The sequence below is a fragment of the Vidua macroura genome, chromosome Z, assembly GCF_024509145.1.
Source record: "Vidua macroura isolate BioBank_ID:100142 chromosome Z, ASM2450914v1, whole genome shotgun sequence".
Classification (NCBI taxonomy): domain Eukaryota; kingdom Metazoa; phylum Chordata; class Aves; order Passeriformes; family Viduidae; genus Vidua; species Vidua macroura.
This window is the reverse complement of record NC_071611.1, coordinates 73,744,642-73,813,987: the sequence shown is the minus strand read 5'-3', so window position 1 is coordinate 73,813,987 and position 69,346 is coordinate 73,744,642. Positions and strand designations below refer to the sequence as shown.

The 69,346-nt window shown below is 47.0% G+C and overlaps 3 protein-coding genes and 1 long non-coding RNA gene across 4 annotated transcripts in view; 3 read left to right on the top strand and 1 right to left on the bottom strand.

Moving 5' to 3' along the window:
• LOC128821494 (3'-5' RNA helicase YTHDC2-like) overlaps positions 1–9,428 on the top strand; it is a 23,475-nt gene extending 14,047 nt beyond the window's left edge. Inside the window, exons 14-26 of the mRNA XM_054002624.1 lie at positions 43–139; positions 216–303; positions 404–484; positions 1,442–1,524; positions 2,409–2,514; positions 2,650–2,769; positions 3,124–3,396; positions 3,896–4,022; positions 4,470–4,675; positions 5,361–5,556; positions 6,663–6,772; positions 8,226–8,515; positions 8,915–9,428. Of these exons, the coding sequence (XP_053858599.1) occupies positions 43–139; positions 216–303; positions 404–484; positions 1,442–1,524; positions 2,409–2,514; positions 2,650–2,769; positions 3,124–3,396; positions 3,896–4,022; positions 4,470–4,675; positions 5,361–5,556; positions 6,663–6,772; positions 8,226–8,515; positions 8,915–9,185 (2,048 nt within the window). The 3' untranslated portion in view covers positions 9,186–9,428. The remainder of the gene's footprint in view (positions 1–42; positions 140–215; positions 304–403; positions 485–1,441; positions 1,525–2,408; positions 2,515–2,649; positions 2,770–3,123; positions 3,397–3,895; positions 4,023–4,469; positions 4,676–5,360; positions 5,557–6,662; positions 6,773–8,225; positions 8,516–8,914) is intronic.
• Positions 9,429–22,059: 12,631 nt separating this feature from the next.
• On the bottom strand, positions 22,060–27,249 carry LOC128822353 (serine/threonine-protein kinase PAK 2-like). The gene is made up of 6 exons (XM_054004048.1): positions 27,229–27,249; positions 24,991–25,100; positions 24,447–24,564; positions 23,518–23,617; positions 22,894–23,090; positions 22,060–22,080 (listed from the first exon to the last, which is right to left on the bottom strand). Exons 1-6 carry the CDS (start codon positions 27,247–27,249, stop codon positions 22,060–22,062), a joined length of 567 nt encoding a protein of 188 aa, XP_053860023.1.
• Positions 27,250–34,735: 7,486 nt separating this feature from the next.
• Positions 34,736–42,827, top strand: LOC128822352 (rootletin-like). The gene is made up of 10 exons (XM_054004047.1): positions 34,736–34,863; positions 35,656–35,693; positions 36,967–37,070; positions 38,010–38,148; positions 38,301–38,494; positions 39,844–39,971; positions 40,170–40,204; positions 41,157–41,231; positions 42,618–42,701; positions 42,816–42,827. The coding sequence occupies exons 1-10, from the start codon at positions 34,788–34,790 to the stop codon at positions 42,825–42,827; spliced, it is 885 nt and encodes a 294-aa protein (XP_053860022.1). The 5' UTR covers positions 34,736–34,787.
• Positions 42,828–49,405: 6,578 nt separating this feature from the next.
• Positions 49,406–53,083, top strand: LOC128821498 (uncharacterized). The gene is made up of 3 exons (XR_008441135.1): positions 49,406–49,582; positions 51,566–51,709; positions 52,952–53,083. It is a non-coding gene; the product is annotated as an uncharacterized LOC128821498 (long non-coding RNA).
• Positions 53,084–69,346: the final 16,263 nt, after the last annotated feature.

The window sequence follows — 69,346 nt, the reverse complement described above, 5'->3', positions numbered from 1 at the left end:
TGAATTTTCTGTTTAACTTTGCAAACCCACTTCCTTTTTTAGGAGCAATTTTAATATTTCTTCCTGGGTATGATGAGATAGTGAGCCTCAGGGACCGCATTCTTTTGGATGACAAGAGATTTGCTGCTAATGCTCACAGGTAAAACCTTTAGTTGCTGTGGCTTTTCATTGCTTCTTTTAAGGAGCCTTAAAATGTTCCTTTTGTCTTGCATTAGATACCAAGTTTTCATGCTTCATTCAAGTGTGCAGACTTTGGATCAGAAGAAAGTGCTTGAAACTCCACCTTTTGGCATCCGCAAAATTGCAAGTATTAGAGGACTTTGTCCGATGCTACAATGATCTGTTTTGCCTTTGCTTTTACAGTGACTCTAGTTTTGGTGGTTTTGGTTTTTTTGCTTTGCAGATTCTTTCTACTAATATTGCAGAAACCAGCATAACAGTCAATGATGTGGTGTTTGTCATTGACTCAGGCAAGGTGAAAGAGGTAGGATTGCCTTAAATTTTCCTAGTGCAATTCTAAAACACACAGTGCATAAACTTTGGGGAACTTGGTTTTTTTTTCTTTTTACTTTACATGAAAATGAAAAAAAGCTTTTACTAGCTGAGAGCTACTGCCTGTCAGGCAACAGTCCTCGCTGAAAAGTTTCAACATCCATTTGTTTGAAGACAAATACTGTAAATATCTAGCTGTCTAAAAAACCTTGTAAAAGCTAATCTAGGTTCATGTATTAATGGATCTCTCTCTTTTGCAATTTAGTATTTCTGCTGGATTTTTAAAACAAGTCCTCAGTTTAGACCACCACCTTCCTGAGACTTAGGGAGCACTGGGAGTTCCTTTTGTCCTACTATTGTATCAAGTCCAAAAATAATCCATGAAGTTTTTAAGCAGTTTTTTTTTGCTGTGTTCAGTGCCCATTCCTAATTACTTGTTCAAGAAAAGTGAGAACACACAATGAGGCAATTTAAGACCTAGTGTACAGCTTTGAAAATGAAATTGGATTTCATAGGTGATATGCACACCAAATTTCTGAGGTTCTCATAAAGTGGTTTTTTTTGTAATTGTACATCACTCTTAAGAAAACAAGTAGGTAATTTCCAAGTGAAATAAAAAGGAAACCTTTATTTGGTATAATAATGTAGTTTTACCTGCTTTGTGATATCTCAGAACACAGATTTGACATAGCTTTTACTGACTTGCAATAACCTATTGATTAGAAAATGGTGACTTTCACAAACTGTGGAGCATTAAGGTACTACAAAGGAGATACCATCATAAATTCACTTGAAACTGAGAAGGTACCTTTGTTGCAGAAGCTACTGTATATCTATTAGTGCTTCATACTTTTTAGAAAACTTCTGTTGGTAATCTAAATAACTAGTAACTTTTATTTCATGTACCCTGTTGAGTTTTCAGTTTATATTCCTTTCTTTGTTTTTCTAGAAGTCTTTTGATGAGCTGAGTCGTGTTACAGTGCTAAAAATGGGCTGGATTTCAAAAGCCAGTGCTGTCCAGAGAAAAGGCAGGTAATAAATGCCTCATACTGGTTTCCATTTTGCAGATATCCACAATCTGTGTTTCGAATAAAGCACACAATGTAGTAACTGTTTCTAGCCTAGTCCAGTGTGTAGGGTCAGTATGTATTTCCTTGGAATAATTTCCCAAGTTGTAGAAGAGTGATGCTCAGACATTTCCCAAAGGTCTGGGTTGTTTTCCCCCCATTAATTTGTTCTCCTTCCTCTTTCTCCCATGTAGCACCAGCAGTCACAGTGTCCAGTGGGGTGTTTTCACATCTTGTCTGTGGGCAGAGGACTGCCTGTTTCACTTTCTCCAAGCTATCCATGACTTAACAGGCCATGATTATATTCTTCCCAACACTGTGGGTGAGGGCTCAGAAGTTTGTGTAGCAACAAATGCCTGTTTAATCAGTCATACTGGCATTAAGCTGCACATTTGCACATAGATGTATATGAATGAGAGAATTGGCTGTCTCTCATTCACTCACAAGTTATTTAATCTTTATTCTGCCTTTTACTCCAAGCATCACTTCTGTTTGGGGGATGTGAGAGGAAGAAATAAAGTTTGCAACTGATTCCTTACAACAAAGGATGATTGAGATTTGGACTGGTCTTAAGTTAGCAAAAACCCCACAGCACTTTACATTAGATAAGCCTTGTTTTTCTTTCTCCAGATTTCTCAGTGTTGGGTTAAAATTACCATAGAAAATTGCCACACTCTCAAAGATAACTCGCGATTGGAACACTCTCACTTTGCGTGTGACTGACAACACTGTCTTCATAGAACTGCTTCTTCTTTTCCATTCTGAGTTTCTGTGTCTGTCTGTTGGCTTTAGGTTTTGTTTTTAGAAAGAAATCCTCATTTTCACCACTTCCCATATTTTATTTTCAAGGGCTGGGCGCTGTCAGCCTGGAGTCTGCTTTCGTCTCTTCAGCAGGCTGCGATTTCAGAATATGTTGGAATTTCAGTCTCCAGAACTTCTAAGAATGCCGCTTCAGGTGCATGTTCAGTTAGAAACTGTAACTTTAAAAAATACAATGTCCTCAAACCATACTATTAATTGCAACAAATCATGGGTTTGGGGTTGCTTCCAAATCTTGGTAATCTTTTTTGTTCTGCCTTTTACCTTGCAGGAGATTTGTTTGTACACAAAACTTCTGACTCCAATTAATTGTCCAGTTGTAGACTTTCTTATGAAAGCTCCTGATCCGCCGCCTGCTGTAACTGTGAGAAATGCTGTGCATATGCTTAAGGTCAGAGAAGGAATAGGTTTAGATGGTAATTGTGTTTGATCCCAAATTTGTGGTGTAGCAGTCTGTCTTACTGACTTCAGTTTGTACTGAAGCCGTTTTTAATTACCTAAGGATGTTCTGAGTTTTTGTTTATTGTCTGTTTTCATTTTGTGTGTGGGGATGTGGTTTTCCATGTCAAGGGAAGAGAGTGCTTTGAAGTCTTGTCTCTGTTAATAGTTTCACTTGCTTTTTTAGTGTTTGGAAACAAGTCTAGTTAATGTCCAGTATTCACATCCTTTCTGCTTTCTCTGTAAAGTGATTTTGTCCACCCTACCCGTCCCCCTCTCCTTTGTCTGTTTGTTTGTTTATAAACAGACCATAGATGCCATGGACCCTTGGGAAGATCTCACTGAGCTTGGTTATCACCTCACTGAATTGCCTGTAGAGCCACACCTCGGTAAAATGGTGTTGTATGCTGTAGTTCTGAAGTGCCTGGACCCCGTTCTGACCATTGCCTGTGCTCTTGCCTGCCAAGACCCTTTTGTGCTGCCCACGCTGGCCTCCCAAAAGCGAGCAGCCGTGCTGTGCAGGAAGCGTTTTGCTGCCGGGACGTTCAGTGACCACATGGCCCTGCTCAGGGCTTTCCAGGTAGAATTTCATTTCAGAGAGTTCTGATCACAGCACACCAGCCAAGCAATGCAAATGTACCAAGCCACTTGGATGTAGAGTGGTGGACTGTGCTTAAGTCCTCGGAGAAGACTTTCTTTTTGCCTAGTGGCTTTCCTGGGTATTGGACTCAATAAATTTTATTGAGGGAACCCTTTTTGTAGTATGTTTTGTTGATATTTTCAAACCTTATAAAATTCTAAATGTTCTAACCATGTGCCTCTTTATATCTTACTACACTGAACTTCAAATCATGATCTTAATGTAATGATCTTTATTTCTTGTTTTAACTTGACATAATCATCATTCTAGTGAACACGTAAAGAGAATCTAATTCTTGAACAGAAAAAAGTATCTGGTTTGATACATTAACTTTTGGAGTAGGTTTTGCATTTTATTGACATAAATGTAATCTTTTTTAAAAAATGCAATTTTAGTTTAAGCCCTTCAAATTAATAGGCAAATGTAAAAACGTTGTCAGGCATGGCAGAAGGCCCGCAGTGACGGCTGGGAGAGAGCCTTCTGTGAAAAGAACTTCGTATCCCAAGCCACAATGGAAATCATTGCAGGAATGAGAACACAGTTGCTTGGCCAGCTTAGAGCCTCAGGTAAAGAAGTTGGAAACAATTTTAACCTTGTTTTAAAGTCAGGCATTTAGAAATTGTAACAAAAGTCATGTTCACTGGTGTAATTTTCCTTACTTAATTTGAAATGCACCTCCATGTACACATTCATGCAGGGTATGGTGTAGATGAGGAAGTGTGGCTGATCTAACTGAAAGCACCCTCATCTCCACATGCCACTGCATTTCATGTTTTAATAAATTATTCCCACAGGAAATGTCTTTAAATTGTAGAAAACAGCAATATTCTGTGTTAGTATGAAACCCCTTATCAGGAAGGATTTCAGTGTAATGGTTTCTTCTTGCTGCTGTTAAGGTTGGCAGTGGTGAAAAATGAAACAATTAAGTCGTTTATTTCACCTTTAGTTTCTAACTCCTTTTGAGAACCAAAGAGAAGCTAACGTGGTGCTGTTTTGTCTTTTTCATTTGTCAGGTTTTGTGAGAGCCAGAGGAGGAGCTGATATTAGAGATGTTAATGCTAACTCTGAGAACTGGGCTGTGATTAAAGCTGCCTTAGTGGCTGGGATGTATCCCAATCTGGTGCATGTAGACAGAGAAAGCCTGCTGTTGACTGAACCAAAGGAGAAGAAAGTGCGATTTCATCCTACCTCTGTTCTTGGCCAGTCTCAGTATAAAAAGGTAAAATCACTTGGAATTCATAGTTCAAAAAACACGGCACTAAAATCTCTCCCATGTTTTAGAAATGTCTTTTCCTAGTTGTCAGTACGTTAAAAGCACGATGGGCATTTAACACTACAGCTTTAGAAAATACTGTTCTACTCAGCTGAGAGAATTGGAGTTGTTTCATTTTTCCATTGTTTCAATTAGTCCTTTCTCTAGATGGAACAAGGCAAAATGGTAAAAAAACCGCCCCAGTTATAAAATTGTTTTAAAGATATAATGATCCCTACTCTTAAAAGCAAGTTTTTCTCTGAAACTTTTTTTTAACATTTCTTTTTAAAGCAAAATATTTTGTTTTATCATGGTAGGATAATTTGTGAATCTGGTTGAATTCTCTCACGCTTTTTTATTTGCATGTATATTTTTATATGTATCTAATTATACATGTATTTATTTCTCAAAATACAGAATCATAGAATGGTTTGGGTTGGAAGGGACCGTAAAGCTCATCTCATTCCAACCCCTGCCACGGGCAGGGACACCTTCCACTAGTCCAGGTTGCTCAGAGCCCCCCCAGCCTGGCCGTGAACACTGCCAGGTTGAGGCATGCACAATGTCTGTGGATAAAATGAGAGATACGTTCAAATTTACATTCATTACAGGTAGAGGGTATAATAGCCTGGTCTTACCTGCTCTTGCACAGATTGCCCCAGCAAATGGACAAGCTGCAGCCATCCAGGCCCTCCCTACAGACTGGCTTATATACGATGAAATGACGGCAGCTCACAGGACAGCAAACATCAGGTGCTGCTCTGTTGTGACACCTGTCACCGTGTCCCTCTTCTGTGGACCAGCCAGACTGCCAAGTAATGCCTTGCAGGCATCTTCATCCTTTCGAGGTACACCGGAGTCTGGATTTGGAATGTTTCCGTTGCTGTCCATCAGTGTGTGACATGGAAAGCTTACTTTTCAGTAATATTTAATACATATATTGGCTGATTCTGGAAACAGCGCTGTTATAATTCCTGTAGTTATTCAGGAAGAGTTTGTCGGTCCTGTAAGAAATCTCTCCGTTTTGGGATTCCTTACATATTCAAGTCCATAAATGACACAGTTCCAGGGTATCAGAAACTGCAGTATAGTTCATAAGGAAAGAATGCAGCCACAATGTCTAATGATCATACTGGTACTGAGAAGTGTAGTATGTGTGTTCTTTTTCTACAGACCACTTTATTTGATACATTGACCCAGATTATTGAAACGGCAAGAATAATTTAGAAACAATCAATATGGCAAACAAGTCATGTTGCTTCTAGCTGACACATACATTTTCAAGATAGGTTCTATTGATAATTTTTAATGTCAGGTAACTGCACTATGAACTGTAAGTAATAGAGAAGATATAGAAATTTCCCTTTTTTTCCTCATTTCAATTGAGTCCTGCTGGAATGGAAGCAAAAATAACTGCAGCTAGTTGTCATAGTTTGAATCAAACTAAAAGTCCAACTTATTTCTGAAGCTTTCCTGTCTTGCTTTTAAACTGTGAACCTTAGAGTAGTGTTTATGCTGATTGAATTGCATTTTAGAAAAATCAGGAATTCTAATTAATAGCCATGTCTGTATATATATATTTCCTTACTAGGTCTTTAAATCTGCTGTTTTACTAGGAAATAGAGCCACGTGTGGTTTTGCAAACAGCTTTAGGCAAAAGTTGGATAGTGGCCTCTGAATACTGGGGAAGGTACATGAGTTGAGTCACATCATATCAGTACAGGTTTTTACATAGCAGGACTTTCAGCAGGTCTGGCTACTTGATTGCTGCTATCTGGAGCAAAGACTTTCCAGTGTATTTGCAGAAAAGAAGAGGTAGTTTTACAAATGGTTACATTTAAAAGTCAATTTTAGAAGGAAAAATATTATTGCTTGTAACACAGTAGTATGCAGGTTTTTGTGTGTAAGCAGAAATAATATAGAGATGCTAATGCACCTTTTGTCTTTAATTCAGGGGGATGGGTATCTAATGATAGCAGTGACAGTGAGATGGAGGACAAAACAGCTGCTGATCTGCCACTGCTGAAGCTGGATGAATGGCTCCATCTCAAACTGGACCCTGAAGTAAGAAAGAAATTAGTCCTGGGCTTGCTTCATGTAGAAGAATTGTAAAAAGATGTGAAAAGGTGTTTGTAACATTTGAGTAGCCCAGAATTTTCTCCAAGAACGTCATGGTCCATTTGGGTCTCTCAAACCATGTACTCTGTGATTTAACCTTTACTTGACGAGCTCGTCAGGAATTGAAGGGCTTCAATCCCCTTTGGCACAGAGTTGTCTGTCACGTGAATTCGTGTATTCAACATCCGGGCTGCAATGCTTCATCACCTATCACCCATACCTTTCTGTTCTTTTACCTGTGAGCAAAAAGAAAGAAAATAATTAGTCACCTAAGTCAACAGTGAGAGTGCTCACCCCTCTTCCTCCCTCTTGGTGTGGGTGTCCTGTCTCTCACACAAGGGAGCAGGAAAGCCTCTGCAGTCCAGATGCTGTTGGATCTGCTTCACAAACTTTCTGGGCAGTGCGCTGTTTTAAATGTCTGAGCTTGGCAGATTTGTCCCTTTCCACAGGTCAGCAGATTCTGAAGAGATTCTGCCAGACAAAAGATAATGGCTGCAAGGGACAGCAAGCTGCAGGTGACAGTGGCTGCGTAAGGGCCCTTCTGCTCCTTCTGGCCTCCTGTCCTGCCTGCATGGTGCTCCATCAGGCCATAGCATGAGCTGGGATAGCCAAAATCTGAACAAGAGCTGAGAGAACAGCCACATTGGCATATTGTGCTCTTCTTTCTCTGAGAGAATAACCAAAATCAGATCAAAAAAGGAGCACTTGAAGCTGGAGTTGCTGAAAGAAAGTTGCTGTCAGATTTTGGAAGGAGAAATTTCAAAACCTCTTTGAAATAGAAGTCTTTATGTCATTGAGGAGCTGTGGCGATGGTAGGAGGTAGTTTATGGGTCATGAAACATACAGCTTTACCAGCTCTAATAATAACACTGTCTCTCCTAGATGTGTCCAAAAGAGTAATTTTTAAAAACTGATTTCAATGGAAGCACTTCTGTTAACATGGGAATTAGACTACAGTCTTCTGAACTTAGTCATCACACTTGAGCAGGTGTCTCTGTAAGAAAAATGTCACTTAGAGCTCTTTTCCCTCAAGTATGACTGAAGAGTGCATGAGTAGAGACTGATTTGAGAGGAAGGGCATAAAGCATGAAAGGATTGGGTTTTCTCAGAAGATAAAAAGGAAAAAAAAAGTCTGTGGGTTTACAGTACAAAGCTAAGTTTAGTACAGAGCTAAATGAAATGTTTCAAAAATTACCTTGCACCCAAGGAAAAGAAAGTAAGTCAGCATCTTAGTTTAAATATGGATTATTCCCCTTCCCCAAGACCTTAGTCTTGCCTTTCATTGTGGGCCCTGTTTATATTAGAATGCCAGGTGCTGCCTGCTGTGAAAAAGACAGGGTCCTCTTACCTGTGTGATCTAATTTTCATCAGTATTTAACAGAACTGGAATTCACTGCAGGCTGCTGGTATGCTGCTGCAACTCAGGCAGAAGTGGCACAGCTTGTTCCTGCGTCGTATGCGAGCTCCTTCTAAGCCGTGGTCTCAGGCTGATGAAACAACTGTAAGAGCAATTACAGCTGTTCTGAGTGCTGAAGAACAGTCTGCAGGTCTGCAGCAGCCTTCAGGAATTGGCCAGAGACCAAGACCTGTGACTTGTGAAGAACTTCCTTTGGCATCTACATGGAAGTCAACCAACAGCAGAAAAAGCTCAACAGAAACTGAATTGTCTGCCTCCTCTCATGCTGAAAAGTAAGATGTTGAGGTCTTCCTCTCACTGTAGGTTGCAATTGATGTATACAAGCTTCACTTAAATTTCTGCTAGTCATAGGAGGTGGAAACTATGGAAATACAGTTGAAAGGTGTTATACTGTTGTGTGCTGCTTTGTAATCCCATAAAGAAGTGTTTCATACCTGGGCCTGCTGTTTGAGAGAGCTGTCAGGAATATTGTCCGTGAATTGTGATGCTTGAGAAGTAGCAGAAGAGGTTTAACAGTAGCATTAAAAAGCAATGCATGATCAGTATGGGATTTTTAGTTAGGGTTTAATAGATTTTGTAGTTGCTGCAATACGTGTGGTCATGCAGTAGCTGACAGGTCGATGTAAAATGTTCAGTGACTGCTTGTGAAACTCAAGGTATGTCCTTTTTAGGGTTTCAGTGAAATCTGCTTCTCCTGCACTCCGCCAGCCAAAGAAGTACAAAGAAAAAGACATTTTGCTGTCCAGACGATCCTCAGCTGACAAACCAGCTCAGTCCTCAGTGAAGCCTGCAGAGAGCAGTAGCTGTTCCAGCCCCTGTGCTAGTCCTCCTTCTCCAGTGTCTGGAAAGGTAGAGTTCTCTAACATATCACCCTGCTTTTCCAAAGTAATAGAATTTCTTGCTGATCTCATTCTGCAATTAGGTATTTTACTGATAAATTAGGAACCTAACTTAACTTTCCATTTATAACAGCTGCATAATACTTCCTTCTGGAACTTAAAATCTAGACTAAATATCCTTGTTTCACTAGTTTAATACAGCAAAAATAATTTGTGGACTGCTGAGGTAAAGCTATGCAAAGTAGAAAAAATGAGATTTTAAAACAAAACTTGTTCTAATAAACGTGTATTAGTTTTTTCCAACTACATGAGTATATTATACGCACACCTGAAGTTTTTGGATTCTGCCTTTCTCGGCTTCTCTAATAGATTTTCAGTATCAATACTGATTCTGTCTTATCTGCCTTACTATGACTGATTGGGGTTTTGGTGATGGTTATTTTAACAAAGCACGCATTTTTAATGAGAGTATTGTGGTAGTTGTCCCTGTATACTCGAATAGTAGACTGCAGTAGCACTAAAGAGATCATTGAGAGGAAACTTCATGGACTCGTTGGAGGATTTAGTAATTCCTTTTGAATCTTTCAGCTTTTCAATAAAGACAGTGTAAAAGGAAGAAACTATGTTTCCTGAATGCAGAAATGCGGGTAGTGGGCTGTAGGCTGCACTCTAGGATGATTAATTTTGGTGTCATCTCAAGGTGTGTCAGACTTAAACCAAGTCTAATTAATCACCAGACTTTTTAATCCTATTCTGTTCTACTTGTTTTCTGCCCCTCATGGATGAATTACTGCGGAAGGGGCTAACGGCGGGCCTGTCAGCTAAAGGAGCGAGGAGAAGCTGAGAAGCAAGAAGCTGATAAGGAGCTCTCTCCAAGGCTGTTACCAAGGAGACCGAGAGAAGAGAGGAATTGAGGAAGGATAAGGAGAGAACTTCGTAGCTGGACAACGTAGTTTTAGAAAGTTAGCTGAAGTCACTGTTACTTTTCACCAGTGGTGTTATGTTGATTTATTGTGACCAATAGTTGGGGCAGAAGAAGTATAAACAATTAGAAAGTATATAAAAGGTCAGCCACTGTCGATAATAAAGAGTTGCCATCTGAGACTGCGTGTGGTCTCTGCTTTGTGTCGCGACCACCTCGACAGCGACATGTGGTGATCAGCGAGTGGAACAGCCCAGTGTGAGTGCTCAGTCGAATCCATTTACAAGCAGTGCTTGAAATAATGTCAAATCAAACTCTGACCATGGATCTCTTAAACAGCAGCAACAGCAAACACGATCAGTAGTTTACCAGATTGGATTGGCAGTAGACTACCTCCTCGCAGAGGAAGGAGGGATCTGTGGAAAATTTAATACTTCAGAATGCTGCCTAGAGATCGATGACCACAGTCATGTAATTAAAAATGTTACTCAAAATATTAGAAAACTAACCTGTGTTGGAACACTTGTTTGGAGAATCTGATTAGTGGGACAACTCGTTCACCTGGAATGGCAAATTGTGGAAGAAATTGGTCTTCTTTGTGGTGTGTGCACTAGCAAGTGTAATATTTCTACCATGTGTAATTCCATGTCTAGTCCAGATAGTAACCAGCATTGTCCAAAGCAGCATCATGCTGCAAGGTAACGTGGAAGGGAAAAATGGTGAAAAAGTAACCGTAATAAAAGAACAGAGTGATCAGAATGCCAGAGATATGCTTGAACATCTCATTTTCCACAAGCAACTGAGAAAAGTAGAAGTGGAACTTTAAAAGGTTGATGCAGGCTAGAAGCCTGATCAAATAGTTAGAGGGGGGAATTGTCAACAATAGGTTAGAAAGGGTTGTAAAATAGTTGATAATTGTTAAGCAGGTGCTGTTAGTTTGGTTATGGTAAAAGGGGTTAAAAGGGTATTTATAAGAAACTCGGTACTCAGCATACTGTATTACACCTGTGAAAAACGCCAATCACTTGTGTTAAAATTTTAGAAGTTTAATAGTAAAGAATAGTAATAAAAACAGGACAATAAGAATTTGGAGAATCAAAGTTAGGACAACAAAAGACAATAAAAAGCAAAGAATAACAGACATCCGTATGCTCTTGGGCACTAAGCCACAAAAGCATACCTCGCTAACAAAGGATTAACCCTTCAAACCCAATATGCCTGTTGCATATTTATCTATCTCATACATTATTCACAAATTCTTTCCAAACAAAGGGTATTTTCTGGTTATTGTCAACTTCCCCCCTCATCTTGTAAATCAGTGTTTAGGCTCCAAGAAGTCTGAAAGAAGTCTGGTTCTTCCTGATAAGGAGGCAATAATTCTTCTTTTGAAATTTTGGTGTCTTGTTGCTGTTATTTCTGTGCAAAGAATTTCATGATGATCTTATCCATTCCTTGAGCTAGTTAAAAAAAGTATCTTACATCGCATCGTTTCTATTTTAATATTATCTTAGAGCCTAAAACTATATTTACCACACTACTTAAAAGGATTAATACAGCACTACAAAAATTAATACAAAATTAATAAGTTAATTAACATAACTTTCCAACATAACATGTATAGTATTCATTTTGATATTTGTGAAAAGACAATCACATAATATGCATTTTTCACACACCTGAGTAAAGTGCACCACCCCCCAAGTGAAACCAGCCAGCCTGGACAGAACTGTAATGGGCCAATGAAGCCCCTTAAACTTTCATGCAAATGAAGGATCCAAAAAGAAACAAATCCAAAGGGACAAAAAACAGGATAAAAAGGGGCATCTGACCCACTGAATTCGCTCCACCTGGAACATTGAGGACATGGCTGTTCAAGAAGACCCAGTGCCAGCGCCGCGGCATCCTCAACGGGAACGCTCCTGCTCGGCCTGCGGGCCCCCTTGCTTTAGGCCTTTTTATTATAATAAATGCTGAAATCACTTTTAGTACCGGGAGTGGGGTCCCATTTTTAACTGTACTATATCAGAAGAATTTACTAAAGCCAATAATAGTGGAAGTCAATAACTACATCAATTATTCATAACAATCAGTTAACAAATGTTTTCTGAATATGGGACTGGGAAGGCAGTGGACTTGGATGGGCATCCTGGTTGGGAATGGGAGGAAATTCAGGGAAGTGATGCAAAGCTTTTTTGTAAGTGACAGTCTGTTGAACCACTGAGAAGCTGGACACGGCTCTGTGAAACACGCATGTTAAAGACAAAAAAACCCGGGAACTGTCTCTTGCGATGGGTGAGGAGGTGGAGGGCCCTGGCCCCCGTCTCGGCCAGGCCGGGCCGGGCGGTCCTGCCGCGAGCCAGGCCCCTTTCCCCCTCCCCGGCCACCCGCCGGTCGCCTCATCGGCTCCGCCCTGGCCAGGCCAGTTTTGGATTGTTTTATGGGACTTTTTCTATGTTTGTCCCCATTTATGAAGGGATTAAACCAAAGCGTAAACATAAATGTTAAAAACAGGCAAAATGAGGCTAGGATCTTTTAAAAAGCTCCGGCCTGTTTATGAAAAATCAAAGCAACTGAAGACGGGAGCCCAGGGTAAGCCTGTGGCCTACGCAGCAAGTCAGAGATACAAGTGTCAGCCTGTAGGCAGCACAGGCTGCTTCCTTGGACACTGGCTCCGCAGAAAGACCCAGGCGCTCAGCACCCGGGGGTTTTAAAGTCTCTTAAAGCTGCCGGATTGGTGCGCTCTTGATCCTTTCATAGATTGGCCTTTTTCCGGTCACTGGTTGGTCCAATTTGCGGTGCGTTCCTGGCCAGTCATTCTGGGATGCTTCGATGTCACTGGCTGGCTCGTTGTCCGATTACAGTCCGGGCTGCTGTCATCAGGCCGTGAGGTAACCTTCTGGAAAGTTCTTACCACCCTCCTCTAGCGGGCACATGCTCATGCTACAGTACATTTAACTTCAGAACTTACTGCATTAATTAGGCCTAACAATTCATTACATTCATTAACAATTCATAACAACATGACATCATTAACAATTTATAACCCCACCTACGAAAGCCAATTTTATTTATAACAATAACGTTGAAAGAAATGGGGGAAAAGGTTCTCTAGACCAGACTGCAGTCCTACAAGGGGATATTGTGAAAAACACCAATCACTTGTTTTTTAAAATCTTAAAAGTTTATTAGTAATAAAATAGTTATAAATAAATAGTAATAAAATTAGAGTCATAAAAATTTGGACAATGAGGATTAGGACACTACGAGACAATAAAAAGCAAAGAACTACGGACGTTCGGATCTTTTTGGACACTAAACTGCCAAAAACATGTCTTGCGAACAAAGGAATAGCCCTTAAAAGCAACAGCCTGTTGCATATTCATATATCTCATACATGATGCAGAAATTCCTTGCAAATTAAGAATTTTTCTGGTTTTTGTCAACTCCTTCCCCTTAATCCTGGTGGCTCCATAAAGATGGAGAGAAGGTGGAAGAATGTTTGTCTTTTCCCATAAGGAGGCAGCAACTCATTAGGTGTCCTGTTGCTGTTATCTCTGTGCGAAGAGCTTCTTGATTATCTTATCCCTTTCTTGAGCTAGTAAAAAATATCTTACATCGCAGAGTTTCTATTTTACCATTATGTTGTAACCTAAGACTATATTTAACACACTACTTAGAAAGGATTAATACAGTATTACAAAATAACCCTCCATAATACATATAGCATTCAATTCAATATTTGCCAAGAGCCAATTATAAAATACGCATTTTTCACAGATATTTACTCTGTGACCACTGAGTTCTGTATAATGGAAGTCTCTACGGCACTATATGGGATCTTGCACGTTTGCCTGATTATCAGCACAAGAGACAAATTGTGTAACTCAGCAGACAAACTCTTAAACAGAGGAAGACAGGCAAGGAAGTCCTACCAGTGTAGAAAACATACCAGACTCAAAAAAGTGTCATCCCTCATGCATAGGTGTCTAAGCTACTTTTTAAGAATGCCACAACCTCCACGTGTGCTCTGTCCTAGCACTTCACTGTTCTCTTCTGCAAGTTTCCTAATTTCAATTTTCCCAGATACAATTCGGATTGCTACTTCAAAAAGGAAGTTAACACACTGATTTCTGCCATTAGAGTGGGTAAGAAAAACAGTCTTTACATATTTAAAGCCTAGAATGAGATGTTCCACCTTCTTTTGAGTAAAGAACCTCATGTTTTGTATCTCCAATCATCATAAGCTGCTCTTGTCTTTCCCTAAATGATCCACCAACTGAATGGATGACAGCACACAGAACTAGACACCAGCTTAAAGCGTCACTGAAAAGAGACTGGAAGGCAAAAGCAGAAGTCCCGCTCTGCAACAGCACAATTCTGTTAATTCAAGTTTAACTTGAGAACCACGATAAATCTCATAAAGTTTTTCATCCAGCTCACATCATGTATGTCTACCACCAAATGTGCTAATGTCTGCTTATCCCTATTTAATGTCACTTGATTTTTTTCAAGCAACAGCTTCATCTGTCAGCACCAATTGTGACTCTTATCCCACAGCAAGCCTCCAATTTTCCCTAGCTTGATGTCATCTCAGATTTAAGAAAGTTTCCCCCTTATTATGTCATCCAGATCATTAATCCTTTGGTGGTTGCATTCTTTTTTCTTTCAGTTGATAAATGTCATCTGTTTTCTAATTATTACGCTGTAGAGTTATAGAGAACTGGGGGCTGTGCCCACATGAATACTAAAGAAGCATAGGATGCTCTGTACCTTTGGGTGCAAATTAAAGTGCAGCTATTAAAGCAGGCAGGATTTTGTACAATCTTGCACTAAATGGACAAGTTGTTCCCTTCAGTAACATTTTTCACTGCTTTCTTCAGGCATGGATGTATTTTTTGTGTTAACACTCTTGAGCTAAACATCATTGGTTTTCAGTTGATTAAGTAGAGAGGTGCCAGCTGTGTCAAGGTTCAGTAACAACTAGAAGTCATGACTGGCCATGCCTCCACAGACGTGTCTCTGGGGTTTGCAGGATAGCAGTGACATCAGAAAATTATAAAAAGGGCCCGCCAGAAACTGCTGCGGCCTGCAAATGCCTCAGGCATCTGTCTGGGACAAAGCTGTAGCATCCCATCAACTCTCCTCTCTCAGTCAATTCCCAAGTCTTCTGCCCTGGCCATGGCAGTGACTAGCTAGCATAGAGTAGTCCTCCTGGGAGTAAAAGACAGATTCCCCCATGGACTTCTGGCTCTTTGACCCCTGGTTTCTCCTTTCCCTCTTCCCTCATGGGTTGGATATATTGTTGCCCGTCTACTAATTGTAAAATATCAAAGATGATATTTTTACTAATTTCTTTACTTACATTCATACCAATACCTTACTTTGCCTGATCTCCTTTTCCCTTTTCTCCTAGTTTCACTCAGTTTTAGCCTTCCATATGTTTTCCCCTGACCCCTTCCTTGTTTTCTTAAACTAATAAAACGGGGAAAGCGGAGTGGAGGAAGGGGGAACAGGGGAAAGTGGAATAGAGGCATGCACATAGAAAAGGGGAGAGAGAGGGATTCATGTAATTGTTACAATAAATAAGGTGCCTTATTTATTGTAACAATTTTTAGGCTACAGCCCAGTACCCGGACAAACATCAAGATGCTCTCCAGCATGATTGTGAGGCTGCCCTGGATCATTGTCGGCACCAGCACTGCCTGGATCATCCAACAGCCCAAGCAAAATATATGGGTCACTCTTGTGAAGTCTTTACAACAGGACAGTTTCTGCATGGCCATGGGCAGCGTGGAAGAGCCTTTATCCCCATGCCTGCTGGGAATCCCTTTGGCATCCAAAGATTATCCCTATACAGGTAAGAGGCCCAACTCTGTGGGCACCTGGGATGAGTGGACAAAGATTTTACCACATGCACCACAAGAAGCCCAAGAACTGGGGTCTTCCAAAGCAACATTGTGTGTTCAGTTTTACTATAAGCAATCTAATCAGCTATGGTCTGAAGCCACGCAGGCCCAATTAATTCCTAGAAGAGCTGTGACACCAATTTGAAAAGAACATAATTCGGCCAACTGGTGCAATTACACCAGTCCCATATTGTCTACGTCCTCTCCATACCCCAGAGTGCTCCCCAGGGGAGTGTTTCTTATCTGTGGGGATGGAGTGTGGGCAGGGTTCCCCTCACGACTCCAAGGGCAGCAGTGCCCACCATCCACCTCCCCCATTTTTAGTGGTTCCCTTATGAAATCAGGTATTTATTGCCTTCGATGGGTTTGTATTTTTCCCAAAGCTGTTTGTATTTGTTTGGGAAGCAGGAGTGCCTGTATGTGATCCTGTTTACTCCATTGAGACAGCTTTGATTTTGCTTCCCAAAATGAACAAGCAGGAGACTGTAGCAGGAACTAAGTATAGATAACTTTTAATATATTGCTGTTGGTCTTTGCTATACCCGTGCCAAAATTGTGTGAAAATGTCAGTGTGTTCTCTTCCCTTCATTTTCACTTCCTGCTTTCCTGACCTATACAGTATTTTTTCATCTTGTATACCACTTTTATGCTCCCTGAATATGTTCTTTCCACTCTAGTCTGAGAATCTTATCTTGATCTCTGACTGTACTGATACGGTGGTTTACATACTTTGTCCTCATGGCATTTGAGAAACAGCTTTCTATTAGCTTAATCAAAGTTTCTAAGTCACTTGTATGTTCTAAAATTAGGAAGAATTGAATTTCTACTGCATGCTGTTGTAGCTGAAATTTATTTATAACCTGAATCCATTTATTCTGCCACTGATTAAAATCACTGTAAAGCAATGAGGCATGGCTTGTGGAGTTTGACTGATGGAGCTGTAGGCCTGTTTTGGCCAGCTATTTAATCGTATATAATCCATGCAAAACCAATTTTTAAACAAATTCAGAGTGTGTTGTGCTGCCCAGCCAACTGGACCGTTTTCTGTGTGCTGTGCAGTTGTGTGGGGGCACAGTTTGAATGCACCTCACAGTATTAACAAGGGAGAATGAATTGCATCCACTAAGAGCACGGAAATTTTTATCTGTGCCAGGTCACGGCTGTGGCCCCGACAGCACTGGGATTTATCCACATACTTTATAGACATACTGTGTCTAATTAGATAAATTTTGTGAAATCTCTTTTCTTACTCTGCTGTAAGATTATGCAATTTTATGGCTGCAATCATTAGAAATGAACTGAGGAATTTTGTAAAGCTGTGAGAATGAACTTTGAGGGCTTGTTTTCAGCTGCACGCAGCACCGCTACTGCACATATGATGCATCTCTCTTGATTTTAACATTGCCCAGCTACAGCAATTAATTTTTCTTTGTGTTCCAGAGGGAGCTGTCCATCCTCCTAAACTTATACCAGAGCGTGGCAAACGCCCATGTGCCTGCCAAACATTCAGACGTCGCCCTGGAAGAGTTACCTTGGACAGGGCTTTGTGCACTCTTGCGTGAGAATGTTGAAGCCCTGATCTTGAACTTCCACAAGGCTAACGAGAGGCTGAGTGTCCCCAGGCATCAGCTGCCTCTGCTGAGCTCAGGGACATTTGTGCACACTGCAGTCTCGTTACAAAGGAGAAGAAGGAGTGGTATTCATCCCCCCAAGAGGATTTGGACATTAACAAATTAACACCATTAATTATGGCTGGTCCACTGCTCAGTTTGATGCTGTTGCTGTGAGCATTTAGATGGGACTGGAGTGTGCATCAAGTCTCTCAGCTCCACTTTCTGTGCAGGACATTCTGAAAGGACTGTCTGATACCCGCCACAGGCACCTAATTCAAGGATAATAAATTCATCTTACTGATGAAGAAACTCACAGAATGTAGTCATTTCCAGTCATAAAGCAAGTCTTTATTTTACCATAATCCATAGGCAAAATACACTTTCTCCAGGAATACCATCTTTAAATGATGTGTTTATGACTCAGATGCACTATTTGAAAGATTGCCAGTCTGGGGTTTTCTGTTTAATTGCAACTTTCGGATTATGGCATTTTTATTCAGAAACACAATAGAAATACCTGACATCTAAAACATGTCAGTATTTGTGTGAAGGAGGAGCTGTACTTTTCTGAGTGATATTAATGCAAGTGAGCTTACGTGGCCTTTCTTCCCAGAAAACCTTGTATTTTTAGGAAAAAAAAAAAAAAAACAACCCTTTCTAAATAGATCAGCTGGGTCCTGAGACTAAGCTAAGAGTGGCTAAGCCACTCTTCAGGGTTCCACTTTGTTTTCTGGTTTATTTCTCTTTTGAAGTAAAAGAGGAAAGGGAGAAGGAAAGACATGGGAAGGGAAGGAGATGGATATTGTTGGCAGTGTTTGTGGGGTTTGTGTCTTACTGTTCTTGCTTTTTGATTGAGCCTTGTTACTGAGACTGATTGTGAGGTCTCTAGGGATCTTCTCATGTACTTAGCAGCTTTTCTGGGATTTTAGACTGTGTTGCACCAAACGTTTTTCCTACAGCTCAGCGTGATCTATCTGGAAGTGTCTTGCTGATATTTTCTAGTAACAAAGTGCAGGTGTGTGCATTTAGAGATCATTGTTGGCTTGGTTCATTCCTCCATGTAATTTGCATGGGAGGTGCAGTGTTAAACCACAAGACTGAATCCCTTCATGCTTGTTGAAAACGCATCGTAAACTTATGAGCTATTGTAAGGAAAACATTCTCTATGCTAGAATTCCCTGAAATTGTTTCAAAACTTAATAATAATCTGGAATGTCTTGGCTTTTCAACAAAACAAACAAAACAAAAAACAAACAAAAAACAAACAAACAAAAAAACAAACAAAAACCACAAATAAAACAAAAAATTAAACGCTGTTTTTTAATTATTGCTTGCAATCATCACAAATTTCTAAAGGATATACTTGGATTACTAATTTACGAATATACTAAAATTTAATACAGTTGTTTAAAAAAGCGTTCAAAGTGTCTGGCTTAGGTTTCCTACAAAGAAGGTGACAAATATCTGCAAGGTGGTAAAAGGATGGCAGAACCCAAACCAAATAAAATATTTTGTTTCAAAATATATTTCAGTTTTGTTTTGAGAACCAAGTAATTCATCTGCTGTGCAAGGGTTTTACTTAGTTTTAATGAAAATTTTGAAGAAATTACAGTTTAGATTTTATGCTGGAATAGTCTGTGCTTGACTCAAAGTGAAAAGGTAAATAATAATTTCTTCTTAAATTCTTGTCACACAGATATCTCACCTAGAATACATTTGCAAGCACAAGACTGACACTATAAAAAACCTTCAGCAGAAGCAGGAGGAGGCTTTTGAGAAAATGCCTGAACAGTTAAAAGCACAGGAACATTGCAGGCAGAAAGAAAAGCAATATCTTGAAGAGCAGGACTCAAATATCCTTGTAGAAGTTCATGCAAGAGCACAGGTATGCTGCTGGGAACTTCTAATTTTTTTTCTTGTACCATTTAATGGATTCTTTCAGTAGTTTAACACCCTTAGCAGTTTAAGGTCATTTGGGAATGTTAGTATATTTTTAAAGTAAAAAAAAAACCCAAACAGCAAACCAAGCCATCACTGTGCTGATATTAACATCATTTAAAATAAGGCCTGAGGGTGTATAGGACTTTTATTGTGAGTCCAGCTCCGAGCTGCCTTTGGAGGAAGTAATCCTGAAGTGGTCCTGGTCATCTCTTCTGCTTCCTCGATTGCTTCGCTGCAAGTTTCCTTCCTTTTCATTTGAAAAGCCCTTAGAGTTGGGATTTAGATGGCAGGGGCCCATGTGATCTGGAGAAGGAATAATAGAAGTACAAACAGTCATAGAAACAACAGCAGTATGAAACCAGCCCTACAGCCAATCAATTTCTCTGAAGTATTTTGTCTCCAAAGACTGGTGACAAGTCTGGAGTCTAAAGGGAATCCAGGAAGCCAAGTGTTCTGATCAGTGTGGCCAGACTAGCACACACACCTTCTCTGAGTCATTGGCTAGGTCACAGCCATCTGCTGCTCCCAAAACAATCCCTGCTTTTGTCTTTACTGTAGAGGGAAGCTCAGGCAAAGCCCACCCACTGCCAGCTGCCCTCAAAGGCAAAAGGAATGCCCCAAGTGCTCCCTGCCTGCATCCAAGTGCCACAGTGGCTTCTGTAGGGAGTCCAAAATGTCTCTCCCAACACCAAACGAGGAGGAACGTGTGTTACAGCCCATGCTGAGGCACACACACTATAATACACTGCTCGACTGGACAAAGAATGCACAGGACGTACTCAGCAGCTTCAGGCACCTCCTCAGCAGCCTGAGAGCCAGCCCTCTCCCACAGCTCCAGCCTGGCTCTGCAGGGGCTTCCCGTGGCACCTCCCTCCTTCTGAGGGGAAGCTCTGGGCTTCCCTTTCTCTTTGGGCCTGCAGCGCCATTCCTGCCTTCCTCAAACCTGCGCTCTGGTAGCCTCTCACCAGACCGCTCCCTGAAGACACAAAAATCTCTCCAGCACTGTTTGCCAAGGGCCAGCTAAGAGACAATGCCACCCAGACAGACAGTGTCCAGAGAAACAGTGCCCAGAAGGAGCCCAGAGGAGTCCAAAACAACACACAAACTCTCTTTTCACACTCTGTGCCTCTTGACTCTCTCTGGTTCTTATCTTTTCTTGCCCAGGCTGCATGATGGCAATTTACTGCATCATCTCAAGCAGCCTGTTCTCCTGCTCCTTCTGTACCTCTGCCAGGAAATTTTCCCCTTGTGCCAGCAGCTGCTGTGCCTCCAGACGCTGCCCTTCTGACTCCTGGTGAGGGGAGGAAGACACTTCCACATGAAGTGCCAGCCAAGCTCCCCAAATAATCAGTGGACACTTCATGCCTCACACCACCCCCCACCTGAAAAGTGCACGTCAGTAGTGACTTTGTGCCCTCCAGCAATGCTGTCCCAAGCAGAAATTCAAAAGCAGGACCAGCAGGTGAGAGGAAAAGGAGATGCCACCTTCCTTTCCTGCTCTGATGGCTGCCTGTTTCCTGGCCCCTCTCCCCTCAGGATTTCTACCTGTTCTCACAGGTTCAGTTCTCCAAGTGCTCAAGTGGTCCTTGTCATCTCCTTTGCTTCCTGCATGACTTGGCTGCAGGGATGACAGCGATCAGGCTGTCAGAAGAGGCTTAAGAGAGGCTCCGCTGACTGGAGAAATGGATGCTGCCCAAAGGGGAAAAGGAACAAACCAAATTAAAAGAGAGAAAGGAAAAAGGAACCATTCTTTTCCAAACTGACTTCCTAACAGGGTCAAGCTGGATTCCTCTAGCCCCCAGAAATACACAAACATAGGCGGCCTGAGGGCACCATCAGCACATGAGCCTTCATGTCCAGGATGCTGCTAGCACAGGCAAACATGGCCCAGAACTGCCCTAGTCCGTTCCTCAAGGTGTCATCACTTGCTGGCATTTTTGTGCAGCAGGGCACAGATGGGCTGAGCTCTGGCTTGCAGGAAGAGCAGTGTCTGCCTTGGCATGCCCCCCGCTCCTGTGCTGGCTGCCATCTTCCTTCTCAGCAGGAACAGCCAAGGAAATGGCCTGGTCACCAGCTCCTTGTCTGCCACAAAACCTGGCAGCAAAGCCGCAGCAATTCTCATCTACTTGAGCGGGCCAGGCAGCACATGGGGCTGGCACAACTCCTGCTCAGCTGTCCCCGTCTGGCTGGCAGAAACCTCTAAGGCTGGGGCAGGAGGGACAAGCTGAGTGCCCTCGGATGCTCACAGTGAGCTCCCCCACAGCCCCTGCCTTCCCACGGACCAATCTAGAACCGCTTGGTTCTAGACTGCTTTTGTTGTGTTCTTCAAGCCCCCGTCCCTGGCATTGCAATACTTCAGTTCCTTTGCTACCAGGTAAACATGAATACACCACCTGAGAACAAAAGAGGGTCACAGAAATGACCAGAAGCTGGGAGCTCTCCTCTGAGGAACGGCTGGGAGAGTTGTGCTTGTTTAGCCTGGAGAAGAGCAAGCCCCAAGGAGACCTTTCAATATTCGTAGGGCCTTCTAAGAAGAATGGGGACAAATCTTTTAGTAGGGCCAATTGTAAGAGGACAAGTGTAAATGGTTTTAGACTACAAGACACTCAATTGGCTCTAAGGAAGAAAGTGTTTACGAGGAGAGTGCTGAAACACTGGCACAGGCTGCCCAGAGAGCTGGGAGGAGCCCCAGACCTGGCAACATTCAAGGTCAGCTTGAATGGGACCCTGAGCAACCTGATCCACTTGAAGATGTCTTTGCCAGTGACTGGGGTTTTGGACTAGATGACCTTCACTGGTCCCTTCTAATCTCAGTCAGTCTTGGATCCTACTTGGTTTTCATTGGAAAAGCACCCAGAGTGGATATTACTATGTGGGGGGGCCCATCGGAAGCCCTGGAGTTTGGCCGAGGAACAAACCCTGACAGGGAACAGCTCTTTGGGCTGCAGCCGCTTTGCCTTGTACCTGCAGAAGTTCCTTGGCAGAGCCTCGCCTGTCCACATCCATCTGCAGGCAGCAGCCCAGAAATTCACACAAGCCAGAGGGCAGCCTGAGCTTGTGCAGGTCTGGTACGCCTTGCTTGCCTATCAGGTACTTAGCCTGAAGCCAAAGGAAACATGAGACTCTACGTGATTCTTCCATATCCTTCAGTGCTCACCTCGACCCCATCTTTTAAGCTCCAGCCTGCAGTGGCAATTTCTTGCCTAGCAGATGCTTAGAGATGAGCCTTCCCTCCCAAAGGAAAAAAGGCTCCAGTGCAGCCCCAGCTCTTCCAAGCTGCAACAGGTCTTGCCTTGACAGCTGATGCCAGCCCCAAGGACGTTTTCAGAAGTGGGCCTTGGTGGAAGCACTTTAAGCTGTGGGCATGGGATTTTGTCTAATGGACACACAGGAGAAGGACACCGCTCTCTGAGCGTATTTGCACATTACCCTCTCACTGGTTTCCCGAATATAAGGAGCCTCTCCTTTGGCCATTTCTATTCCCACGATGCCAAGGGACCAGATGTCCACTTTGGGGCCGTATGGCTCTCTTCTCACCACCTCGGGTGCCATCCAGCAAGTGGTCCCGACCATCGACCTCCGTTTACTCTGCTCAGGGCTGAGCGGAGAACAGAGGCCAAAATCGGCTGAGGAGAAAAACAAACACTGCTTCAAGTAGGGAACCAAGGAAAAGGCTTCCTCACTCTACGTCTCAGAATGCAGTGCTGAATCGAGCTGGAAAAGCAGCTGGGCTCTCATTCCTCAGGGCTGCAGCCAAGGACATGGGCAATTGTCCACTTAGCAACCCCCCCACCCCAGGATTCCCACCCTGGCTTTTCCTCAGGCACCGGAACGTTTACACTGTAACTCTCTCCCTTTGGAAGGAACACACAAACCAAAGTTACTCTTGCTACCTTCTTGCTCTCTAGACCACTCAGCCCCTTACAGCTGCACCCTGGGCTCCCAGAGTGCTCCCTGCCCTCTCACCAGCACCACTGCTGGGCACCCGGCAGCCGCTCAAAAGCAGCCCCACACCGCCTCCCCGGAGCGCTGCGCCTGACCCAGAACACCCACCCAGCTTGACGGAGCCATCCTGGCCCAGAAGGATGTTGTCACTTTTGATGTCTCTGTGGATCACCTGGTTGGCATGAAGGAAAGCCAGGCATTGCAGGCTCTGGGAGAGAAAAAAGAAACAGGAGGCCAAAAGTTAGCCTGATCTGATTTCATCACACCCAAAAGGACACTGCTCCTGAAGATTCACAGATCTCAAAGGAGCAGTGAGCGCTGGCAAGAGGAAGTGCTTGCTGCTGCAACACGAGGAGGAGAGCAGGATCTTTCCAAGGCAAGGCATATTAGCGCTTGAGAGGGAAACATCAGTCCTTGCTCAAGACTGTCCCCTGCAAAGCCAGTCAGAATGATCCCTGCTGCACTGGATGCGCTCTCCCTGTCTGGAGGACAAGCAATGGTTTGCCAAAAGAGAAAAAGTTCCTGCCTTGGGTACAAGGGGATCACTGTCGGGTGGGAGGCTGGAGGACAAGGGTTATAGGGCTTCCTTGACAGCAGACTTGGAAGGAGCTCATTTGTCAGTTTTCAGTAGCAAGCAGCATGGTGGGTGCCGTGCCATCCTTTGAAGTTGGGACTGTGACAGATGAGTCTCTCTTTGGCTTTGCTGCTGGTTTAAAACTTGGACACCAGCACCTTTGCACTTACAGGCAAAGAAGGCAATGCAGAAAGGGTTTGGGCAAAGGCTTGGAGAGGCAAAGTGCAGAACAGAAAATAGAAATGAAAACGAGACAGGGAGTTCAACAATGGTCTAGAAGAGTAAAGAACAGACTATAGTAAGGGCAGGGACACTGGCAGGCAGTTCACTCCCAATGCTCTTTCTTCTCCAAAGCATAAGAGCAACACAGAAAGAAAGCTCTGAACATGGAATCACTCGCTTTGCAGCGCTTTTGAGGGACGAGCCTGTCCAAGCCATCCCAAGCACAAGCAGGGCCCCTTACCTCCCGACACACTGTTGCTATGTGTCCTACAGCCATCCTTTTCATGCTGACCACATCAGCTAAGGAGCCTCCATCCATATACTCCAACACCACCAGGACATCCTCACTGACAAGGTAGCTGCAAGATGAACGCAACAGCGTGGAGCTGAATGTGAGCAGCTGAATTGCCGGATGAAGGAAAGACTGCAGCTGAGTTTTGTTTCCAGGTCACTGGTAAATGAAGATGGAATCAAATGAAGACACACTCCACCCAGGCTATCCAGTGCATGCCATCTGTGCCGTCTGAATGAGGAAGGCACATCCGTGGAAAAGGAGGCTGTGGGTATTCTCAGCTCAGTCAGAGAGAAAGAGAAAGGTTTTCTAATCAGGCAAGAGCCTGGGAAACATGCTGATGGCTTAGTAAGAGAGCCAGGTTTCTGAGATCGATCTCCAAGCTATTTCTGCCAGGAAGCATTCATGGGGACAAAATGCAATCTCCTCCCATGCCTTGTGCAGGACTAGATTGATGTTAATTGAAAGATCCATTTTCTACCAGAATATTTACCTTTCTATGTAGGTGACAATATTGGGGTTCTTATATTCCTTCATGACCAGGATTTCCTTCAACACATCCTCGCAGCCCTGGCGCTGGAGATTAACTTGCTTTACGGCCACCTACAATGACATTGAAAAGCCATCAGGAGCGGACATTACGAGAGCCTCTTTCTCCGTGCACTCACAGGCCTGGATGCCTTGTCACCTCGGTAGAAATGGACACTAAACCATCAACCACAAAGCGCTAACAGCACTCTCTGCACCTGCAGACTTCTCAAACAGACTTTGTTTATCACTACTATTATCATTTACACATGTTTTGCAAGCCAAAAGTAATTTTGCTCCTGTGAAGATAAATTGAAACCACTGGAAATACGTTAGCATTTCTAGGGGCTTTCACCAGCCTTTTGGAGATGGCTGCCATTCTTGACTGGGTGCCAAAGGAAACACACACCTACATGACGGGGAACATGCTGTCCAAAAAAGAACTCCAAGGCGACTCAAAGTTACAATCCTAGCACATCCTAACTTCTTCAGTTTGGGTTTCACAACTCTGAAGAACAATCTTGAACATGGTTTACACCGTGGAATTATTGTCATTTGTAATTCTTTAGTGGCTTTAAGAATGAATAACCCTTTATGTGGTACCCTATGGATGCACGGCAGGTCATAAGCAGGGCTTCGGGCTTTCGGACGCCTCCTCCACCTCCCTCCAAGTGCAGTTCCTGAGCGCAGCACTGCAGGTGGATAATGAACTACCAGAAAGATGCAGTTGTATTTGCCGAGAGCCAAAAACAAGAATCAAGGACTATGAACTTATCGTCCCAAAGAGCAGCGGCACTCTCCAAGACACCATGTCTTCAACACAGGATCAACACAAGGTTGTATTATTTAAGGCTCTTCATCAATTTCTTCTCACTGATCTGTGTGTGTGTGTGTGTGTGTGTGTGTGTGTGTTCCTAGGTTCCCTAGGACTGAAAGGCAAAACTCTGCTCCAGGCAAGATCTCTCCTTCTTTAGGACTTGCATTATATTTTCAAACTGAACCACGTGATGGAAAACAATGGGAAATCCTATCTGTGTCTGAACCTGGGCTTAAGAGGAATTGGGCTGGAATGACGGCTCTTGCCATCTGCTAATCTATGCATGTTTATCCAGGAAGTCCAAGCCAGCGTGTCCTTCTCTGAAAGGCACCACCGCCATCCTTGCATTCATTCAGGTAGGGAGGGAGGACAAAGTCTGTCCCAAATGCATTTTGCAGCCTGCCTCTGGACAGGCTGCTTCTGTGGGACAGCCTTTGCAGCAAAGAGTCAGGCAGCCCAAAGCTTTGGCCACGGATCACATCACAAGGGAAAGCACTCAAGGGCTGCAAAATCTGAATGGGCTGTTGGCACTTACCGCTCGTCCTGTAGCAGCGTTGAAGGCCTTATAAACGGTTCCAAACCCCCTGGAAACAGAACAGTGGCTAGAACAGAGAAGTTGGTCAGTGCTGAGAAGCAAAAGGCAGCCCAGGCAGGAGCTCTCTGCTGCCTGCAGTGTCTCAAAACCACCGGGCTTTGTCTACTCTTCAGCCAAAGGCACAGCAGCCCAGCAGCCCTCTGCCACGCAGAGTGTCCAAGGGAAAAGCTGGGTGCAACCGGAAGAGAAAGGGCTGCTACAAATCTCAAATGTACACACTAGACTGTGCATGCGGGTGTTTTCTTCGCCTTTTGCTTCTGGCATCTGTGCCTGTGGCGTGCCTTTGCAGGCAATGAAACATACAGTCCTGCTGGGCCTTCTCACCACTCTCTTTTCATCCTACCTGCCAAACTCAGGCAACACCACACAGCCTTCCTTATTTTCCTGACCACGGAATGTTGTTTTCAGCAAAATACTACTAAGAAATGCTACTGACAGCTGCTATCTGACAGCTATCAGGTGGGACATTGCTCTCTCAGGTTCTTCTTCCTTCATGAGTGTGGCCAAATTACTTGGAATCATTAAAAACCATGTCTCCTGGGAAAATAGGCAAACTGGCGCCACATGTTTGAGGGACAGGAAGGCTTCCAGGTCCTGCTCCTTGAGGCAGGCAAGATGTCATCAGCATCCAGTGATCTTTCATGATGCCTTGTACTGCCTCAGCACTGAGACAGGGACAGACTAAAGCCAGGGGCTGAAGATGCTTGCAGCTTGCCTGACTTCCCACGTGATATTGCAGCACCAAAATACCTGGCCCATGGTTCTGTAGAAGTAAGCGTGGCTGCACTCACCCACTGCCAATAGGTCTCCATCCAGTGTACTTCTTCTCTGGATCTCCCACACTCACCACACGCCCTGAGAAACAAAATGCAAGAAGCACACTTCAAAACAGAGATCCTGACTTCCGGGAGATCTGAAACCCAGCTCCACTCACATCAACAAGAACAACAACAGCAGCCCCAGCAAGACAGGCAGCTCTGTAGCACACCTGGCCTGCACAGAGCCTGATTCTCCACACTCCATTGAAGGGTTGCCTTGAGAGGAAACTAAGCCCATGGAAAAAGCATCAGAGCAGACAGAGACCAGAAAAGAACAGGCACCAAGGCAGAAAGAGTATTGCAAAGTGAATTCCGGGAGAGGAGGGCACCTTCTCTACCTCTCAGCAGTTTGCCTAAAGAATGCCTTGACATTTTTAGAGAGCAGCAGCTCATGCTATAACCAAGAACAATGGCTCTAAGAATTAGGACCCTCTTCATTGATGAGCAGGCTAAGTTCTGAAGATGACTTTGCCCATTCCCCATGTAGTGAAGAACTACAAGGCCTTGTCTTCAGCCTGGCGTGCAGCAGTCACTGGCACTGGACTCAGCCCCTTGAACACCACCCACGTGCCCCATCTTCCCAAATGGGCACAGCCCAGACGGGGAACAAGGACAGCGCCGCTCCTCAGGCCCTGCCGTGACACAGACACCTGCACAAATGAGATGCTGATCCTTTCATCAGTCCAGGCAAAGCTGCAGCAACGGGACGGCAGCTGCAACCTCACAGCTAAGGAAGGCTCCAGCCTCTGCAGTCACACCAGCTGTCAGTGGCAGGGCAGGTATGACAAAAAGCTCGGCAAAGCCCACAAATGGCCACTGACAGCCACTGTGAAGAAGACAGAGCCAGACTGAGCCCTGTTACAAGCTGCTGACCTCACTCAAGACAGAACATGATTGTCTTTGACTTCAGACCCACGGAGCAGTAGATCAATCCACCTTTTGTCCCAACAGCTGGTGGCAGACGCTGAGTAAACCGGGCTCTGTTCTGTACCTGACCGCTTATTCTCTGACAGCACTGCACTGGCAGCTATTACCAGTGGCAAGAAGCAACTCAGTTGTACTGCAGAATCAGCAAGGCCTTGGTGTGCTTTCCTAGAGTACGATCTGTACAGGGATTGAGGCCAATGCTTAGTATTCCAGGAGTATTTACCAGCGGGCAGTAGCGGTACAACGTGCCTGGTACCAGAGGAACATGCAGCAGAGGCTTCCTTCTTTGATGCATCTTCCTAAGCATACAACTAAGATATCAAAGAGGGACTGTAAAAAGAGTATCCTGTTTTGCTTCTTTTGGGGCACTTTGAAAAGAACTCTTCCTCTCTGATTCCTCAAGATTCTTCTAAGAATATCATTTTTTAACTTTTAGGGCGTACTGAAAAGACCTCTTCCTCTCTTAATTGTGCTGACACCTGATGTTCATTTCAAGGAGGTCAGCCTAACCAAAATGGAGGATTCTTATCAAAACCAACTGTGGAAGGAATAGGAGACGTACTAAGAGTCATAAAAACAACACCAGCACTAAACAAGCTGCACAGCCAATCAAATTCACTGATGTATTCTGTCTCCAATGACTGGTGACAAGTCAGGAGTCTAAAGGGAATCTAGGAAGCCAACTGTTCTGATCCGTTTGGCCAGACTAGCACACACATGTTCACTCGGTCACTGCATAGGTTGCAGGCTACTGCGGCTCAGGACACAATCCCTGCTTTTGTCTTTATTGCACAGGGAAGCTCAGGCAAAGCCCACCCACGCCCAGCTGCCCTCAAAGGCAAAAGGAACGCCCCAAATGCTCCCTGGCTGCCTCCGAGCACAACAATGGCTTCTGTAGGGAGTGCAAAAGGTCTGTCTGACACCAAAGCGAGGAAGAACATGTGCTACAGCTCATGCTGAGGCACACACTATAATGCGCTGCTCGATGGCACAAGAAATCCCCAGGACGTACTCAGCAGCTTCAGGAACTGCTTCTCTTTCTCCCGGCTTGAGAGGGCCGAACTGCTCACGCTCGGGTTTTCGGGCTGCGGAGAGGAGGCTTCTTCGGAGGATGCTGCTGCAGCGGCAGCTTTGATGGCACATCCTGCGTCCATCTGGGACAAGAAATTTGTGTGTGTCAGAAAGGTGCCTGGCAGAGATGCCCCAGACAGAGCATTTCAAAGGCAAGCCCTTAGGAACAGCACTGGTGCTGTTAGGCTGCAAGCTGAGCTGCCAACTCTTCCACCTCCAGTCAAACCCAAACGAGCAGTCAGAGACCACAGCTTGTCACAGTCAGCCGTAGTAGAGAGTGCAAAAGGGAAAGAACAGTTTCACACTTCACCCCGTTCTGAGGACTGCATTCACCATGGACAGGGACAACTTGCTCAGAATCTGTGTGGGTCACCATGCTCGCCTGAGCAAACCCCTCAAAAAACAAAGCGAGCACTATGAGGCCAGCAGAAATACATTCAGAGGATTGCTGGCCCACCGGCCAAAGCACTAGCCCTGCCGCCCAGGGCAGCAGCTGAGATTCAGCGGCCCAGTAAGTGTCCTTCTGACCAGCTGCCATGGAGACCACAGAGCATGGCGGTCAGAGACATTGCCCCCATCCACCTGCTGCTCTGCAGGGGAAAGGCAGCAAGGGCAGAGACCACTTGTTGCACCACTGCAGTGCCTCCTGCTCTTTCACTCACCTGCTTTTCTTCAGCTGGGCTGTACTGCAGCAGGACCTTATGCATCCTTTCCATTTCTTCTTTGTGCCTCTTCTCCATGGCCTTCATCTTCCCCTGAGCTTCCTGCAGCTCTGCCTGCAGCTTGATATTCTGTCAAGAGGAATCTTACTGGCATCTGCAATCTCGCTCAGGTCTCCTCTTTTGCACTCTCAAAAGCACTTGTGTTCAGCCACTTCCTTCTGCTTCTCTACCCAGCTCTAACCCTTCCATCCTAGCTCTTCTGCCTGCTGCTCAGCACTGGAGCCTGCCAGGCTCTGTGCTTCCAGTGCCTGATGAGGGGAAGACACACTTCCAGATGAAGTCCCAGCAATGCTCCCCAAAGAAAAAAATGGAAGCTTCATCCCTCCAACAACCCCCGTACCTGAAGAGTGCACACTAGTGACTTTGTGGCCTCCAGCACTCCTGCCCTAACAAGAAACCTAGGAGGAGGCCCAACACGTGTAAGGAAAGGAGAGGTCACCTGCCTTCCCTGCTCTGATGGCTGCCTGTTTCCTGGCCCCCCTCTCTTCAGGATTTCTGTCTGTTCTCAGAGACTCTGTTCTCAAATTCCCCCTGCCCTTTGATCAAGGAAAAGCTGCAGATGGACTGCAGGACGAGGACGAGGCCAGCACCTCGATGACCCAGTCACAAGACAGGCCACCAGCTGAAATACCAGCAACACGGGGCCTGTTGCCACTGCTTCAGGCTCAAAGGGAAGACTTCTGTCCACTGTGGAAGGACACAAAGCAAGGAAGCCAGTTGCTGGCACTGCACTTGGCAGCAAGGTCAGCAGCAGTCTGCTGCATGGCACGAGGCTGTGGGGAAGACGCTGCCCCTTCGCTGCCATGCTTTGGGTGGCGACCACCCAGCCTCCTGGGGAACTTGGCTTATGCCCGTGCTCAACCTGTGGCTGCATATACTGTCCCAGCATTGTCCTCTGGGTCTTCACAGGCCTTCAAGTAGGAGCCCTTGAAGCCCTCTGCTGCCCGGCCCAGCAACGTGTAGCCTACAGCAGGTGCTTGCGACCATGTCACTGACTCAGGCTGCTCTTCTGCTAAGCCAGCCCTCCAAACTTGCCTGAAAACTTCAGGGATGTATTGTTCTTACCAGTTCTTCCTTCGCTTCCTCAGCAGATTGCCAGAGTCTCAGAGCCTTGCTGCACTGCTCTTCTGCCCAGCGGAGCTGTTGAGCCATGTCTTCACATTGCTGCTTGCTGAGAGATCTTACAGCCAGCAGCTCACGACGAAGGCCCTTCACATCCTCTGCAAACATGACACACGGCAACAGTCAGAGACTACACAAGCAGAGGAATCTGCTGACCTTAAGCCCTTTCAGTTTCAGGCCAGGAGGAACCTGCCCTCAGCTCCTTCACTCCTCAGAAGCCCTGCAGACAGAGCTGGCTTCGCAGCAGCTGCACTAGGCAGGGCGATCCCCAGAAACAAAGCGCACCAGCCTCTCACCCAGTATCGCCTCCTTGGCCTGCGTGGCTGTGCGCACTTGGGCTTCCACACGGCTCCTGGCTATCTCCAGCTCTGATACGTGCTGCTGAGCCTCCAGCAGGCTGCTTTGCAGGCTCTCCTTCTCTGACCTACAAGTTGTGAAGACGAAGAGCAATTGTTCCTGGCACACAGGGGCAGTTTCTCCAGTATGATGTGCCTTAAGAACCCTACACCTTAGTATGGAAAACAGCTTGCATGGAAACTCAGGTACAGCAGGACAATTTTACCACTTCAAATAGCAAAGCAAGCCCCTCCAGGTGACTGGGCAGCCTTTCCTCATGATCTAGCCCAGCACAGAAAGCCCAGCTGCGTTTGAGCTCAGCGGACAAAGCTCAGATTGCCGTTGCCTGACTTATCACACACGGGTGGCTGTGCCCACAAAGTCTCTGCCAACGAGCAAAAGCCCAGCCTCTGCTCACAGCCCTCAGCTCATCAGCACTTCCAAGTCCCTCTGCAGGGGGACAGAACAGTGTTCTCCAGGCCGACCCGTCAATGTTTCATGCTATCCACGGTGTACGTATAGGTACTTTGTTTGCCAGGCACTCTCTAAGTAAAATGGACTGAAGGAATTCACCAAACGATATTATTGGAGTGAAACCTCCAGCTTCTAGCAACATGAGTAGGAAACCAGAACCAGGTTTTTATCTGAACAAGAACTGTGTAGGAAAGGGAGAGACAGACAGGTATCCTGCCATTTAAATCACTGGAAATTTGTGAACAAGAACACTTCGTGCCTTGGCAAGCCTGGAGAGGAGGCACCGGTGCTCGGGGCGGCTTTGTGCCCAGCCAGCTCGTGGCAGGGCTGTGGAATCAAACGCCTAAATCCTGCAGTGCATGGGAAGATTGCCTTCCCGGTCAGCCTGCGCTTAAGCTGTGCTGTGCCCGGGCGCTGTCCATTGCCCTGGCGCTGTCCTTGCGGACGGTCAGTCCCGTTTGTGGCTCCGCGCTGCTTCGCAGCTGCCCGAGGCTCTCCCCCCTCACAGAGGGGCCCCGCCCCGCCCCAGGCGCCCCCTGGCGGCTGCCCCGCCCCGCCCGGCCCGCGCAGGGGCGCTCCCTTCCCATGGCGCCCCCCAGCGGCAGCCGCCCCTCACTGCAGGCACGGGGGCGGGATCGGGCCCTGCTGCTCGTCCTGGCGCTCGGCTCCCTTTTCCAAGAGCGAGCGCGGCTTGAAAGGAAGCCTTTTCCAACTGTGTCCCTCTGCTTTCCTTTGAGGGGGCCGAAAGTCTCCCCTGAAGGTGGGCCTAGTGCGTCCATAAGTGCTGACGCAGGAAAAGGCCCATTTGTTCTCCCCCCAGCTGCCACTACTGGCTCAAAAGCAGCGCCCAGCTCTGGAAGGAGAAACAGCCCGCGGCACAGTGGTGCCATCCCTGCCCAGCCGGAGCTCTCTGGCAGAGCAGCAGCAGCAGCAGCAGCAGCAGGGCTTGCCTTGGCTTCACCTGGGAAGCCAGAAGCCTCCATAAATCAGCAGGTTCCCAGGCTGCATCGGCTCCTGATGCTGGGTGAATCCTGCTAGCTCTGACTGCTTCCAAAAGGTTATAAAGGCAGCAGTATAGACATACATGCAGAGCAACCAGCGTCCAATACATGTGTAAAACTATGGGGGTTTGTGTGCTATTATGAGGGCTGTCATGCTGATAGTGAGTGCCTCCTCCACAGCTTGTGTGCAGTACCATTGCTGGGCCACTTTCCTCCCCAAGCAGTCACCCCAGCTTCGTTCTCTGGCTCTGTTGCATCTCAAAGCTCAGTTGCCCAAGCTCCTGTGTTCCAGCTCTCAGGCTGGAGCACCAACCCGTGCTGTTGCACATGAACAAATGGTCTGTCTCCAGTTCACTGTGCTGGCAGAAAGCACTTTTGCTAAGACGTAGGACGTAGAAAGTAGAGGAAAAAATTGGCTGGAAACTCTTGGGGTGGGGGCAGGCTGCCAGAGCTTTCTGTTGCTTTCATTTGAGGAAACAGCAGTGTTTTGTGACTGGGGGGCAGAAAACGGTATGCATAGCTCTGTGGACTGTTTTGTAAGCAGTGCATGCTTGAAACTACTCCCTGATCTCTAGCCCTGAGGAAATGAGGGTCACCCACCAACATTTTAAAGCTTTGGGATTAGGACACTAGGACGGTGCAAATGTGGTGTCTGTAGATGCAAAGGCATTCGTCATCTAATCAGTCATTTCTTGAGAATTGTCCTGACTTCCAGTCTGACACACAGAGGGAATTTGCATCAGGACAATATGCAGCCTGGAAGGAAGCTTCTGAACTTTGGAAGGCTTGTGGTTGCTCTGTTTTCCTGAGCCTGCCTTCCTAAGGTGTGCCCACCAGCTGAGCTATTTGGTCTCTGCCTCAGGGTCTCCTCCTTTTTCGGTGGGACTTGCCCATTTTGCCACATTGGTTTCCTCCCCCCACCAGCTTCTCCGGTGTCCCGCATTGGGATTTGATTTCCTGTTCCTTCTTTCTGTGTGTCCATTAGAGTCAGATCTCTGTGACTCCCAGATGTGTGCCCAAGAAAGCTGCCAGAAGTGAGTCACAGGCCCCAAAGGCTTCTTTGAGGTGCTGTGATTGTGCAGCAGCAGTGTGCTGTGTGTGCAGCAGGTTGGTTACTTGGCTTTTTCTCCCCACTTAGGTGTCATTCTTCCTTCAGCGAGCCCTACAATTTGCTGGTTGATGTCAGCCATGCAGTAAATGGGCAGGAATGGCAGGCATTCCAATCTAGGGAACTCTCTGGGATATTAGCAAAGCACGATTTCACCCACAGAATTTAAAAGCAAATTTAAAACTGGCTTTAGTCAGAAACACTGCTGGCCAAAAGGGCACGTGGCCTTTGGTTTCCTCACATCCTGGTTGTCTCTCAGTGTTCAGCTTGGTGTACAGGGTGGGTGTATGTGCTTGGTGCCTGTTTTGTGTTACTCTTGGTTCCTTTGAGCTGTGGGTTTTGGACTGCAAGGGGGTTTTGTGCTGCTTTGGGGCAGAGGAGAACTTTCCGGGCTTTTCTTCTGTCTTAGCTGCTGAGAAGGTTGGGTTGCCATGCATGAATTCACAGACCAACCCAGAGCAGCTGCTATTGTGATGTCAGCAGAGGGCTGCCACGTCACAGCGCTGTCAGCAGGAGGTTTCCTGGTGCCCGCAAGGCCTCAGCGTCCAGAGCAGCCCTTGGCACGCTCGTGGCAGGAGGATCACCTCGACTGTGCTGTTCTCAGATTACAGCGGGTGTCCTTTTGCTTCTGTATTTTCTTGCACAGTCCATAGAGTCGTGCAAGTGTCCTGTTGCTCCCCTTTTTCCTTGCACAGTCTGGGACTTGTGCAAGAGGGGGTTTTTTTCTATTTTTTTTCCTGGCCTACGGACTCGAGCAGCACTGCTCAAACGATGGAGCGAGTCCGTAGAGCAGTCAGCAGCGCCTTTTCATTGGCGGCTTCTCGGAAAGCTTTTCATCGTTTGACTGGTAAATAGAAGTTTTTCCTTGGGGCAGCACGTTGAAACAAAAATGGCATAAAGATGCCGTGTGTTTGGTAAAGCTCCTGTCAACAGCTTCACCTAAAAAGGGGGTGTCTCTTGCCCAGCAGGGTGTGGGAACCTCCCAAACGCAGACTGGGGGAGCTTTGCAGGTGTCCTTCTAGAAACTGTTTGGTTCTCTCCAGAGCTGAGGAAAAGCATCTTTTTTCTGCATACCATCCTTCAAGGACGTGCCCAGGGTCTAAGTGGACCCCCTGTGTGTGCTACCAGAGCGACTGGCTTTGCGCTGAAGGGCAAAGTGCCGAGCAGTTTGTGTGTGCTCCTGAACCCCGGAGCTGGGCCTGTGCTGTGTCCCAACAGAAGTGCAAGCGCTAAGAGGGGCTTGGTGGGAGCTTTTGTGGGGAATTGTTTACAGCAAGCGTGTGGGACATGCTGCATGCAGTTTACAAAAAGAAAGAGCAAATCCAGGAAAGAGAGGAGAAAAAAGCTGCTTTAGCTGCAGGCTGCACAATGAGCTTCAATGTAGGCACTGACTGCTAAAGAACAATTTGCATCTTCTCAGCCAAGTTTCTAGGTCCTTAGTGGCAAAGTCGAGCAAAAGGTAGACACAGCCTTGGGTTTTGGCCTGCAGTCTCGCTTGCTGTGCTAAAGAAGTGTTGCTCCTGGAGGGATTGGTTGTGAAAGGAAAATGCTCTCTGCTTGGGTGGACTTGTTCTGTGGGATTCCTCAGCACAAACAGATTTCTAACAGCACCTGGTTCATTTTCCCTTGTCCCTGGCAGGTCGCCTCAGACGTGGAAGGAATCGAGTGCACGTTTTGGTGAGTGGGACGGGCACCCTTGACATTCCTGGTGTCTGAGGATTGTGGAGAAAGCTGTGGCCTTGGCCTGTTGCAGTAGAGTGCCAGCCTGGCAGGCCGAAAGAAAGTCCACTAAGTCGATGTGTGCATGAACACTACCAAAAGGATTCCATCCGTTTCCTCCTTTTCCACGGAAGAGGTTATAATTAATGAAAGTCAAGCTTTGCAGACAGGAGGCTGCATGCTGATTGTAGGCAGGCTGAAACATCTCCTTCAGAAGCATATGCAATCCCGTCCAAACATTAGTCTCATTAGTGCACTTGAATTGAGTTTGAATGACTGAGCATCCCACTTGTCTCCAAATTCATGACTTCTGCTGAAGAGAGCTGAGGATAGAGCTCAGGAGACATAAGGTTCTAAAGGTTCTAACCTCCACGTGTCGTCAGTGCAGGGCCTGAGCATCCTGCACCAAGGAGTGGCAGCTTTGGTTGGGTCAGTGCAAAGCTTTGGTGCAGTGCAGAGCTGCAAGGTTGTGAGCAGGCAGCACTTGCCCTTTGTGGCTGAAGATGCTGTGGGCTGGAGTCCTGCCATGACCTAGCTCTTCAGCCCAGCCACTGACCCGTGGGAAATGGGATCTGAACTTTCCCATGCAGGCACCATTTTCCTGGCATTCTCACAGGGACTGGGAACTTCCCTTGCTGTGAGATAAGCGGTAGCATGATGTCCCTTAGTGCTACTGGTGCAAAAGTCAGCCCCTTTGTGCACAGAGCCTGTGCAGGCTCCCTGTTGTCAGCAGAGGGAGAGGTCCCAAGGCGCAGTTCACCGCCTTGTGGGCTACGGAGGAGCCACTGCTGCCTGCAGGGACCTACCCCTCTCCATGCCCTGTCTAGGTAGCTACAGTCACTGCTTCGACTACACCCTTAACTGTGACATGAGCCAAGTTTGTTGAGAAGAATCCTGAGCTGCTCTGCATGGCAGAGACAAGGTCTGTCTGTGAAGGGCTGGAATGCAGTTCCTATTGGCTGCTCTCCAAGGCCTGAAATCCTGAGGGGAAGCCAGCTGACCAGAGCTGAGCAGGGAAGTATTCCCTGCTTCTACTCAGACACTTCCAGAGCAACTCAAGGGTTAGTTGGGACATAAACAGCACCTAAACACCACCTCAACAGCCCCACACACAACAGATTTTGCCTTCACATGAGCTGTGTCTCTGCTTGCTGCTTCTGCCAGCTCTCAGGAGCCAACTTCCCTGCTCCTTATTGCTGCTTTGTGGTTTTTCCCTGCCCATTCCTTGCAGGTCCCTCAAGGAGAGGTCCTCGCCAGTCAGGACTCCTCGGTCCAGGCAGGAAAGGCGGAGCGGCAGGAGAGCACGGATAGAGTGCGCGGCGCTCAGGAGTTCAGGTATGTGTTAAGCTTTCTCGCTTTCTCTGAGCAGGGGTGGGCGTTGCTGGGCTTTTGGAGGCCCAGGGTCGAAGAACAAATTTGGCTTTCTCATAGTTTGACTTGCTCAGCACAGCCAGGAGAAGGCAGCCCAGGGCAGATCTGGATGCCAACTGACCTAGAGCATAGCTGCCTCCTGGGACTCACTTCTCGAACCTTGACTAAAAGCATTCTGAACTAGACGAGAGTAAAAACAAGGGAGGTTCAGGCTGAGCTTAAGGAAAGCAAAGCATTGACCTGGAAAGACAATCATGCAGCAGAACAAGTGCCTCAGAGAGCATGTACAGATTCCACCCCTTGAAATTTGGAAGCCCCAGGTGCATAGAGCCTTGAGCAGCCTGTCCAGATGCTGACCCCAATTGCTTGGAGCTGAAGACTAGGCTAGAGGCTTCCTGGGGTCTCTGCCAGCCTAAACCATCTTGGGATCCTGTGATTATTGAATTGGAAAATCGTACCCACCACCTCCCCAAGCTGTAACTTGCAGGCTCTTTCCTTGTTTCACTAGTGAAAGCAAGAGTAATTGTGGGACTACTCATTTGGACTTACCAAGAGGGTCTTAGCCGAAGAAAAGCTTTTGCAAGTCCGGTATCCACTGTATGGGAAAGGAGCGTTAGACCTAGCAGGCAGGAAGCTGTTACGCTGAGAGTACCAGAGCTTTCTGCAAATGTTCTGTGGCTTCTGGAAGCTTGTTTGACTTCCTCAGTGACAACTCTTTCACCTGCACGAATGACAAAGAGAGATGCTGGTCTAGAGAGGGAATTGCAACATTCTCTTGAGTTGGAAGTAGAGGGCTGTTGGAAGGCCCCGAGACTGCCTTATGTGGGGCATGGTACGTAGTGCTGGTTTTGCAAGGAGACTGTGTTGCAATTAAAGGCTTGTTTGTCCGTCCCCTTGTTGTAGATGGAAGCAGTTGTCTGCATTTGAGGGAAAGCACCATTCCTCACTAGAGAGGGCGTTTGAAGTGGCGGCACAGACAGCGGAGGAATCACAGCCTCAGAGGGATCTGCTGAAGGAAGCAGTTCCTCTGGCAGCGCCAAAGGTACGCTCACCTTAATCCTAGGCAGCACCTGTGGGAGAGGGATTGGTCCTAGCCAGGCCCCCCTGAATGCTGCTTCTGGCAGCAAGCTAAGAGCGAGACTGTGTTGTTGTTTTTGTTGTTCCTCTTGAAAAATGGTGCCCCCCCACTTGCAGGTTTGCCGCCCGCAGCGGCCAGCCCACAGGGGTCTGGAGAAGCTGCTCCAGGAGTTCTCTCGCCAAGGGCACGCACTGTCCCAGGTGTGCAGAGAGAAGGCGGTGCTGGCGCAAGAGAACGCTGCCCTGGAAGCCCGACTGGCAGCCACGGAGCGGGACCTACGAGGCGTTTCAGAGCAGCTGGCAGAGGCCAGGTAAAGGCAGGGAGGGGACATGATTGAAGGTCTGGAATTACAAAGGTGGTGAGCATTATGTCAGGATTTACTGCCTCCTGTGTGCTCTCCTGATGTTTCTCAGACAGGGAGGCAAAGAGACATGAGAAAAAAGTAAAGGATACTGTGATCTGAATGTTATTTTTCTGCCAACTCAAGCTCTCCAAGCTCTTTTGGGTGCCTGCTTGGGACCTCTTGCACATTCCTGTGAAAAGTGCAAAGCAAACCAACTTGGCACTGAATTGAGTACCACGGAAACCGTGCAGATGTTTCCTGAAACCAGAAGTTTCCCTCTGATTTTGCTTTCTCCTTCGGTGCATCTGAACATCAATTTTTCCTTGCCAAGTGGTTTGACATGGGATTTTCAGAATTCAAGGCTCTTACATGGGAATGTTGTGAGTAGGGTGCTGATGCTTCAGCTGAAGATGGAAGGTCATGCTGAAAAAAAATCTTGAGACTCTTCAGAGATCACTCTTGTGGAGTATGATGCAGGACCTAGAGTAGCTTATTAGCAGCAGCAACAGCAGCAGCAGGGAAAGGTCTTGTGACTTCTCAAGAGTCTCTAGGGATTCTTGCTGAGCACTGATACTTGCCCACTTGTCCACCCACCTCTGTAACATCTGTCAAAGTCCCTTTGGCTGGTCCCTCTTCCTTTTTAAAGAGTGCCAAGTCATTTGGGCACTACTGGCTTAATTAGCCATAAATAAAGGTAGCAAGTGTTCTTGTTCACAAACTTCCAGTGATTTAAATGGCAGGATACTTGTCCATCTCTCCTTTTCCTACACAGTTCTGGTTTCCTACTCATGTTGCTAGAAGCTGGAGGTTTCACTCCAATAATATCGTTTGGTGAATTCCTTCAGTCCCTTTTACTTAGAGAGTGCCTGGCAAACAAAGTACCTATACATACACCGTGGATAGCATGAAACATTGACGGGTCAGCCAGGAGAACACTGTTCTGTCCTCCTGCAGAGGGACTTGGAAGTGCTGATGAGCTGAGGGCTGTGAGCAGAGGCTGGGCTTTTGCTCGTTGGCAGAGACTTTGTGGGCACAGCCACCCGTGTGTGATAAGTCAGGCAACGGCAATCTGAGCTTTGTCCGCTGAGCTCAAACTCAGCTGGGCTTTCTGTGCTGGGCTAGATCATGAGGAAAGGCTTCCCAGTCACCTGGAAGGGCTTGCTTTGCTATTTGAAGTGGTAAAATTGTCCTGCTGTACCTGAGTTTCCATGCAAGCTGTTTTCCATACTAAGGTGTAGGGTTCTTAAGGCACATCATACTGGAGAAACTGCCCCTGTGTGCCAGGAACAATTGCTCTTCGTCTTCACAACTTGTAGGTCAGAGAAGGAGAGCCTGCAAAGCAGCCTGCTGGAGGCTCAGCAGCACGTATCAGAGCTGGAGATAGCCAGGAGCCGTGTGGAAGCCCAAGTGCGCACAGCCACGCAGGCCAAGGAGGCGATACTGGGTGAGAGCCTGGTGCGCTTTGTTTCTGGGGATCGCCCTGCCTAGTGCAGCTGCTGCGAAGCCAGCTCTGTCTGCAGGGCTTCTGAGGAGTGAAGGAGCTGAGGGCAGGTTCCTTCTGGCCTGAAACTGAAAGGGCTTAAGGTCAGCAGATTCCTCTGCTTGTGTAGTCTCTGACTGTTGCCGTGTGTCATGTTTGCAGAGGATGTGAAGGGCCTTCGTCGTGAGCTGCTGGCTGTAAGATCTCTCAGCAAGCAGCAATGTGAAGACATGGCTCAACAGCTCCGCTGGGCAGAAGAGCAGTGCAGCAAGGCTGTGAGACTCTGGCAATCTGCTGAGAAAGTGAAGGAAAGAAAGATCATGCAAAAACTGGTAAGAAACAATACATCCCGGAAGTTTTCAGGCAAGTTTGGAGGGCTGGCTTAGCAGAAGAGCAGCCTGAGTCAGTGACATGGTCGCAAGCATCTGCTGTAGGCTACACGTTGCTGGGCCGGGCAGCAGAGGGCTTCAAGGGCTCCTACTTGAAGGCCTGTGAAGACCCAGAGGACAATGCTGGGACAGTATATGCAGCCACAGGTTGAGCACGGGCATAAGCCAAGTTCCCCAGGAGGCTGGGTGGTCGCCACCCAAAGCATGGCAGCGAAGGGGCAGCGTCTTCCCCACAGCCTCGTGCCATGCAGCAGACTGCTGCTGACCTTGCTGCCAAGTGCAGTGCCAGCAACTGGCTTCCTTGCTTTCTGTCCTTCCACAGTGGACAGAAGTCTTCCCTTTGAGCCTGAAGCAGTTGCAACAGGCCCCGTGTTGCTGGTATTTCAGCTGGTGGCCTGTCTTGTGACTGGGTCATCGAGGTGCTGGCCTCGTCCTCGTCCTGCAGTCCATCTGCAGCTTTTCCTTGATCAAAGGGCAGGGGGAATTTGAGAACAGAGTCTCTGAGAACAGAAGAAATCCTGAAGAGAGGGGGGCCAGGAAACAGGCAGCCATCAGAGCAGGGAAGGCAGGTGACCTCTCCTTTCCTTACACGTGTTGGGCCTCCTCCTAGGTTTCTTGTTAGGGCAGGAGTGCTGGAGGGCACAAAGTCACTAGTGTGCACTCTTCAGGTACGGGGGTTGTTGGAGGGATGAAGCTTCCATTTTTTTCTTTGGGGAGCATTGCTGGGACTTCATCTGGAAGTGTGTCTTCCCCTCATCAGGCGAGACAACAGCTGGAACAACAGAGGTTGGAGGCGCAGAAGAAGATGGAGCAGCTGGCAAACGCCCTGACAGAGGTACAGAGGGGACAGGAGAACAGGCTGCTTGAGATGAAGCAGTAAATTGCCATCATGCAGCCTGGGTGAGAAAAGATAAGAACCAGAGAGAGTCAAGAGGCACAGAGTGTGAAAAGAGAGTTTGTGTGTTGTTTTGGACTCCTCTGGGCTCCTTATGAGCACTGTTTCTCTGGACACTGTCTGTCTGGGTGGCATTGTCTCTTAGCTGGCCCTTGGTAAATAGAAGAAAGAGAACAAACTGCTTTTGGAAAGCGTCAGCACGTCAATCTTGGTTGCCACACAAGTGATGTGTGGGACGTTTAAAGCCGTCTTCTCTTTGTTTCTGTGCAGCTCCAGTGCCAGAATGCTGCTCTGTGTGATAACATGTGCCAGCTGAGGCAGGAGCTGAACAAGCTGAAGAAAGGGCAGGTGAGCCTGACTAGCCAGGTAGCAGAGGGAAGGACAGGGATGGGGGCATGAACTGGAGATGTCAGGAAAGGGGAAGCAAGGACTACTGCAGGCACTGGAAGCACAGAGCCTGGCAGGCTCCAGTGCTGAGCAGCAGGCAGAAGAGCTAGGATGGAAGGGTTAGAGCTGGGTAGAGAAGCAGAAGGAAGTGGCTGAACACAAGTGCTTTTGAGAGTGCAAAAGAGGAGACCTGAGCGAGATTGCAGATGCCAGTAAGATTCCTCTTGACAGAATATCAAGCTGCAGGCAGAGCTGCAGGAAGCTCAGAGGAAGATGAAGGCCATGGAGAAGAGGCACAAAGAAGAAATGGAAAGGATGCATAAGGTCCTGCTGCAGTACAGCCCAGCTGAAGAAAAGCAGGTGAGTGAAAGAGCAGGAGGCACTGCAGTGGTGCAACAAGTGGTCTCTGCCCTTGCTGCCTTTCCCCTGCAGAGCAGCAGGTGGATGGGGGCAATGTCTCTGACCGCCATGCTCTGTGGTCTCCATGGCAGCTGGTCAGAAGGACACTTACTGGGCCGCTGAATCTCAGCTGCTGCCCTGGGCAGCAGGGCTAGTGCTTTGGCCGGTGGGCCAGCAATCCTCTGAATGTATTTCTGCTGGCCTCTTAGTGCTCGCTTTGTTTTTTGAGGGGTTTGCTCAGGCGAGCATGGTGACCCACACAGATTCTGAGCAAGTTGTCCCTGTCCATGGTGAATGCAGTCCTCAGAACGGGGTGAAGTGTGAAGTTGTTCTTTCCCTTTTGCAGTCTCTACTATGGCTGACTGTGACAAGCTGTGGTCTCTGACTGCTCGTTTGGGTTTGACTGGAGGTGGAAGAGTTGGCAGCTCAGCTTGCAGCCTAACAGCACCAGTGCTGTTCCTAAGGGCTTGCCTTTGAAATGCTCTGTCTGGGGCATCTCTGCCAGGCACCTTTCTGACACACACAAATTTCTTGTCTCAGATGGACGCAGGATCTGCCATCAAAGCTGCCGCTGCAGCAGCATCCTCCGAAGAAGCCTCCTCTCCGCAGCCCGAAAACCCGAGCGTGAGCAGTTCGGCCCTCTCAAGCCGGGAGAAAGAGAAGCAGTTCCTGAAGCTGCTGAGTACGTCCTGGGGATTTCTTGTGCCATCGAGCAGCGCATTATAGTGTGTGCCTCAGCATGAGCTGTAGCACATGTTCTTCCTCGCTTTGGTGTCAGACAGACCTTTTGGACTCCCTACAGAAGCCATTGTTGTGCTCGGAGGCAGCCAGGGAGCATTTGGGGCGTTCCTTTTGCCTTTGAGGGCAGCTGGGCGTGGGTGGGCTTTGCCTGAGCCTCCCTGTGCAATAAAGACAAAAGCAGGGATTGTGTCCTGAGCCGCAGTAGCCTGCAACCTATGCAGTGACCGAGTGAACATGTGTGTGCTAGTCTGGCCAAACGGATCAGAACAGTTGGCTTCCTAGATTCCCTTTAGATTCCTGACTTGTCACCAGTCATTGGAGACAGAATACATCAGTGAATTTGATTGGCTGTGCAGCTTGTTTAATGCTGGTGTTGTTTTTATGACTCTTAGCACTTCTCCTATTCCTTCCACAGCTGGTTTTGATAAGAATCCTCCATTTTGGTTAGCCTGACCTCCTTGAAATGAACATCAGGTGACAGCACAATTAAGAGAGGAAGAGGTCTTTTCAGTACGCCCTAGAAGTTAAAAAATGATATTCTTAGAAGAATCTTGAGGAATCAGAGAGGAAGAGTTCTTTTCAAAGTGCCCCAAAAGAAGCAAAACAGGATACTCTTTTTACAGTCCCTCTTTGATATCTTAGTTGTATGCTTAGGAAGATGCATCAAAGAAGGAAGCCTCTGCTGCATGTTCCTCTGGTACCAGGCACGCTGTACCGCTACTGCCCGCTGGTAAATACTCCTGGAATACTAAGCATTGGCCTCAATCCCTGCACAGATCGTACTCTAGGAAAGCACACCAAGGCCTTGCTGATTCTGCAGTACAACTGAGTTGCTTCTTGCCACTGGTAATAGCTGCCAGTGCAGTGCTGTCAGAGAATAAGCGGTCAGGTACAGAACAGAGCCCGGTTTACTCAGTGTCTGCCACCAGCTGTTGGGACAAAAGGTGGATTGATCTACTGCTCCGTGGGTCTGAAGTCAAAGACAATCATGTTCTGTCTTGAGTGAGGTCAGCAGCTTGTAACGGGGCTCAGTCTGGCTCTGGCTTCTTCACAGTGGCTGTCAGTGGCCATTTGTGGGCTTTGCCGAGCTTTTTGTCATACCTGCCCTGCCACTGACAGCTGGTGTGACTGCAGAGGCTGGAGCCTTCCTTAGCTGTGAGGTTGCAGCTGCCGTCCCGTTGCTGCAGCTTTGCCTGGACTGATGAAAGGATCAGCATCTCATTTGTGCAGGTGTCTGTGTCACGGCAGGGACTGAGGAGCAGCACTGTCCTTGTTCCCCGTCTGGGCTGTGCCCATTTGGGAAGATGGGGCACGTGGGTGGTGTTCAAGGGGCTGAGTCCAGTGCCAGTGACTGCTGCACACCAGGCTGAAGACAAGGACTTGTAGTTCTTCACTAAATGGGGAATGGGCAAAGTCATCTTCAGAACTTAGCCTGCTCATCAATGAAGAGGGTCCTAATTCTTAGAGTCATTGTTCTTGGTTATAGCATGAGCTGCTGCTCTCTAAAAATGTCAAGGTATTCTTTAGGCAAAATGCTGAGAGGTAGAGAAGGTGCCTTCCTCTCCCGGAATTCACTTTACAATATTCTTTCTGCTCTGGAAAAAACAGCAGAAAAAAATTGATAAAAATTCATCCCAGATCTGAGGGTGCATTGAAACTTTGGAAGTATGAAAGCTTTTGTTGAATCTCACAAGAGAGTGTTTCTTCCCAAGAAAATGAAGTGTCCTGATTTTCCAGCCCTCCTTCCTGTTTCTGGATGACAACCACTTGCCTTGGTGCCTGTTCTTTTCTGGTCTCTGTCTGCTCTGATGCTTTTCCCATGGGCTTAGTTTCCTCTCAAGGCAACCCTTCAATGGAGTGTGGAGAATCAGGCTCTGTGCAGGCCAGGTGTGCTGCAGAGCTGCCTGTCTTGCTGGGGCTGCTGTTGTTGTTCTTGTTGATGTGAGTGGAACTGAGTTTCATATCTCCTGGAAGTCAGGATCTCTGTTTTGAAGTGTGCTTCTTGCATTTTGTTTTTCAGGGTGTGAGGTGAGTGTGGGAGATCCAGAGAAGAAGTACACTGGATGGAGACCTATTGGCAGTGGGTGAGTGCAGCCACGCTTACTTCTACAGAACCATGGGCCAGGTATTTTGGTGCTGCAATATCACATGGGAAGTCAGGCAAGCTGCAAGCATCTTCAGGCCCTGTCTTTAGTCTGTCCCTGTCTCAGTGCTGAGGCAGTACAAGGCATCATGAAAGATCGCTGGATGCTTGCCTGCCTCAAGGAGCAGGACCTGGAAGCCTTCCTGTCCCTCAAACATGTGGCGCCAGTTTGCCTATTTTCCCAGGAGACATAGTTTTGTACGATTCAAAGTAATTTGGCCACACTCATGAAGGAAGAAGAACCTGAGAGAGCAGCGTCCCACCTGATAGCTGTCAGATAGCAGCTGTCAGTAGCATTTCTTAGTAGTATTTTGCTGAAAACAACATTCCGTGGTCAGGAAAATAAGGAAGGCTGTGTGGTGTTGCCTGAGTTTGGCAGGTAGGATGAAAAGAGAGTGGTGAGAAGGCCCAGCAGGACTGTATGTTTCATTGCCTGGAAAGGCATGCCACAGGCACAGATGCAAGAAGGAAAAGGATAAGAAAACACCCGCATGCACAGTCTAGTGTGTACATTTGAGATTTGTAGCAGCCCTTTCTCTTCCGGTTGCACCCAGCTTTTCCCTTGGACACTCTGCGTGGCAGAGGGCTGCTGGGCTGCTGTGCCTTTGGCTGAAGAGTAGACAAAGCCCGGTGGTTTTGAGACACTGCAGGCAGCAGAGAGCTCCTGCCTGGGCTGCCTTTTGCTTCTCAGCACTGACCAACTTCTCTGTTCTTGCCACTGTTCTGTTTCCAGGGGGTTTGGAACCGTTTATAAGGCCTTCAACGCTGCCACAGGACGAGCGGTAAGTGCCAACAGCCCATTCAGATTTTGCAGCCCTTGAGTGCTTTCCCTTGTGATGTGATCCGTGGCCAAAGCTTTGGGCCGCCTGACTCTTTGCTGCAAAGGCTGTCCCACAGAAGCAGTCTGTCCAGAGGCAGGCTGCAAAATGCATTTGGGACAGACTTTGTCCTCCCTCCCTACCTGAATGAATGCAAGGATGGCGGTGGTGCCTTTCAGAGAAGGACACGCTGGCTTGGACTTCCTGGATGAACATGCATAGATTAGCAGATGGCAAGAGCCGTCATTCCAGCCCAACTCCTCTTAAGCCCAGGTTCAGACACAGATAGGATTTCCCATTGTTTTCCATCACGTGGTTCAGTTTGAAAATATAATGTAAGTCCTAAAGAAGGAGAGATCTTGCCTGGAGCAGAGTTTTGCCTTTCAGTCCTAGGGAACCTAGTTCACACACACACACACACACACACACACAGGCACAGATCAATGAGAAGAAATTGATGAAGAGCCTTAAATAATACAACCTTGTGTTGATCCTGTGTTGAAGACATGGTGTCTTGGAGAGTGCCGCTGCTCTTTGGGACGATAAGTTCATAGTCCTTGATTCTTGTTTTTGGCTCTCGGCAAATACAACTGCATCTTTCTGGTAGTTCATTATCCACCTGCAGTGCTGCACTCAGGAACTGCACTTGGAGGGAGGTGGAGGAGGCGTCCGAAAGCCTGAAGCCCTGCTTATGACCTGCCGTCCATCCATAGGGTACCACATAAAGGGTTATTCATTCTTAAAGCCACTAAAGAATTACAAATGACAATAATTCCACGGTGTAAACCATGTTCAAGATTGTTCTTCAGAGTTGCGAAATCCAAACTGAAGAAGTTAGGATGTGCTAGGATTGTAACTTTACTCTGAGTCGCCTTGGAGTTCTTTTTTGGACAGCATGTTCCCTGTCATGTAGGTGTGTGTTTCCTTTGGCACCCAGTCAAGAATGGCAGCCATCTCCAAAAGGCTGGTGAAAGCCCCTAGAAATGCTAACGTATTTCCAGTGGTTTCAATTTACCTTCACAGGAGCAAAATTACTTTTGGCTTGCAAAAGATGTGTAAATGATAATAGTAGTGATAAACAAAGTCTGTTTGAGAAGTCTGCAGGTGCAGAGAGTGCTGTTAGCGCTTTGTGGTTGATGGTTTAGCGTCCATTTCTGCCGAGGTGACAAGGCATCCAGGCCTGTGAGTGCACGGAGAAAGAGGCTCTCGTAATGTCCGCTCCTGATGGCTTTTCAATGTCATTGTAGGTGGCCGTAAAGCAAGTTAATCTCCAGCGCCAGGGCTGCGAGGATGTGTTGAAGGAAATCCTGGTCATGAAAGAATATAAGAACCCCAATATTGTCACCTACCTAGAAAGGTAAACATTCTGGCAGAAAATGGATCTTTCAATTAACATCAATCTAGTCCTGCACAAGGCATGGGAGGAGATTGCATTTTGTCCCCATGAATGCTTCCTGGCAGAAATATCTTGAAGATTGATCTCAGAAACCTGGCTCTCTTACTAAGCCAGCGCATGCATGTTCACTCTCTGCATGTTGTTTTGCTCTTTTGGGGTGTGATTTCTTCCAAGCGTCGAGGAGAAGTGCCGAGAAAGCATCACAGAAAGGATTTCCCTTGCGCCATTCCCACTGGTTTCCATTGCCTTGCATGCCAAAAGACTAGGCTAGGAGAAACATAATTTGCCAGGTTTGAAATTGTTTTTCCTGTTTGTGACTGTCCTTTCTGCAAGGTTTTCCAAAGGCTGTTGGCAGTGCTGCACACCCACCTGCCCTTCACAGTAAAAGCTGTGAAGACTGTGCCTCCTTGCTGCTGGACTTAATGGTGCAATTTGTGTATGAAGATGATGAAGCAGCTGCCGGGATGTGTCCGCTTCCAGATTAATCTTTGCCATCACAAAACTGCCCTTTTCCCCTGTTTGCCACCTAAGCCTCCTCCTTTTCCACGGATGTGCCTTCCTCATTCAGACGGCACAGATGGCAAGCAGTGGATAGCCTGGGTGGAGTGTGCCTTCATTTGATTCTGTCTTCATTTACCAGTGACCTGGAAACAAAACTCAGCTGCAGTCTTTCCTTCATCCGGCAATTCAGCTGCTCACATTCAGCTCCACGCTGTTGCTTTCATCTTGCAGCTACCTTGTCAATGAGGATGTCCTGGTGGTGTTGGAGTATATGGATGGAGGCTCCTTAGCTGATGTGGTCAGCATGAAAAGGATGGCTGTAGGACACATAGCAACAGTGTGTCGGGAGGTAAGGGGCCCTGCTTGTGCTTGGGATGGCTTGGACAGGCTCGTCCCTCAAAAGCGCTGCAAAGCGAGTGATTCCATGTTCAGAGCTTTCTTTCTGTGTTGCTCTTATGCTTTGGAGAAGAAAGAGCATTGGGAGTGAACTGCCTGCCAGTGTCCCTGCCCTTACTATAGTCTGTTCTTTACTCTTCTAGACCATTGTTGAACTCCCTGTCTCGTTTTCATTTCTATTTTCTGTTCTGCACTTTGCCTCTCCAAGCCTTTGCCCAAACCCTTTCTGCATTGCCTTCTTTGCCTGTAAGTGCAAAGGTGCTGGTGTCCAAGTTTTAAACCAGCGGCAAAGCCAAAGAGAGACTCATCTGTCACAGTCCCAACTTCAAAGGATGGCACGGCACCCACCATGCTGCTTGCTACTGAAAACTGACAAATGAGCTCCTTCCAAGTCTGCTGTCGAGGAAGCCCTATAACCCTTGTCCTCCAGCCTCCCACCCGACAGTGATCCCCTTGTACCCAAGGCAGGAACTTTTCCTCTTTTGGCAAACCATTGCTTGTCCTCCAGACAGGGAGAGCGCATCCAGTGCAGCAGGGATCGTTCTGACTGGCTTTGCAGGGGACAGTCTTGAGCAAGGACTGATGTTTCCCTCTCAAGCGCTAATATGCCTTGCCTTGGAAAGATCCTGCTCTCCTCCTCGTGTTGCAGCAGCAAGCACTTCCTCTTGCCAGCGCTCACTGCTCCTTTGAGATCTGTGAATCTTCAGGAGCAGTGTCCTTTTGGGTGTGATGAAATCAGATCAGGCTAACTGTTGGCCTCCTGTTTCTTTTTTCTCTCCCAGTGCCTGCAAGGCCTGGCTTTCCTTCATGCCAACCAGGTGATCCACAGAGACATCAAAAGTGACAACATCCTTCTGGGCCAGGATGGCTCCGTCAAGCTGGGTGGGTGTTCTGGGTCAGGCGCAGCGCTCCGGGGAGGCGGTGTGGGGCTGCTTTTGAGCGGCTGCCGGGTGCCCAGCAGTGGCGCTGGTGAGAGGGCAGGGAGCACTCTGGGAGCCCAGGGCGCAGCTGTAAGGGGCTGAGTGGTCTAGAGAGCAAGAAGGTAGCAAGAGTAACTTTGGTTTGTGTGTGTGTTCCTTCCAAAGGGAGAGAGTTACAGTGTAAACGTTCCGGTGCCTGAGGAAAAGCCAGGGTGGGAATCCTGGGGTGGGGGGGTTGCTAAGTGGACAATTGCCCATGTCCTTGGCTGCAGCCCTGAGGAATGAGAGCCCAGCTGCTTTTCCAGCTCGATTCAGCACTGCATTCTGAGACGTAGAGTGAGGAAGCCTTTTCCTTGGTTCCCTACTTGAAGCAGTGTTTGTTTTTCTCCTCAGCTGATTTTGGCCTTTGTGCTCCGCTCAGCCCTGAGCAGAGTAAACGGAGGTCGATGGTCGGGACCACTTGCTGGATGGCACCCGAGGTGGTGAGAAGAGAGCCATACGGCCCCAAAGTGGACATCTGGTCCCTTGGCATCGTGGGAATAGAAATGGCCAAAGGAGAGGCTCCTTATATTCGGGAAACCAGTGAGAGGGTAAGGTGCAAATACGCTCAGAGAGCGGTGTCCTTCTCCTCTGTGTCCATTAGACAAAATCCCATGCCCACAGCTTAAAGTGCTTCCACCAAGGCCCACTTGTAAAACCGTCCTTGGGGCTGGCATCAGCTGTCAAGGCAAGACCTGTTGCAGCTTGGAAGAGCTGGGGCTGCACTGGAGCCTTTTTTCCTTTGGGAGGGAAGGCTCATCTCTAAGCATCTGCTAGGCAAGAAATTGCCACTGCAGCCTGGAGCTTAAAAGATGGGGTCTAGGTGAGCACTGAAGGATATGGAAGAATCACGTAGAGTCTCATGTTTCCTTTGGCTTCAGGCTAACTACCTGATAGGCAAGCAAGGCGTACCAGACCTGCACATGCTCAGGCTGCCCTCTGGCTTGTGTGAATTTCTGGGCTGCTGCCTGCAGATGGATGTGGACAGGCGAGGCTCTGCCAAGGAACTTCTGCAGGTACAAGGCAAAGCGGCTGCAGCCCAAAGAGCTGTTCCCTGTCAGGGTTTGTTCCTCGGCCAAACTCCAGGGCTTCCGATGGGACCCCCACATAGCAATATCCACTCTGGGTGCTTTTCCAATGAAAACCAAGCAGGATCCAAGACTGGTTGAGATTAGAAGGGACCAGTGAAGGTCATCTAGTCCAAAACCCCAGTCACTGGCAAAGACATCTTCAAGTGGATCAGGTTGCTCAGGGTCCCATCCAAGCTGACCTTGAATGTTGCTGGGCTTGGGGCTCCTCCCAGCTCTCTGGGCAGCCTGTGCCAGTGTTTCAGCACTCTCCTCGTAAACACTTTCTTCCTTAGAGCCAATTGAGTGTCTTGTAGCTTAAAACCATTCACCCTTGTCCTCTTACAATTGGCCCTACTAAAAGATTTGTCCCCATTCTTCTTAGAAGGCCCTACGAATATTGAAAGGTCTCCTTGGGGCTTGCTCTTCTCCAGGCTAAACAAGCACAACTCTCCCAGCCGTTCCTCAGAGGAGAGCTCCCAGCTTCTGGTCATTTCTGTGACCCTCTTTTGTTCTCAGGTGGTGTATTCATGTTTACCTGGTAGCAAAGGAACTGAAGTATTGCAATGCCAGGGACGGGGGCTTGAAGAACACAACAAAAGCAGTCTAGAACCAAGCGGTTCTAGATTGGTCCGTGGGAAGGCAGGGGCTGTGGGGGAGCTCACTGTGAGCATCCGAGGGCACTCAGCTTGTCCCTCCTGCCCCAGCCTTAGAGGTTTCTGCCAGCCAGACGGGGACAGCTGAGCAGGAGTTGTGCCAGCCCCATGTGCTGCCTGGCCCGCTCAAGTAGATGAGAATTGCTGCGGCTTTGCTGCCAGGTTTTGTGGCAGACAAGGAGCTGGTGACCAGGCCATTTCCTTGGCTGTTCCTGCTGAGAAGGAAGATGGCAGCCAGCACAGGAGCGGGGGGCATGCCAAGGCAGACACTGCTCTTCCTGCAAGCCAGAGCTCAGCCCATCTGTGCCCTGCTGCTTGTGTCCTTGCTCCTGGCTTGCTGCTGAAAACCTGCGTGTCCAGCGCTCCTGAGAACAACACGTGCGGTCAATAATTTCAGAGCCCTTGGGAGTCTCTTGAGGACTGCCCAATGCCCCACATCTCTTTTGGACACTCAAATAGCCCATGTCTGTAGAAAAGAGGAGCTGGAATAAGTCTGTTGAGCTTCCTGAAAGGAACAAAACCTTTGGACAGCAAGCAGCAATCCCACAGTGCTGTCAGGACAAAAATGCCAGCAAGTGATGACACCTTGAGGAACGGACTAGTGCAGTTCTGGGCCATGTTTGCCTGTGCTAGCAGCATCCTGGACATGAAGGCTCATGTGCTGATGGTGCCCTCAGGCCGCCTATGTTTGTGTATTTCTGGGGGCTAGAGGAATCCAGCTTGACCCTGTTAGGAAGTCAGTTTGGAAAAGAATGGTTCCTTTTTCCTTTCTCTCTTTTAATTTGGTTTGTTCCTTTTCCCCTTTGGGCAGCATCCATTTCTCCAGTCAGCGGAGCCTCTCTTAAGCCTCTTCTGACAGCCTGATCGCTGTCATCCCTGTAGCCAAGTCATGCAGGAAGCAAAGGAGATGACAAGGACCACTTCAGCACTTGGAGAACTGAACCTGTGAGAACAGGTAGAAATCCTGAGAGGAGAGGGGCCAGGAAACAGGCAGCCATCAGAGCAGGAAAGGAAGGTGGCATCTCCTTTTCCTCGTACCTGCTGATCCTGCTTTTGAATTTCTGCTTGGGACAGCATTGCTGGAGGGCACAAAGTCACTACTGACGTGCACTTTTCAGGTGGGGGGTGGTGTGAGGCATGAAGCGTCCACTGATTATTTGGGAAGCTTGGCTGGCACTTCATGTGGAAGTGTCTTCCTCCCCTCACCAGGAGTCAGAAGGGCAGTGTCTGGAGGCACAGCAGCTGCTGGCACAAGGGGAAAATTTCCTGGCAGAGGTACAGAAGGAGCAGGAGAACAGGCTGCTTGAGATGATGCAGTAAATTGCCATCATGCAGCCTGGGCAAGAAAAGATAAGAACCAGAGAGAGTCAAGAGGCACAGAGTGTGAAAAGAGAGTTTGTGTGTTGTTTTGGACTCCTCTGGGCCCCTTATGGGCACTGTTTCTCTGGACACTGTCTGTCTGGGTGGCATTGTCTCTTAGCTGGCCCTTGGTAAACAGTGCTGGAGAGATTTTTGTGTCTTCAGGGAGCGGTCTGGTGAGAGGCTACCAGAGCGCAGGTTTGAGGAAGGCAGGAATGGCGCTGCAGGCCCAAAGAGAAAGGGAAGCCCAGAGCTTCCCCTCAGAAGGAGGGAGGTCCCACGGGAAGCCCCTGCAGAGCCAGGCTGGAGCTGTGGGAGAGGGCTGGCTGTCAGGCTGCTGAGGAGGTGCCTGAAGCTGCTGAGTACGTCCTGTGCATTCTTTGTCCAGTCGAGCAGTGTATTATAGTGTGTGTGCCTCAGCATGGGCTGTAACACATGTTCCTCCTCGTTTGGTGTTGGGAGAGACATTTTGGACTCCCTACAGAAGCCACTGTGGTGCTTGGATGCAGGCAGGGAGCACTTGGGGCATTCCTTTTGCCTTTGAGGGCAGCTGGCAGTGGGTGGGCTTTGCCTGAGCTTCCCTCTACAGTAAAGACAAAAGCAGGGATTGTTTTGGGAGCAGCAGATGGCTGTGACCTAGCCAATGACTCAGAGAAGGTGTGTGTGCTAGTCTGGCCACACTGATCAGAACAGTTGGCTTCCTGGATTCCCTTTAGACTCCAGACTTGTCACCAGTCTTTGGAGACAAAATACTTCAGAGAAATTGATTGGCTGTAGGGCTGGTTTCATACTGCTGTTGTTTCTATGACTGTTTGTACTTCTATTATTCCTTCTCCAGATCACATGGGCCCCTGCCATCTAAATCCCAACTCTAAGGGCTTTTCAAATGAAAAGGAAGGAAACTTGCAGCGAAGCAATCGAGGAAGCAGAAGAGATGACCAGGACCACTTCAGGATTACTTCCTCCAAAGGCAGCTCGGAGCTGGACTCACAATAAAAGTCCTATACACCCCCAAGCCTGCTGGACGATTCCCTTCCTTGTCAGCCATGGAATAAGGCTCTACGTTCCCTTCTGAATTGGCCATTCTTTCTTAAAAATGGAAAGTCCCTCTAAAGGGCATTCTGGTGTGGTTTGGATTTGGCAACAATCTCCTCCATTTATCAGCTCCAACCCACACTGCCTTTGGAATGCTGTCCATTGGCTAGCTTTTTCCCCAGTCATGGATTTCTGGATGAGGAAGAAAGGGCAATTGCATTTCCAGCCAAAACCCAGTGAAGAGCAGGGCAGCCAAAACATCCTGTGGAGATACAGGCTTTCAACTGGGCACATAGAGGCTTTTGGTTCCTGCTCGGTGTAGCCGGCACGTCTCCTCTGTGGACTGCTCCTGCCTCCCACGTGGCCATGGCTAATAGGTACAAGGCTCTGCAAGTGGATCGAAGAAGGTGCGCACATCTGCTGGCAGTACAGGAGAGCAGAGAGGAAACAGCCTGGCAGGACCCTGGCCAGCAAGGCAAGGCACCCGCTGGACCTGCTCTTTGTCAACAGAAAAGGACTGGTGGGTGATGGCACGCTTGGGGTTGTCTGGGGTTCAGCAATCATGACAAGTCTCTGTGCTTGGCTGGGTTTGTTCCTCTTTCTGTGCTTTCTGTTGTCCCTGTGCTCTGCGGTGTCTACCCAGGGCTGTGTAGCTGCACGGCACAGCTAAAGAGCAGGAGGGCCTCATTTGTCTGCCCTTTGATATGGCTGCTCACGGCAGCCTTTTCAATCTGCAAGCTCCATCTGGAGAGTGATTTCCCCCCTGTGTTTGGTCTCGGAGGCCAGGGCCTGTCATCTGTAGTCTCAGGTGGCATTGAGGGCTGCCCAGTGCCTCAGGCTGCTGTGACCCTGCCGCAGAACAACAGGAGACAGTGGCAGGTGGTTGTTTCCAAAGTCACATCCTTCAGGGGCGGTGTGCCATGTGTGTCCTTTGTCCAGCCCAGCCCCAGACCTAGGGATCAGACGCAGGCGCTGCTGCTGCTGCCACTGAAGTCAGCGAGGATTTGGTGGTTGGTTTCCATCCCAGCAGAACTGGTCACTTATGAAGCCGGCTGCTGATGGCGCCCTGCAGATCTCTGGGCTGCACGGCTGTGAGGGAGCTGTTCCTTGTTGTTTTTCTCCATCAGGGAAAGCTGTGCCGGCCAGGTGTGCGTCTACAGGGCAAACAGGGAGTGCGCAAGTCTCTTCCATCTGTGTCTGCTGAGAGTGGTGATCTTTGAGATCAAGTGGCACAAAGTCAATTGCTTGTGGTCCCTCTGTGGGTATCCATGTTAGGTAATGCTGCTAAATCTGCCTGTAGCACAGCAGCAGGGGGAAAAGCCTCTCAGCTCTGCAGGTGCGGTAAGCTGCCATTGGTGCGCAGAAAAACTGCATTTTGTCTTTATGAGGAAGAGAAGAACTGGCTTAGCAGCAAGAGAAGGTGGAATGGTTCTTCTGATCTTTCCTTCTGCCTCGTACAGGCAGATCTCTGTGGCTCATAGGTGTGCCCCTGACTGGCAGTAAACGGGGGAATCCCCAGAGCCATAGCCAGGTTGGGCCATGAGATGCCGGCTCCAACTGGGAGCACAGCCCTGGGTGGGCTCACCTGCAAAGTGTGGGCAGACTGTGTCTTGGAGGTCGGTGCCACAGGCAAAGTCCATCAGTTTTGCCTGTCCGGTGGCCAGGTCGAGGAGGATGTTCTCTGGTTTGATGTCCTGGTGCAGGACCCCACAGCTGCTGCAGTATTGCATGGCCTTCAGCACCTGGAGGAACAGCCCCTGCACCACCTCCTCCGACATGGAGCCCCCATGGCAGAAGGAAATCAAAGAGGTTCTAAGACTGCTCAGGGCGCTCCATCACCAACACGAAGTTGTTAGGGAGCTGACACCAATCCAAGAGCTGAACAACACCATGGAACCCAGTGGACACCTTGTCTAGCAGCTCGATCTCCACGGGCACGCGGATTCCATTGGGCTGCAAGAAGACCACAATGCCGTCAGTGGGGCTGATGCCGTGCCAGGGGTCTAGAAGCCCTCACCCAGCCCAGGATGCTCTGAGCCCTCCACTGAGCTCACGCCAGCTCTCTCCTGAGGCGTCCTGGCAGCTTCCACTCTCCCGGGCCTCAGCTTACCCCACCCGTCATGTGCTGTTTTCTGCCTCTGGCCCAAGTCATTCACCAGCTCGCCCTAATGACGGATGCAATCCCGCGACACACATTTGATGGCCACCTGCGAGCCAATGGGAGCAGCGGGCTGAGCTCAGATCCCACCCTGCCCAGCCCCGCCTTCCCTCTCCTCTGCCCTCCCCCTACTCCGCCCCTTGCCAGCCCCACCACCCACCGGGGCGTTGTCCGCCAGGCACGTCCCCAAGCAGACGGTGCCCAAGGCACCGCGGCCCTGCAGGTAACCCAGCGGAATCGCTCCTGCAGGGCCTTCCCTGCAGGCGAGGTGTGGCTGTTGGTGTTCGGGCCAGGGCTGGGAACGGTCCCCGACCTCCCCGCTACGGCCCCCCAGGCACCTCGGGCTGGGCATCCCCATCTGAACAGGGCACTGGCATCGGGCTGGGCGGCCACGCTGCCGAGTGGCAGAGCTCAGTCCGGGGAACCTGCAGCGGAGGCGGGAGTGAGGCCCTGCCGCGCGTGTCCTCCGCGGGCCCGAGAGGAGCCACAAGCGGAGTCGGGGCCGGAGTCGTGACAGACGGAGCTGAGGGGTGGCGATGCTGCCCAAGACGCAGCTACTGAGGCCTGCCCGGCAGCACCACGGGCAGTACGGCGAGGGCCACCAAGGAGAAAGCGCTGCCGACTGCTCTATGGACTCGCTCCATCATTTGAGCAATGCTGCTCCAGTCCACAGACCATGAAACAGAAAGGGAAAAATCACCCACTTGCAAGAATGCCCAGAGCGTGCCGTGAAAAGATTAAAAAAAAGGACTCTTGCAAAAGTCCCCAGATCATGCAACTAAAATGGTAAAATAAGGACGCTTACATGAGTTTGCAGACTGTGCCAAAAAAGGAGGATAAAAGGACACTTGCATGAATTCTTGGACGGCACAGCAAAACAGGGGAAAAAAAGAAAAGAAGGACACCTGCACAAATCCACAGAGTGTAAGGACACCTGCATGTGTCTGCAGACCCTATGAGCACAGAGAAAAAAAAAGGATGCCTTCAGACACCCTGCTGGGCAAGAGACACCCCCTTTTTAGCTGAAGCTGTTGGCGGGAGTTTTACCAAACATATGCCATCTTTATGCCAGTTTTGTTTCAATTTGCTGCCCCAGCAAAAAAACTTTTACTTACCTGTCAGACCATTAAAAACTTTGCGGGATGACACCAACAAGAATGCCCTGCCAACTGCTCTGTGGATCCACTCCACCATTTGATCAGTGCTGCTCGAGCCTGCAGGCCAGGAAACAAAGAAGGAAAAGGAACCCATTTGCCCCAGACTGTGCAAGGAAAAGGGGAAAAAAGGGACACATGCAGCAATCGGCTGACTGTATAAGAAGAAGGCAAAAATAAAAGACACCTGCACATGTGTGCAGACCCTAGAATTGCAGCTGAAAATAAAAGGATGCCTGCATTTGTCCACAGACTTTATGGCATCAGGCGACAAAAAGGGCTCCTTTGACAGGGCACACACTGTCCCAAAGCAGCACAAAACCCGCTTGAAGTGCATAACCCATAGCTCAAAGGATCCAAGAGGAACGCAGAACAGGCACCAAGCCCACACACCCTGTCCTTTGGCCACCAATGCTTCTGACTAAAACCAGTTCCCTAAATTGGAATGCCTGTCATTCCTGCCCGTTCACTGCGTGGCTAACATCAACCAGCAAATTGTAGGGCTCACTGAAGGAAGAATGATTTTTTAGCGGGGAAAAGATGCCGATTAACAAATCACCCATATGTGTTTGCATGACACTGGAGCAGCGTTTATGTTGGCAATATGGCAGGGACACGTCCTCTGCACAGGGCAGTGCCCACGTCCTGTGCATGGCAGGGGGTGCCCTTGGAGCAACCCTCACACAGTGAGGGTGCACCCATGGAGGCATTTGCCCATTCTCTCCACTTCCACCAGCTCCCAAGTCAGCCCTTCTCTTGACAAACTTCTCCGTCCAACACTGAGCTCCTTGTGCCTTTGCCAAAACCCACTCCCGTTGGCTTGTGGGAAACCTGCAAGGTCAGATTCTCCATGGATGTGGGTTTGAAATCTCTGTCATGCCCACGATGGGTACGTGCTGCATAGTACTGCATTTTTCAGTCATTTGCTGCTCTCTCATTTCCGGCCTGCAGGAGCTGAGTAAATTGATCCTGGTTTTCCTGAGCTAACTTAGTCTTTTCTTTTCAGGGCCATATAGCTCACTGAACCACAAACTTCACATCTACTGCGGACAGTTGCAAGCACCAAGCAGGGCAAACGATCCAAAGTGCAGTTTCTGAAGAATTCTCCTCCGTCATTTCATTCTAGACTTCCTCATAACGTGCCTCAGTACCTCAGGTTTCCAGTCTCACGGGTAACAGGAGAAGGCCGCAGGTCAAGAACAGGAGTTCAGCCAATGGCTACAGGAAGCAGAGGAATTTGCAAGGCAGGTGAGTGCTGGAGCTGATGGAGGCCTGCCAAGCTGCCTGCTCTTGTCTTGCTGCTGAAACCCTGAACTTCAGTGCTCCTGAGAACAGCACTTGGGCCTAAATCCCACTGGAATCAGCATTTCTTAGAGGGATTGGCATTTGCTGAGGAACGGCGTACGCTGCTCATCCTCTTGGCAGTTAACCCAGGCCATGTGTTAGAAAGGACGAAGCTAAGTGAGTCTGTGGAGTTTCCTGGGAGGAACAAAGCCCTGTGACAGCAAGCAGCATTCCCAGGCTGCTCTCAGGGGGAAAATCCCAGCAAGCTGATGACACCTGGATAAAGGGTGAATACAAATGTGAGCTACGTTGGCATACAATAGCAAGGTCTGGGACATGAAGGTAAGGGGCAAATAGTGTCATTGATGCCTTTGCTCAGGTGTTCCATATCAATTTAACTGAAAATGTCAGTGGTAAGTCTATCATCTTATTACATTAGAAAAAAAAACAATAACAAAATGACTTTAACTTCTGTGGCTGCTTTGTCTCTAGGTTCAAACGTTGTTAGGTTTGAATTCTGATGCCTGTTGGAAAAGTGAATAGAATTAGCAGAATTAATGCATTGTTTAGTTATTTTTTGGTTTGTGCTTGTTTTGAAGTATTAGCAGATGCTGCGGTGTGTCTAAAGTAGTGTTAAATTCATATGAACTGAGTGGTGGGATGAAGTCAGAAAACAAATTCTGTCTGGCCTGGATTTTAAAAATCATGTAAGCCACATTCACAGCACCTTTAGGTGAAAAAGAAAGAATGTTTTTCTTTGGTTTGCTGGTTTATTTGTTCATTTATTTATTCATTTGTAATTCTCAGCTGATAATAGGCACAGTGAAACCAGTGCAACTGCACTAATGATTGCTTCAGGGAGAGGCTTTTTGAGTCAAGTAGAGCAGCTGATCAGTATGGGAGCAAGTATCCACTGCAAATCCTCTAATGGCTGGTAAAAAACAAACAGGCAAACCAAAGCATAGATTTGTCAGTATACAAATGAGAAAGAATTTTCTTTAACATTTAAACTAATTGCTAACTTAACAGGCTACTGTAAGCAATAGTAAATTTTGACATTCGAAACATATTTGAACTTCTGTTTATCACATTGTATTCCTGAAATTATAAATTGAATTCAGAGTCTTAGGCTGTGTGTCTTTTGAAGCAAGAAGTTTAAAAAAGATTTCTGTGTATTCTTTCAGGATGGCTGTGGACTGGGCTAAGCACTTGGGAGAGACAGAGGTGGTTGACTTGTGGGAATCCTACAGGTAAGCTAAAACAACTTTGTAGAAACAGCTGAAGGGAAATGTTGAAGGGAAATTTGCATTTTGGCTTCTAATCAGAACAATTTTTAGCTTTTTGTGCCTTTAAGTCTGACCTAAATAGCAGGATTTATTGGAGACCAGGAATGTTTCAAAACCATGCTTTTTAAAAAAATGGTGTTTGTAGTCAGTGTATTTCTTTGATTATGTTTGATTATTGATTTGCACTTGATTATATGCAAATCCTAGGATAAGTATAGTTACAGTGGCATAGACTTCTTTCATGTTATTATTTTTTATCATTTTGATGCGGGCATTGCTATCATGATTATATGTCTAGGCAGGAAATTAGTCTAGTGACTTAGATAAATAGAGATAATGATTCTACTATGTACCATTTTAATTTCAGATGCTTATTTAGGAAACAAACCTGTTGTGTTTTTGTCTATACATTGTTGTCCATACATAGTAGCCATATGAAAGAAATTCAGTAGAAGTGACATTTGTACTAGGTCATTCAAGAATTGGTTTCTGATTAACGTACAGTTACAGTTCAGTTGTCGTTTTGCAGAGACTAGTATTTTTAGAACACTTTTTAGTGTAGTTTCCACTTGCATAGTACCTGCTTATGGGAGGAAAACATTTGGGAAAACATTGCTTTGAAATACTTTTTATTTAACAGGTAAACAAGTAGTGTCTTTATACTTTGAGTTCTGACACTTTGCTTATGGCTGTGTTTCAATAAAGAGTAAGAACTGAAAGTTATGCTAAAAATTGAAGTTTCATGCTTTGTTGGATTGCACTTAAACCAGTGAACAGTAAGAGTATTTTGGAGGTGCTGTTCTGCTACACTTGAAAATTAAAATTGGAAAGGAGTAGTCTTGTTGGTGTTGATCTAAGCTTAGTTGGTGGCTGAATGCAAACCTGAAACAAACAGCCTTGATTCTGGTCTGGTCTGTGCATTTTTCTATTTGCTTCAGCAGGTTTTGGAAATCTGGATGAAAGCTCCCTGGTCTGAGCAAGTGCTAGTGAGCTTAGCGCAGAGGACAGAGAACTACTGACAGCTTATCATCACAGTTTTGATGAAAAGGTGGATCTGGACCTCATTATGCACTCACTTCATAACATCTGTCATAGTTGTGAGACCGGTAAGTATAAACACACACTCCCAGCCAATGATTGTACTTTGAGCCTTTGATGAATCCTGCCCTTCTTTTGGAAACACTACATAGGTAAAACCTTCCAAATGCTACTCTGCACAGTACTGATGGATATTTTAAGCGAATTTGCTGCTTAACTCTGCAAACCTGCTTCTCTTTCAGGAGCAATTTTAATATTTCTTCCTGGATATGATGAGATAGCTTGAGGGACCACATTCTTTTTGATGACAGGAGATTTGCTGACCATGCGCACAGGTAAAGCCTCTATGGTTGAGGTTTTCACTGTGTCTTTCAAAAACACTTAAATGTGCATTAGATATCAGGTTTTCATGCTTCATTCAAATACTCCGACTTTGGATCAGAAGAAAGTCACCTCCTGCTGTGCGCAAGATAGTACGTTTTAGAGGACTTTGTCAGATATTGTATTAATCTCTTTTGTCTTTGCTTTTAACTATAGTTCTGGTTGTTTTAATTGCAGATTCTTTCTACAAATACAGCAGAAACCAGCATAACAGTCAATGATGTGGTATTTGTTATTGGCTCAGGCAAGGTGAAAGAGGTATGAGTGGTTAAAAGCTTCTGTGACAAGTAAACTTCCTAGTGTTATTCTAACATATGTAATAGGTAAATTTTAGAGTACTATTTTCTTATAGTAGGCTGACAGCTAGTGCATGTCAAGTAACAAAGATCACAGAAGTTTTGACATTCTTTTTATGACAAATACTGTAAAAAATTAGCTGTTAATAAACCTTGTAAAAGCTATTGTAGATTGAAATGTTGATGCATTTTACAGTTTCTGTTAGGTGTTTTAAAATGAGTCCATCTGTTTAGACTGCCATATTCCTGAGACTTAAGAGAGCACTGAGAATTCCCTTTGTCCTACTGTTGTGTCAAGTCAAAATCAAATCCATTAAGTTTTTAAGTATTGCTTATGTTGTGTTGAATGCCCATTCCCAAATGACATGTGAAGGAAAGGAGAGATAGTATGATGAGGCAGTTTAAGACCTATGTCTTTGAAAATGAAGTTGGATTTCATAGGGCAGATACATGCCAAATTTCTAAAGTTCCTGTCTTTTTCTGTGACTTTGCATCAAATGTAAGAAAATAAGGATGTGTTTTCTAAGTGAGACAAAGAAAGAAGACCTTAATCAACACAAGAACATGTTTTTTCCTGGTTTGTGATAATTCAAAATACAGTCCATCTATTTTATTGACTCAAAATTACCTACTGAGAATACAAAGAAAACTTCAAGTTAGGAAACCGTAGCACAAAGATAATGCAAAACGTGTATTATAAATTCAATTGAAAGGAGGTACTTCAGGGCATACCTCTGTGCCAGAAGCTGCTGGTGTTTGTTAAAATTATTTTTTCTATTTTTTTAAAGAATTTCTGTTAAAAGCTTATTAATAACTTCTTTATTTCATGTATCATGGTTAATCATGGTTTTATGTTCCTTGCTCTGCTTTTATAGAAGTCTTTTGATGCACTGAGTTGTGTTACAATGCTGAAAATGGTGTAGATTTCAAAAGCCAGTGCTATCTAGAGAAAAGGCAGGTAATAAATGCTTGAGATTTGTTTTTATTTTGCAGATTTCAGCCGTCCTGTATGTTAAGAGTGAAGTGCAAACCTATAGCAGCCAACTATTCCCCAGCCAAAACAACTGGGTAATATTTCTAGGCTAGTCCAGTATCATGTTGAACAATGGCTAATACTTCTTCTCTGCAGTAAATAAAGAGTCAGCATGTATTTTCTTGGAGTAATTTCCCAAGATACAGAAAAGCGGCCCTCAAGAATGTCCCAGAACTTACATTAGGTCCAGGTTGTTGTTCCCCCATGAACTGAATTGCTCTTTCTGCCATGTAGCACCAGCATGCAAAGTTGTTTGTCCGTGGGTAAAGGACTGCCTGCTGCTAGTTTTTAATTGATACCCTGGTGTCCCTTCTTTAGAAGTGACACTGAGCAGTGATTCCTTATTGACCATCTCCAAAGTACTCATAGATATTCAGACTTTGCATATTCATCAGGATGCTCAGGATCATACTCCTGTCAGCGCTGTGAGGGCTGAGAAGTTACATGTGTAGATAGCAACAACTGCCTGTAATGTTGTCATTATCCTCCAGGTTTCTGAGCATGAACTGTGAGCATTTGCTGTCTCTGTTCCTTCGTTCACACATGTTAGGGTCTTCATTCTACCATTTACATCTAGACTTCCATTTACCCTTTCCACTTTACCCGAGCTTTGTGGATGCCAGGGAGTATGATATTGCCGCTTTGTTCCTACTTCTTTAATTATTTTGGAGGCAAAGTGTGGGCCTCTGTCTGAGTCTATTACTTCTGCTAGTCCGTAGTGGGGGATTATCTCTTCTAATAGTATTTTTACTACTGTTTGTGTAGTTGGAGGTAGGGAATGCCTCTACAAAGTGAGTCAAGTGATCTATTATCACCAATAAGTGTTTATACCTTCCTACTTTAGGCAAATCAGTAAAATCAATTTGAATGTGGGAAAACGCTCTATGTGCCAATTCCCGTCCCCCCATTTCCCTTTGTCTCCATTGCCTCTTGTTGACCCCTTGACAGGTTAGGCATTGTTGTGTTATTTGTTTAGCTAAGGTGTGCATCTTCATACAAGTGCGTTTAATTGCAATTTGGTCTATTAATGCCTGGGTACCCCAATGTGTTTTTGTGTGAATTGCTTCCAGGATTTTTCAAGCCACTGACTTTGGGAGTACCTCACGGCCATCTGGTAATTCTTTTCTATTTCCCTTCTCTATGATCCCCATTTCTCTTAGTTTTTCCTGCTCCTTTTCGGTGAACACCAATATCTGGATTGGTCCGTGTAGTATACAATACTTCTTGTGGGGATTCTCGCAAGCACAATTTATTCCACACATCCCAAAATCTTTCCAACAGTCATGACAACGTTTGCCCTCTAAATCAGCTGCACAATCGGGGCAGTCTTCCTTAACCCTTTTGGTAATTACAGTTTCTTTTAACGCTCTAAGAGCCGCATTTTTGGCCTCTTGATCAGCGACATTGTTTCCCCTTATTTGGTTACGTATCCCCCTCGGGTGGCCTTTTACATGAACTACAGCGATTCCTTCAGGCAACCTTAAAGCTCTCAGTACTCTCCTAATTAAAGCCTCACGAATTAATCCCTTTCCCTGTGAAGTAATCAAGCCCCTTTCTTCCCATATCTTTCCAAATGTATGTATTACCCTTTCCAAATGTCTGTGTTATAAGCATATTTTGAGTCTGTATAAATGGTTCCAACCTTTCCTTTTAACAGCTCTAAGGCCCGTAATACTGCATATAACTCACAAGCCTGTGCCGACCACCCTGAGCTTAATGGCCCTGATTCTATTACCTTCAAGGTTTTTCCATCAATTACAGCGTAACCTGATTTTCTTTTTCCATCTATTACTCGAGACGATCCATCCACAAATAATTTCTCACCATCTTCTAGTTCTTCTTCCTCCAAATCAGGCCTTATCTTTGTCTGTTCTTCAAGAACTTTTAGGCAATCGTGTGTCAAGTTTTTGCTAGGTTCTCTGTACAGAAATTGAGTAGGGTTTTGGAGGGAAGTGGTTTCTAAGCTTAATTTTGGTGAAGAAATCAGGATTCCCTCATATTTTAGGAGCCTAGCATCTGTGATCCATTTCTCTGCTTTTTGCTGTAACACTCCTCGAATGTTGTGGGGAGATAGTACATGTAATTCCCCTCCAAAGGTTATTTTTACTGTTTCCTCTACTAACAGTGCTGCTGCAACTATTGTTTGTAAACAAGTGGGCCAACCCCTAGATACTGGGTCTAGCAGTTTTGATAAAGAAGCCACTGGTTTTTTTCCTCCCTGCCCAATCTTGAGCTAATACTCCGTATGCTGTACCATCCTCAATGTTTACAGAAAGATAAAAGGGCCTTTTTAAATCAGGAAGACTGAGAACCGGTGCATTTACTAATTCTGCCTTAAGGTCCTGTAGTTTTTCCTCATCTTCCTGAGTCCACCTAAGCAAGCCTTCTTTTGTTAGTTTCTCATATAGGAATTTTACTTTCCTGCTAAATCCCTCTATCCATTGTCTACAGTACCCAAATGATCCTAGCAGCTGTCTAACCTCCCGCTTCGTCCTTGGCCTTGGCATAGCCAAGATTCCCTTAACCCTTTCCGGGTCTAATTTCTTCATTCCTTGACTCAGTCTATGTCCGAGATACTTCACCTCTTTTTCCACAAATTGTAGTTTGGATTTTGACACTTTGAGTCCTTTCAGGCTTAGAAAATTGAGTAATCTCATACTCTCTTCCCTGACAACTTCCTCCTCTTTTCCAGCTATTAAAAAGTCATCTACATTCTGAATCAGGACAGCCCCTTCTCTCAATTGAAAACCTGTAAGTAACTGCTCCAGTGCCTGGCCAAATAAATTAGGGGACTCTGTAAACCCTTGTGGGAGTACCCTGTGGGTGTCTGGGTCTTCCCATTCAAAGGCAAAATAGTCCCTACAACTCTCTTTGAGGGGACATGCCCAGAATGCATCCTTTAAATCTATAACACTATACCACTGATATTCGGGGCCTAACTGACTTAATAAAGTATAAGGGTTAGCTACTACCGGGAATCTTTCTACAGTCCTTTTGTTCATTTCTCCTAAATCATGTACCAAACGGTATTTCCCATTGGGTTTTTTAACAGGAAGGATAGGAGTATTAAAAGGGGACATGCAGGGTTCTAATAACCCTTGTGCTTTTAATCATTCGGTTTCAGGTTTGACCCCTTTCCTTCCTTCATTTGGAATTGGGTATTGCTTAACTCAAACTGGGACTTCAGGATTCCTTAACATTACTTCAAAGGGCTTTATGTCCAGTCGGCCCGCCGTTTCTGGGGTATACCATACTTCAGGGTTAATTTTCTGTTCGTCCTCTACCCAAAGAGAACATAATTTAATAGTAGCTTTTTGTCATTTATGTCGATTTCAATTCCTAATTCAATCATCAAATCTCGTCCCAGTAAGTTATAGTCAGCCTCTGGAACGAATAGCAGTGACCCTATACCTATTTTGGAGCTGGTTTCAAAAATCACATCTTCAATTACAGGCACTTTAAAGGCTTCCCCTTTTGCCCCAACGACCTGTATTGTTTCTCTTGATAATTTACACCCTGAGGGAAGGGTTTGAACCGTTGACCTCTCTGCTCCTGAGTCCACAAGGAACTCCTATTCTTGCTGCTGGGGACCAATTCTCAGTTTTACCAGGGGTTCTGTTCTTTCCTGGGTCCCCAGCAAATAGAGCCCCTGACTTCCTCAGTCTTCCTTGAATTGCTTTTCATCTGCCAACCTTTTTCTGCATTCCCGCCGAAAATGCCCTCTCTTACCACAATAAAAGCAGCTTCCCTGTCCACCCTCCTTTTCTCTTCTCCCTCCTTCCACCCTCTGGCCGCTCGGCTTACTTCCCTGGAACCGATGAGGCGTTCCCTTCTGCCCTTCACGTACCACAGCCATCGTTACTCTCGCTCCTTTCCTCTGTCCTTCTTCCTCTCTCCGGACATACACTTTCTGACCTTCCCGCAACAACTCTTCCAGGCCTCTACCATGCCAATCCTCAATCTTTTCCAACTTTCTCCTAATGTCAGGCCAGGCTCTGGCCACGAATTGGGTCTTTAACAACATCTGTCCTTCCGGAGTGTCAGGGTTTACTCCGGAGTACAGCTGAAAAGATCTCCGGAGCCGTCCTAACCATTCCGTGGGATCCTCATCTTTCTTTTGACTCTCACAAAAAGCTTTATTCATGTTCTGCCCCTTAGGGACTGAGTCTCTGATGCCTTGGATAAGAATTGTTCTTCAGTCTGCCATATGTGTCCTATGCAGGGGATCCTGTTTATCCCAATTAGGACGCTGTAAAGGCCACTTAGCATCTGCTTGGGGTCCTGCCTGATGGTCTCTCTCCCAAATCCTCATACCAGCCATCCTGATCATCCCTCGCTTCTCAGATGTGCATAGATTCCCCAGTATTGACTGCATTTCATCCCACGTACACACGTTGGGCCCCAGAAACTGATCCACCCGCTCTGCAACTCCGAGGGGGTCTTCCAATAGGTGTCCCATTTCTTTCTTGAACTCCCTCCCATCTCCTGAGTTGAGAGGTACCTCCACATAACCTATTCCTGGAATTTGGGCTGGTTGTCCCTGCTGACCAGCATTGGGGTTAGGGATCATTCCCAAAGCTACTTCCCTTAATGAATATAGAGCTTGCCCTTCCCTTTCTCTTTCCCCCCGTGTTAGGCTACGAGTAACGCGGCGATTTTCCTCAGAGACCGGCTCCGGGATTTCTACCTCTTGGTTATCAAAATCTCCCCCTTGATCCAAATCGGGGTAGACTACGGGTGGTACTGGTGGGGGTGGAGGAGGGGGAGGTATGTATGGTAGAGGGGGTGCAGTTGGAACTTCCTCAGGCTTTTTATTTTTCTTTTTCCCTCCCTGGGTGCTTAAGGCAAGAAGTTTTGCTCTTGTTTCCCCCACTATCCAGAGAGCAGCATACTTGCTCTCTTCCATATCAAAAGGTTCTTTAGAGTTTCCATAAATGTTTAATGTCTGGCAAATCCAGTCCTCAAAGCTTCCAGACACTGGCCAAAATGAATTATCACCACGGATCTGTTTCCCTCCCCATACTTCCATACAATAATGTACCATTTTTGCCCTATCCTTCCCTTTTCTTGAAGGATATTCATCCCAAGATTTTATCATTAGACCTAACAGACTGTCAGGTGGTATCTGGGGAAGCTTTACCAGGGTCCCCATCCCCATGGAATCAGAGGGCTTGCTTTTCCTCCGTCCCATCTTCCAGGACACCTTCACGCACACACACTCGCGGCCCCGTTTGTGGCCCAGCCCCTCTCGGGGTCTGGAAACCGCACTACTTAGAGGTCCACACTTGCCTCGTCCTAAAAGGACGTCTCATAGGTTATGTCCTGGGATCCCAACCCCAACCGAGCGGATTCCCACTTTTATACTCACGCTGTTCTGCGTCTTCACCCAGGCTTTGTGCACAAAGATTATGGGGTTACCGGTATCCCTTTTGCTTAATACCAAATTTAGGTTCATTGGTAAGGGTCCGGGAAGGCAAAGCCTGCACCAGGGCCGCTGCAGAGGCAGCGGGGCGCCTCCCTGATGAGGAATTCCCACCCGGTCGCCCTCATCCGAGTCACTGCACCAAATTTGTTATGGACAAATTCAACTGGGGAGGCCCAGAATTATAGAAAAATCAATTAACAAGAATTTATTAAGCAAGCGGTAGTGAGCAAAAGACAGCGCTGGGCGTCCGGAGAGTCTCTGCTCTACCACGGCGTGCCCCCCCACCCCTTGCCCTTTTTGTTTTTATAATCTTTTTTTTTTTTTCTTCTTTCCAGGTGACGTATTTTCTCTCAATGCACTCTGCGCCTGTGCAATTGGTTGCTAGGGGTTGTGGGGGAGGTCCTGGAAGTGCACGGCCTACCTGCCCCCCCCACACCAAGCACCATGCTCCATCTCCTTCTCCTGCTCAGCGGATTTTTGGGAAACCAGGGGTTGGTATGTATTATTGGCCACTGGAACTAATGGAATAAATTTGCTTTGCAAGCCCAGTTGTGTCTTAGATTATTTTGTGCATGAGTCTCCTCCTGAACCGGTGGCAATGACCACCAGGGACCTACAGGATACTCCTACTCTGCTGTCAATCAATTCTGAGAAATGATTTAAAGATGTCAAAGAATTGGGAGTAATGTTTAGTCTGTGAGTTTCAGCAAAGTATTGACTCTGTCTTAGTTCCATGGATACAAACTAGTAAGTGAGATTGCTGGGTGTGCAGGTGTTAGGGAAGTGATTCCCTATGCACCGAGTACTGAAATAAACAAATGCCTCCTTTCTAAGCCTGAGCTGGCAGCAGGGATCAGGCCCTTCTTGGTAACTTTCATTTTGGCAACTTCTGTGAACAGGTAAGAAAGGTCAAAATGAAACCTTTTCCAGTTATTCCCCTCTGCTTCATCTTTTTAGATGCCAGAACTCTGTGCCACAGGTGGCCTGGCTGTGTGCAGAGCAATGCAGCCCCCACAAACCCCTTGATTTCCCCACAAGCTGCCATGCCTTGTTCCCAGGTGTGCCCAGCTCTGCCAGGAGAAAGAGCCTGCAGCGCAGTGGGCACCGTGCCCTGCCCAGCCAGGGCTCTCTGGCACAGAGCAGCAGCAGCAGCTCCAGCGCCTTTCAACCCACTCCTGCCTTGGCTTCTCCTGGGACACAGAAGCCTCTGGAAATCAGCATCGCCAGTCGCATTCCAGCTTGGAGCAGCTCCTGCGGGCAGGCAGATGCTGCCAGTTTGACTGCTTCCAAAGGGGAATAAAGGCAGCGATGTACGTGCTCAGGAGCCCTGGGCATATCCAGTAAACATGTAAATATGTGGGAGATTTGTGAGGAATTATTTCAGCTGTTATGCCAACAGTGCCTTCTCTCCTGGTTCTGTGTGTTCTAGATGAGTAATGTAACTGTTGGCTCTCCCAATTGAGAGGTAGATAGTATGTGGATGTTACAATGTATAGTGATGTTATTGTAATATATCCTCCCATAGCCTTATTTCCCCTCCCCCTTGTAACAGCCTTGGTAGTCAGGGCTTTTGGGGAGGGCCGGCTTGTGACCAGGAGGCGCGGTGTAACAACACCTGACCTCCAATCAAGATGTAAGAAAGTAATCTCCACCAGTGGACAGCAGAGAAAGAGTTGACTGATAAAACTTTGGAGGGGCTAAGGGTATAAAAGGCAGAGCATCCGTTTTGTAGATGAGCTGCTCGTAATGGTCATAGAGACTCCCAGTGCTGCAATTTTTCCTTATTCAGTCCTCTGTTAAGGTTTATTAAACCTTTAACATTTTAAAAGTGAGGGTCATTTCTCAGATGTGCAGTGCTTTGGGCTATTATATTAGTCAGCTTTCCTTTGCTTGGGTCCCATCTGAGTGCTTCGTTGGGGTACAGGCTGTAGGTACTTGGTGCGCTCTTGGAGTTACTCTTGGATCCCTTGAACAGCAGGGTTTGGCCCACAAAGGGAATTTGTGCTTCTTTGTGACAGAAGAGAACTCCCCAGGCTATTTTGCGTTTGCTGTACGGATGGTTGGTTATTGCTTTGCATCAATTCACAGGCCAATATAGAGGGTTTGCATTGTGATGTCAGGGCATGGTTGCCATGCGGTCATG

Bases quoted from the DNA above. Each gene is read 5' to 3' on its own strand.
- LOC128822353 (XM_054004048.1), bottom strand. From the start codon at position 27,249: ATGGAGACCTATTGGCAGTGG. The intron at 23,091-23,517 runs GTGGGTGTTCTG...TTTTCTCCTCAG, and splicing joins GGATGGCTCCGTCAAGCTGG to CCGATTTTGGCCTCTGTTCT. The intron at 22,081-22,893 runs GTAATGTGCAAA...TTTCTTCCTTAG, and splicing joins TTCGGGAAACCAGTGAGAGG to AGCCAATTGAGTGTCTTGTA.
- LOC128822352 (XM_054004047.1), top strand. From the start codon at position 34,788: ATGGAGCGAGTCCGTAGAGCAGTCAGCAGCGCCTTTTCATTGGCGGCT. The intron at 34,864-35,655 runs GTAAATAGAAGT...TGTCCCTGGCAG, and splicing joins AGCTTTTCATCGTTTGACTG to GTCGCCTCAGACGTGGAAGG. The intron at 37,071-38,009 runs GTATGTGTTAAG...CCCTTGTTGTAG, and splicing joins CGCGGCGCTCAGGAGTTCAG to ATGGAAGCAGTTGTCTGCAT.